The sequence below is a fragment of the Erinaceus europaeus genome, chromosome 2, assembly GCF_950295315.1.
Source record: "Erinaceus europaeus chromosome 2, mEriEur2.1, whole genome shotgun sequence".
NCBI classification, from domain to species: Eukaryota; Metazoa; Chordata; class Mammalia; order Eulipotyphla; family Erinaceidae; genus Erinaceus; species Erinaceus europaeus.
The window spans coordinates 27,849,970-27,922,058 of record NC_080163.1 but is presented as its reverse complement, the minus strand read 5'-3'; the positions used below and the strand labels follow the sequence as shown (position 1 = coordinate 27,922,058).

At 40.7% G+C, this 72,089-nt stretch overlaps 1 protein-coding gene and 1 long non-coding RNA gene across 3 annotated transcripts; one reads left to right on the top strand and one right to left on the bottom strand.

Moving 5' to 3' along the window:
- Nucleotides 1-14,600: 14,600 nt before the first annotated feature.
- ZNF608 (zinc finger protein 608) lies at nt 14,601-71,076 on the top strand. Of its 2 annotated transcripts, none has more exons than XM_060177510.1 (3): nt 14,601-14,989; nt 18,419-19,528; nt 69,725-71,076. In XM_060177510.1, exons 2-3 carry the CDS (start codon nt 18,608-18,610, stop codon nt 70,043-70,045), a joined length of 1,242 nt encoding a protein of 413 aa, XP_060033493.1. In that variant the 5' UTR covers nt 14,601-14,989; nt 18,419-18,607; the 3' UTR covers nt 70,046-71,076. The 2 variants fall into 2 exon arrangements, with proteins under 2 accessions (XP_060033493.1, XP_060033492.1); XM_060177509.1 differs by lacking the exon at nt 14,601-14,989 and adding an exon at nt 16,089-17,335.
- On the bottom strand, nt 14,859-17,067 carry LOC132534084 (uncharacterized). The gene is made up of 2 exons (XR_009545776.1): nt 16,933-17,067; nt 14,859-16,057 (listed from the first exon to the last, which is right to left on the bottom strand). It is a non-coding gene; the product is annotated as an uncharacterized LOC132534084 (long non-coding RNA).
- Nucleotides 71,077-72,089: the final 1,013 nt, after the last annotated feature.

Genomic DNA, 72,089 nt, shown 5'->3' with positions numbered 1-72,089 from the left:
GGAGCCGCAGGCTCGAACCTGGGTCCTTGTGCACTGCAACATGTGTGCTCAACCAGGTGAGCCACCGCTCCCCCCCCCTTTTATTTTTGCATCCAGGGTTATAGCTGGGCCTTGGTGTGGCCACTACAAATCCACAGCGAAAATAGAGATGGGGAGAGAAAGACACCTGTAGTCCTGCTTCACTGATCGTGAAGCGACCTCCCATACAGGGGCTCAAACCTTTCACAGGTCTTTGCACTTCGTATAATGTGAGCTTAACCCGGTGTGTTACCACTCGGTCCCACTCACCCCTTCCACCCGCATTCTATTGTAGCACATCCCAGTGTCCTAATTCCTCTCCTCATTTAACTTACTTCTTCCCTAGAGCCTATAACTAATTTCTTAAAGTTAGCTTGGCTTCTTCCCTAAAGTAATGCTTTTTAAAGACTTATAAGTCACCTTTTTTTTTTTTTGACAAGTATATTTTCTCTGCTTGGTAACTTGAATCACCTCAAGAACAGTGGTTTTGTATCTTCTCTCAACCTTGTATAGTGGCCCCCACCACCATCTACACACACACACACACACACACACACACACACACACACTTTTCTGCAGTTTCAAGTACTCTTAGCCAACTGTGATCCTAAAACATTACATGGAAAATTTCAGAAATAAATTGGATGAGCTATCTCTCTATCCTTTAAATAAATTACTTTTCAGTACATGCCATTCTAGAATAGTGTGATGAAATCCTGCAGTGTCTCACTCCTTTACATCAGGATATGAATCATTCCTTTGTCCAGCATCCCCACGCTGCCTGTGGTAGTCTAACACTATGTCACAATGCTTATGCCATTCACTATGCTTCAGTTCATCATGCAGCTTTGTACCCACACAGTGTCACGAAGGGAAGGTGAGTCCTGTACAGTAAGATATTTTGATCATGGCTTCTACGGCAGCTTATTGTTGTCATTGTTTTTATTTTACTAATTGGTGTTATTCTCTTACCGTGTCTAATACATACATGAAACTTTATTATTGGTGTGTATGGTTAGGAACATCCTAATGTAAGATTTAGATCTGTGGTTTCAGCCATACACTGGAGTGGGATGGGGGATTGTCTTCAAACGTCTGCATTGCTGATAAAGGTCACTGAATAGTACAATGGAAGGCTGGTGGTTGGAAGAATATCTCCAACCTAATGAACAGAAACTTGTTGATATTTATAAAATGCTAAGCAGAGGCCTATTTTATAGTGTGAATGCTATGCAGGCATTTGTTAAATGAAAAGTTGAGGCATGAGTTTGTATTTGAGAAGACAGTTGTTATTATAATTAATGATGATTGTGCCCAAAATTTATTAATGGACTCGGAGATGATCATGAGACTTTTAGTAGTGTAGGATTGTGGGTAGAAAGAGACATTGCTATCTCTGTTTTGATAGTCTATTTCTTTTTTTTCCAGTTGAATATAATTTTTTCCACGATAACAGTGAAAATTCATTGTATTTAATAATTTGTCTATTTTGCTCTAACAATTTTATCGGTGACTGTCATTTCACAAAAGCCATATCCTATTTGTTAAAGATAGTAACTGGCCCCACAATTTCATCTTCTTCAGTATACTTTTAAATGTCAATTGTAGTCTGTTTTGAGAAAAGATTACACTTCTTTCTCTTCATTTAATTTAATTCTGTTCAGTGTTGCCTATACTACTCAGTATCTTTTACTGTATGTTAGTATTCTGTTTAAAGCACTTAACTCGTGGTCTGGGAGGTGGTGCAGTGATAAAGCTTTGGACTCTCAACTATGAGGTCCCAAGTTCAATCCCCAGCAACAAATGTGCCAGAGTGATGTCTGGTTCTTTCTCTCTCCTCCAATATTTCTCATAAATAAATAAAATCTTAAAAAAAAAAAAAAAAAGCACTTAACTCCATTTCATTTCTACAACTCTGTCTCTTTAAGTCAGCAAACATGCAGTGAAGACATTATTTATTTGATCGGACAGAGAGAAGTTGAGAGGGCAGGGAGAGGTAAAGAGGGAGAAAGAAAGACACCTGTAACAATGCCTCGCTGATCACAAAGTTTCCCCCAACAAGTAGGAACCGTGGGCTTGAACCTGGGTCCTTGAACATGGAAATGTGTACTCCCAGTTGGCTATACCACTGCCAAGCCCCTGCAGCGAAAAAACTTTAATTACCTATTATTTTCTTCTTTTCTTCCAAAGTAAGATATACTTGTACTAAATGTTGTTCTATAATTTATATTGTATGTTTTTATATATGGGACTGATAATTTTCCTTCTAGACAAATATAGCTTATAATAAAATTGTAATGTGTTCAATTGAGTCTCCTAAGTATGTGTTCACAGCAATATAAATAGTGGGATGGCAACATAGCCCACCTGGGTAATGAGTTTCCACTACCACATACCCTACCCAGTTTCAAGTCCAACCTCACTACATTGAAGGAAGCTTCAGTGCTGCAATGTCTTTCCCTTTCCCTCTGTCTCTGTCTTTGTATCTGAAAAAGTCATCCCTGAGTGGAGTGGTGAATTCCTAGTGATGATTATAAATATACATAGACATGTGTGTATATGTAGATATATATATATATTCATATTTCTGTATAGAAAAGCCAAAAAAATTATAGATCTTCACCATATAGCATCAATTAAGCATAAAAATAAATAAGCGAAAACTTGAGTAAACAACTGGTCAGAGACAAATTAATCTACATGTTTGTATACACAACAATATCATTTGAGACAATTTTATTTTATTAAGATAATATAGGGGGGCTGGCAGTAATACAGCGGGTTAAGCACAGGTGGCGCAAAGCGTGTAAGGATCCCACTTGGAGCTCCTGGCTCCCCACCTGCAGGGGAGTCGCTTCACAGGCGGTGAAGCAGGTCTGCAGGTGTCTATATTTCTCTCCCCCTCTCTGTCTTCCCCTCCCCTCTCAATTTCTCTCTGTCCTAGCCAACAACAACAATAATAGTAACAACAAGGGCAACAAAATGGAAAAAAATAGCCTCTAGGAGCAGTAGATTCCGTGGTGCAGGCACCGAGCCCCAGAGATAACCCTGGAGGCAAAAAAAAAAAAAAAGATAATGTAAAAGAAAAGTTACAAAGAGATAAATTGTGTTTCTGAATAGCTCCTTCCTTTAAGAACAAGTGACTTATTTTCCCCCAGTTTTTAGTATAGAGAAAAAAATATGTGTTGCATAAAGAATAAAACAATCTCAAGGTCTATGTCACTAGTCTCTATAATAACCAGTCCTGGGAGTCAGGCAGTAGAGCAGCGGGTTAAGCGCACATGGCGCAAAGCGCAAGGACTGCGGTAAGGATCCTAAGTGCAGGGGAGTCGCTTCACAGGCGGTGAAGCAGGTCTGCAGGTGTCTTTCTCTCCCCCTCTCTGTCTTTCCCTCCTTTCTCCATTTCTCTCTGTCCTGTCCAACAACGACGACAACAATAATAACAACAACAATAAAACAAGGGCAACAAAAGGGAATAAATATTTTTAAAAATATAACCAGTCCAGTCACTTTTAATCTCACTCTCCCTCCCATTATAGTAATATATCCTTGCGCTTTGCACCACGTGCGCTTAACCCACGTGTGCTACCACCTGACCCCTGTATTTATTTATTTATTTATTTATTTTTATTAATTTTATTTTGAGAGAGATGCAGAGAGAGACGCAGAGAGAGACACACAGAGAAACACCAGAGCTCTGCTCAGCTCTGGTTTATGGTGGTGCAGAGGACTGAACCTGGGATTTAAGAACCTTAGGCATGAGAGTCTGTTTGCATAATCATTATGCTGTCTCCCCGCCCCCTATATTTTTTTTTAAGGGAAATCATTGCATTACTCTGGCATTTAGTACCAAGGATTAAACGTGGGGTCTCTGGAGCTTCAAGTATGTGAATCCTGACTTCAAATACTGGGTCATTGCCCTGGCTTGTAAATGTATGTATGCATATTTGTCTGTATATATGTATATATGAAATGTGTTATATATGAAAATATGTGCACATGCAAATGTGGAACTGGGGTCTTATGTATGTAGAGTTTCACTGCTCTGTGTAACTTTTTTTGTTGTTTGTTTTTACTCTCAAGGATAGATAGTGGGTGGGGCAGGGAGGTACCAAAGCTTCCTCTGTTGCCATAACACCTCCCAGGTGGTGCCAGGACTCAAGCTAGAGTTGCATGCATGGCAAAGCAGGCATCCTACCTGATGAGTTATCTCTTTGACCTTGGTGGAGTGTGTATGTGTGTCTCTGTGTGTGTGTTGTCTCCAGGGTTACACTGCTCCAGGCTGACTTTTTCAGAGAAGGAGGAAAGAGAAAGAGAGAGAGAGAGAGAGGAGGAGGAGGGGGAGGGGGAGGGGGAGGGGGAGGAGGAGGAGAAAGAAACCACAACACCCAAACTTTCTTTTTTATGTTTTTCCTGGAGCACTGCTCTGGCTTATAGTGGTACAAGGAATTGAACCTGGGGATATTAGGGCCTCAGGCATGAGAGTCTGTTTGCATAATCATAATGCTACCTCCCCAAGCGTCCCAGCTTCCTTCAGTATGGTGGATGCCAGGCAGGCACACAAAGCAAAGCAATGCACTAGTGGTTTTTTTTCTTCTCTCTCCACCCCCCACCTCCCCACCCCCCACCCCCCCTCCCTGTCACTGAGACTCAGTGCCTCTGAATCCACAACTTCTGGTGTCTCACCCCCATTCCCCCCTTTATAAATTTTTAAAAATATAACCAGTCCAGCCACTTTTAATCTCACTCTCCCTCCCATTATAGTAATATATCTTTAAACATGCTTATATTGGGGGCTAGGCGGTGGTGCACATTAAACACACACATTTCCATACACAAGGAACTGATTTCAAGCACACACACACCCTCCACCTGCAGGGGGAAGCTATACTAGTGATGAAGCAATACTGCAGGTGAGGTGTATGTAGATCTCTCTCCTACCTCCCAATTTCTCTGTCTGTATCTGATTAAAAAAAAAAAAAGCAAGCAAACAGACAAAAACTAAAAAACTATGTCTTTATTTAATTTATTTTTATTTTTATTGCCTCCAGGGTTATTGCTGGGGCTCAGTGCCTGCACCATGAATCTACTGCTCCTGGAGGCTATTTTTTTTTTTCCTTTTTGTTGCCCTTGTTGTTTCATCATTGTTGTGGTTATTGTTATTCTTGTCATTGATGTCACTGTTGTTAGGACAGAGAGAAATGGAGAGAGGAGGGGAAGACAGAGACAGGGAGAGAAGGATAGACACACCTGCAGACTTGCTTCACGGCCTGTAAAACGACCTCCTTGCAGGTGGGGAGCAGGGGACTTGAACCGGGATCCTTCAGCCGATCCTTGCTCTCATTAATTTCTTATTGTGGAAAGATTATAAATATAGCAATGACCCATGTTTGAGCCCCCACGCCCCACCTACAGCAGGGACACTTGTTTTACAACAAAACACGTCATCAGTCACCTGCCAGTTTTTTCTATGCTCAGCAATATAGGAGGAGTTGTTGTCTGGAACCATGTTTTGATGGCAGTTTAGTGCAGACTCAGACTACACTTCTGCTTAAATTGTGGCTTCATCAAGATTTGGCTGTGATACTTGAACTAGTTACCTTATCTTTACTGTGTTGCTTCCTCATTTGATAATAACAGTATGCATCTCGTGTGGTCTCTATGAAAATAAAATAGTGCATATGATAGACACAGGCAATTTGGGGAGAGAAATAAAGCACATGAATGAATAATTGGAGCATGCCTCTGAAATTCAAGAAAATACCATAAAAGACAAAATGAAAAAGAAAACATTGTTAGAAATGATTGGTAGAAATGCCCCTGGCTATTAAATTCCATTTTTAGTGTTTCAATATGAGCATTGGGTTATAAACAACAACAATAAACAAACAAAAAAGAAAGAAAAAAAACTTTCCTGGATAATTTTAAGAATCTTATAAGAAAAATGGGGCAGGGGGATGGAGGAAGAGAAAGAAAAGAAAAAGGGACAACAAAAACATGCTAATTAGAATATTTCTGAAGCTAGGGTCCACAGAGCAGCCTGGCACTTAGTGAGTACTGAGCTGTAGGAACCTTAACACATCGGCCCAGGAGTCAGCCAATCAGGAAACTGAGAAACATATTTCCATAATGATGATTGGCTGATGGAGTGGAGGCTCAGCTGAGCAGTGAGGAGATGGGGAGGGAGAGCTCTGCTGAGAAAATAGCAAAACAACTTTCTGGCTTTCTGTTGTTTATTGTGTATTCTCCAAATGATTGTAGTGATTCATCCTTTAGGAAAGCTTGTTTTGAAAACAAAAGAGGCACAGTTGTTCACAACAAAAGTGATATTCAGCAGCCAAAGGAGCTGACTATAATGGTACTCTTTCATTTTTATTTAAAATAAGTTTTAACCTCCTGATTTTTTCCTAACCAATTATGTTAAGACTTCCTAGGAGACTCATAAAGATTTGATTCGAAGTATAAATTAGAAAAGAGGTTACTTTTGAATATTTCTGACAAGCCTCGTTGCTTTATTAAATCTTCTGTTGGCTTTGTGAAATATGCATGTACAGGATGAAAAATCTGAAAGAATTCTTAAATTTCAGTATCAAGAACAGATGAAACTCTTTCACAATTAAGGGGATTCTGCTAACTCCAGAAAGTAGTTATATTGGGATATTTTTTTTTTATCATATATGTATAGAAAGCTACAGATACATTTGCAAATATATTTGGTATTACTCTCACACATTTCTGCACATATGTAAAAATCCCCTGTCATTAAGTCATAAAGTTGGTGTGTGTGTGTTTATGACAAAACTAGATGAAAGGGAGTTAAAAAAGAAAGTCAGAGTTAAACAATAGTTGTAGTCTCCTGTATTTTTACCTTCTCTTGGTCTGTGGACTATATATGTCTTTACTTGTTTTAGAGTCAGATACAACAGTGGCAACAATTTGCCTATGAGTTCTTAAATTGAGTTTTACAATCATTCTTCCCCTCCCCTCCCATCTTTCTGGAAATGAGAAGAATGCTATAATGCAGATTAAGCAGAAGTATTTTGCAGTCTCTCCCAGTGACCATTCCTTGGCTAGCTAACAGACCAGCCATTCAGAAGCAATTTTCTTCAGGCTGAAATTATGTGCTGACCGTAGCAGATCACTTCCCATAATAACCCTTCCCCCACCCAATGCTAAATACAATCTGTCTCCTACTCACTGTAATAACGTGCAAATGACTGTAATTTTGCAGACAAGAAACAGCCCAAAGTGAAACGTGTCTAAACAGAGGTCGATTTGAAAAATCAGGGCTATTACCTAAATCTGTAAAATACATATTGTAATAAAACCAGCAACAGCAATCTCCAATAAGTAGTTTTTTTTAAAAAAAAAAATGTAGCTTGTGTTTTGATCTTTTTTATGTGCCCAGTCCCCACTGGCATAAAAGAAACATCCTTTTTCAGAAATGGTTTCATTACATGTGATGTAAATTGCCTTCCTTTGCTAACTGATCGGTAGGCCTTCCTTGGGCACCAGTTCAGATATAGTAGCACACAGCACACCACAAGAGTCTGGGCCAAGTGGAGGTAAGATTTCAGACACTTAACACTGACCTACATAGCAGCTCTCTCGCTGTGAGCAGTATACAAATGTCCCTTAAGAAGAAGGAGCTATTTTACCATATTTTTCTAGGTTCTCTTAGATTGTAAGGCAATAAAGTGGTAAGATTTGCTACTTTCTCCTTGTGATAACTTTTAAAGTGAAAAGTGGGGAGAAAGACTGGGCAGATACCTGTCTTGGCAGGAAATAGTACCTCCTGTCTTAGCTTTTCAATTTCTTTTTAGTTAGTTAATTTGATGGGTAGAAACAGAAGGGGAAATATATATATTATATTATAGAGAGAATAATATATATATTATAATATATAATATAATATAGAGAGAATAATATATATTATATTATAATACATATATTATATTAGAGAGAGAGAGAGAGATGCCTCTGCTTCATCACTCAAGAAGCTTTTCCCTCCACAGGTAGGGGCCAGGGGTTAGAACCTGGGCTCTTGGTCACTATAACATGTGTACTTTAACAGGTTTTTAAAAAAATATTATTTCTTTACTATTAAAATTCATTAAGTCTTAAATCATACCGTGGGGAATTTGCTTTGTATTATTTCAATTTGTTTAAACTAAAGCACGCTGTAAAACATCTTGTCCGGAGTCGGGCGGTAGCGCGGCAGGTTAAGTGCACATGGTGCAAAGCACAAGGACCGGCTTAAGGATCCTGGTTCAAGCCCCTGGCTCCCCACCTGCAGGGGAGTCGCTTCATAGGCAGTGAAGCAGGTCTGCAGGTGTCTGTCTTTCTCTCTCCCTCCCTGTGTTTCCCTCTTCTCTCCATTTCTCTCTGTCCTATCCAACAACAATAAAAACAACAAGAGCAACAAAAGGAAATAAATAAATATTGAAAAAAAAATTTTTTTGTCAAGACAGTCATTCTTCTCCTCCCCTTGTCATATTCTAAATTTAAATGGAAGGTATAGCTAGGAGAGAATATAAATGATCTGAAAAGATAATATGGTGGCATTAGACAGTATGTATAAATGTTCATATTCACAAACTACAGATTGGAATATTCACAAGTAAAGGGTTGGAAATAAACTCTCCTGTATCCTACTGGGTTCTTCTGAGGCTGGACAAATAACCAGTAAGCAAGAGGCAGATTAATAAGAGAAAAAAGAAAGAAATTGATTAAAAACATGGATGCCTCTTTTACACCAGGAAGAAACCAGGAATTCTGAGTAACTAACCATGTGACCCTATACATGTTTTTAAACAGCATTCAGTAATGCAGAGGACTTCAGGAAGGAGAAAGGAACGGTCAGGAAGATTAGGGGTATACATACTTCAGTTTCGCCCTTTCTTCAGACCAGATTCCCCCAAGGAGAAGGCTTCCTATCAGAGGTAATCACCATTCTGATGGCTCTTCCTATAAAATTAGCTTTTTGTCAAAGAGTTATTTTGGAGGTGGCAGAGTTTTGATGACCTAAGTTTTTCATGGATTCTCTCTCCCCACCTGAAATGCTTCAGTGTGTAATGTATTCTATCTTTACTAGCCTACTTCTTGGTTTTTATTCTCAACCCACCCTCTTTTGTTGAAATAAAAAGAAATTGAGAGGGAAGGGAAGAATGAAAAAGAGAGAGAGAGGTAGCGCTATAGCACTGCTTCACCACTTGTAAAGCTTTCTTTCCCCCTGTAGTTAGGGATTGAGTGGTGGAGGCGGGTAGGGGTTTGAACCAGGGTTCTTGTGCATGGCAATGTATGTATGTGTTCTACTGGGTACACCACCACCCAGGCCCTCTTGGCCTTTTTCTTGATCCAGTAAAAATTTAGGATATTGCAAAAACATCAACTGTTCCTTGAAGAACACTGCTTGGCTCTTCTTAGTGAGTTGTCTAAAGATGCATATTATTAAAAAAAATACTGCATAGAGAAACTGGGGAAATAATTTAACTGGTAGACTATGGGACTTGCATGACTGAGGCCCCATTTCAATCCTTGGAACATTGTTTATGTACCCAAGCCATGCTTTGGTATCTTGCTCTTTCATGTGAAATTCACTCTCTATCCCATATAAGAAAAAAGAAAGAGAAAGAAAAGGAGAAAGGAAGAAAATGAAATCTTACAAAGAATATTGTGGGCTGGAAAGATAGCATAATGGCTATGCAAACATCCTTTCATATCTGAGGTATCAAAGGTTCCATGTTCAATTTCCAGTACCACCATAAACCAGAGCTGAGGTGTGTGTGTGTGTGTGTGTGTGTGTGTGTGTGTGTGTGTGTGTGTGTGTGTGTGTGTGTGTGTTGCATAGGAGGGGCTGGGTGGTAGCACACCTGGTAGAGCATATATATTACTAGGCTTGAGGACCCAGGTTAAAGCCTCACCTCCCCCTATAAGGAGCGGTGGAGCAGAGTGATAGGTGTCTTTCTCCCCCATCTCCCTTAGTTTCTCTCTCATCTATCAAAAATCAAAGACAAGAGGGTGGGGAAAATGGCCAAGGGGAAGATTGAAGTTATGTAAGCACCAAGCTCTACCAATAACCCTGTGGCAAAAAAAAAAAACAAAAAAAACAGGAATCGTAAATTGGATTTAGTAGGCATGTGTAAAAAGGCAGGGAAATTTCTCTATAAGAGGTTTGATAGGAAGTTAGGGAATTATTCATTGGTTTAAAAAAAATGGAGTTGGGCGGTAGGGCAGCAGGTTAAGTGCATGTGGCAGGAAGCGCAAGGACAGGAGTAAGGATCCCAGTTGGAGCCCCGGCTCACTACCTGCAGGGGGATCCCTTTACAGGCTGTGAAGGAGGTCTGCAGGTGTCTGTCTTTCCCCCTCTCTGTCTTCCCCTCCTCTCATTTCTCTCTGTCCTATCCAACAACAACATTATCATCAAACAACAACAACAATAAAACAAGGTCAACAAAAGGGAAAATAAATAAAGTTTAAAAAAATTTAAAAAGTGAGTGAGTGAATGTTTAAAAAGTCACCAATTTCACACTCCCTAGAAACCAGGACAGGTCACTCTTCTGAGTCAGGACAATTGATAAAGAAAAACAAGAATCTTTCTCTGCATTCTTCCTGAGTAACCAGAAACTCTCTCCATTATGTTTAAGTGCTCCCCCCATAGGTTAAGCCCATATCCATATAGATTTTAATTAATTAATTAATTAATTCCCTTTTGTTATCCTTGTTTTATTATTGCAGTTATTAGTTATTATTTTTGTTTTATTTTGTAGTTATTATATTAGTGATTATTTTTGTTTTATTTTGTAATTACTAGTTTTATTATTATTATTATTGATGTCATTGGTGGCTGGGACAGAGAGAAATGGAGAGAGAAGGGGAAGACAGAGAGGGGTAGAGAAAGACAGACACCTGCAGACCTGCTTCACTGCTTGTGAAGTGACTCTACTGCAGGTGGGGATCCATCTAGATTTTATTAGGGTCTGCAAAATAGCTCACTTGGATAGTGCACTGCTTTGCCATGTGCAGGGCCCATATTTGAGCCTGGCCCCACTACATTGAGGAAAGATTCCCTGCTGTCTTTTCCCTCTTCACCCATTCCCTTCCTCTCCTTCTCTGCCTCTATCTACAAAAAAAGGGATCAATTTTAATTTTCTTAAGATATTACTTTCCACTTTTATTTTTATTTTTTTTCCACTTTTTTTTTTTTGCCTCCAGGGTTATTGTTGGTGCTCGGTGCCTGCACTATGAATCCACTGCTCCTGGAGGCTATTTTTTTCCCCTTTGTTGCCCTTGTTGCTGTGGCTATTATTGTTGTTATTGATGTCATTGTTGTTGAATAGGACAGAGAGAAATGGAGAGAGAAGGGGAAGACAGAGAGTGGGAGAGAAAGATAGACTCCTGCAGACTTGCTTCACTGCTTGTGAAGTGGCTCCCCTGAAGGGGGGGGGGGGGCTCGAACCAGGATCCTTATGCCAGTCCTTGAACCGCTGTGCTACTGTGCTACTCCTCTGTGCTACTGCTCGACCCCATCCACTTTTTTCCCTTGTTGTTGAGCTCACATTGTTAATTTTTAGTAACATATCATAAATAAAAGACAAGAGGAAGCAAAGATAGACTACCTTGTTTTCCTTTGTTACTGCTTAATGCCCCCGATCTCCCCCCTTGTCTGTCCTTAAAAGGAGGAAAAATCATGTGACAGAGCCTTCTGATCAACTTGTAATCTTTTTAAGTCAGCCCAGGGCAGAGCTGCTGATAGTTATTGGGGATAGGATGACAGGCTTTGACTGCTCCTTTTATTCAATCCTCAAGCTCTTCCCACCTCACAGTTCTTAGATTCCTTTCGAGACATTTTCTCTGCCCCCACTGCCTTTTTGACTCAAGGTCCACTAAGTGCACATACTATATAATAGCTTTATCAAAGAGTATTATCAAAACATCTGGGTGGCTTTTAGTACTCCACTAATGTGTTCCCTCTCAGTTTGATAAGAGATAAAGATAAAAATTTCTTCTCTAGAATGTAGTAGTAGAACTTCCTGATTTTTGCTGTGTGTGTGTGTGTGTGTGTGTGTGTGTGTGTGTGTGTGTGTGTGTGTGTGTGGAGGGGGAGAGTAGCTCAGATTTTCTAAACTAGTAGTTCATTATCTTAGTTTCAGTCCTCTATTAGCTGATAGCCCTGTGAAGTCTCTTGATTGCCTCTTTGTTAAACAAAACAAAACAAACACTTGCAAAGCCGGCAAAACAACTCTGGTTTATTCAACTCTCCCGGAAGACCTAGGAGGGCAGGGACTAGGGGGTAGGGTGTAAATGGGGGTGGGGGAGATACTAGAATGGGAGGAAAATGCTTATCAAAGCCTTGCCTTAGGTTTGGGTTAACTATATTATTGGGTTCATCAGAAGCCTTTATCTTTGACCTGCGGGGTTTATCAAAAAATGTTTTAGAATTAAAGTTCCTTATTGGGGTTGGTGTAGATTATTCTAGTTATTAGGCTGTCTTGGCTTTGCTTTTGGTTATATAAAATCTGTGCTGCAGTGCTTTGCTTTCACTGGGAGAGTACATTTGAGGTGTATTCTACCCCACACCAGTTTCACTAGGACTTATTTTCTATGCCTTTCGAAGTCCATTTGTTTTGAGAGGCGACTATTGATTTTTCCAAACTGATAAAACATATGGAGTGGCCATGGGCTTCTAAAATCTGAAATGTAGATGATACTCCAGGGGCACAGGAAGTTCCCAAGAGTAATCTGGCCCATTGAAGAAACACTTTATTTAAAAAAAAAAAAAGTTAAAAATCACCATATGGTGTTGTTATTATGATTGAGATATTCACAAATGGTAAAATATGTGCATGCAAAACTACAAAATAGATATCAAAGTTAAAATGGAGGATAACCGATTATCATATCTAGTTTGATCCACTTTATATACTAAGCTGTAGCTTTGATTTGAATACAGATTGATTTAGGAAGATCTACGGAGTATTACAGATGCATTTCTCTATCCAGAAAATGGTGGAAATGGTTGTTTATTACAGTTTGTGATATCACATCTAGTTCACCCAGGGCAGTGAAACAACTAGTTGCTAATTTTTAAACTAAATATATTGAAAGTCCAAACACAGGCAATAATCATCACTTAAAACATGTACAAATAATTTTATTAATTCACAAAACCACCACCAAATATTTACACCAAAAGGTATTTTTCTAACACTAATTCACCAAATATGTTAATTTGACCAAGCCATTGCATTTGTCTTGTGGCAATTACAAACCCTGTAATAGCAAATCTTTAGAACTTGGAATCATGGTGCTTTCTATTCAGTTTAGAGCACCCTCTGACTGGAATTTCTGTAATACAGCTCCGAAAAGTAATGGAAAAAATAAGAATTTGAAACTAAAAACAAGGCACTCCAGTGACTTAATGGATATGAACACATTGGCTTAAACATATTAGCTGTTACAGTGAAGCACTGAACTTGTTACTTCATATTAACCTCTTATCCTCTTACCTCAGAATCTCATTAACTTGTTTGTTGGCATTTATCCTGCACTAAATTCTATACTTTGTATTCTTGGTAGATTGTGAGATGTGGTGTTATTAGGACTTTACCAGCCCCTCTTTCTTCCCAAGAAAGGGTTAAAAGATTTGGGAGAAAGGGAAAATCTGACAATCTGAAGGCTTAAAAATGTGAACCAGGACTGCTTAATTGAGGTAATTTTCCAAGTTTATTTATCTCCCACAAATAGATTGTGTTTTTAGTAGGACTAACTCTAAATATATTTGTTTGGGACCTTATTCTATTATTTTGAAGCGCCTCACACCAGGTGAAAAATATTTGTTGCTAGTTCTCATAGGGTGGTTAAATGGTTGCCAGCATTCACACTTCAGTGCTTGTCGACCAGAAAACTGGAAACAAAAGGGTTACTTGTTTCCTGAGCAGTGCCTTTACCTCCAGATCGATTTTTCTTATTTAATCAGCAAGTAAAAAACAAGAGAGAGAGAGAGAGAGAGAGAGAGAGAGAGAAAAAAAGGAATCAGGGCAAAGTGGTGGGGGAGGGTTGAGAGCCAAAGGCTGCAGTACAGGAAATCAGTCTTGGGAGTTTGCTGAGTCCTTGCAAACAGGCAGGGAAGCCAGCAAAAGACTCGCAGTCATTTCCACACCGCCAACCTCCCTGTCCTCGCTACGCGCTAGTGGCTCATTTGGGTTCCTCTGCCACCGAGCGATCACATACATTATTTTCCCCAAGATAAACACAATCAAACTTGTATTTACTGACATCCTCTCCTCGCAGACAATTCAAGATTTGCTTTAATAAATAAGTGTTTTATGTGAATGATGTAGTAATTGAAACGAGCGCACCACTTTTTTTTTTCCTCTTTCTTTCCCTCCTGCTTACTGCAGGAGGTTCCACAAGCTCAATCTGGTTGGAAAATAAAACGCTTTGTCTTCACAACCACCCCCCACCGCACCCCCACCCGATCTCAGTGTGCTTTATACGTGAGTCTATCTCAACCCCCTACAGTAGCCAAGAGAAAGCAGCTAGCCAATGAGAGAGCCCAGTTTCATAAAAGCTGCTCTCTGATTGGCCCGATGAGAAAGGGCAATGGGAACAAAGAAAAGTCCCTTTCAGGTATAGAGGCTGAGAGCTCCTTTTGCTCCACTCCCCCTGTGTGTGTATGTGTGTGTGTGTGTGTTGTGTTATGTCTCAGTCCTGATTTCAGTGTTGCAGAACAAGCTTGTTGTGTGTGTATGCACCAGGGGGATTTTTTCTTTTCTCTTTTTTTTCATTTTCTTTTTTTTTTTTTTTGCTTTTACAAAAAAAATACACAGGACGGTCTGTGACATTTTATGGTCCATCTTCTTTAATAATACATTTGTTGAAGAGACTATAATTTCCAAAATAAAGCGGCTGAAACCAAACACATTCAATGCAGTTAGAAGGAAAAGGTCAACTCGATCCAATACAGACCGTAAGTACGGTTGCGTGGTGTGTCTCTATAGCACTTAGCGGGGACTTCATGCAGGGGAATGTTCGAGTTTTATGCATTGAAATGAGGAACTAGTTACAGGGTTTGGCTTTTGCATTGAGAACAACCCAGAAGGGTGACTTTTTATTCAGTGGAGGGTGAAGCATTTGGAACTTCACACAAATTAAGCTTGACTGGGCACTCGGGGTAACTTAGAGTAAATTACCTTTTGGACTCTAACCCAAAGGAAAATAAAAGTGACACAGTTACATAGCCTGATCTGCAGTGTCCATTCTCTAGTTCACTTCACTGCACTCCCCCCCTTCTCCCACCCTCGCTAGGCAAGACCCTTTTCCAAACCGAGCCAAGGAAAATGGGGGGCAAGGGCAGAACAAGAGGGTTTCTGTCTCCTTGTCACATCCTAGTGCCCAATAATTTAATATTAAGCAAGGGAATAGTCACCCATTATATGTAATGGTTATAAATAATTACCATTTTCCATCTCCTTAAAAAAAAAAAAGCAAGCAGCAAAAACACTATTAAGGAAAAAAAAAAAAAGCCCCACCCAACCCAAACAAACCCACAAATAGTTAACAATGGTGTGTTTATTACAGGACCTGGCTTGGGAGCTAGCAAAAAATGTTCTTCTTTGTTTTAAGACTTGAGGTCCCTAAAAATCCAAGCAGCTCGGAGGTGCTTTTCCCCAATTCGCAGTCGTTCGCATCCCTGTTCCTTTGGGGAAGCCGACAAATTGGAGATAAGTTGAGGAAAGGTTTATAAGGTGTTTCTTTAAAACATCTGCTTTGCTCTTGTGCTCATTACATTTCACTCCCTCCGAACTTCCGAGATCCTAGATCGGCGAGAAATGTTTCACATTCATAACTTGTAGCTGCGCCCACTGCAGGGGCGGGGGGAGGCGACGGGGGGGGGGGAGTGTGCAGGGGGAGGGGAGAGACCTTCAGCTTTTTTTTTAAAGACCAGATCAGTATTTTCTTGATACGCTTGTCACCATTTTTGTTCTCACGACAACCAATTGAGCCCTTGATCCTCACGTGATGTGAAAGGCTTGCACTGTAACAAAATCGCTCCTTTTAGATGGTTGGTTGCTAGCTCGCCCATCCCCCTACCCCCTGGCCCCGACATTTCCAGCAAAGCGACTCTCCACTTCCAATCCATCAACAATTCATTACTGCTTTTAGCTTCCAAACGCCAGCTAATTAAAAATACTAAGCCAAGCTCCGGGGCCAGAGTACTAAACACAGGAGGAGGGGTGTGTGGGCGAGAGGAGGAGAGAAAAATAAATAAAAGGGAGACGCACCGTTTGCGCTTATAAACGGGGAAGGGAAAAAAAAAACTGAAAAAGGTCCCCTTGGGAAAAAAAAAACATTTTTTTTTACTCTAATTATCGAATCAGCACATGACTGATTGGTCATGACAGCGGATTTTCTCCCCCCTTGGGGACTAGACTAGGAACTCGGTTCCTTTTTCTTAAAACAACATAAAACAGGAAAACATCACATCCTTTTGGGTTTCAAAGACTGAACCAATTTTCAACGCCGTTACTTCCCCCACCCCAGCGCCCCCCGCCCGGAGCGAAGGCTGTTATAACTGGTTTCTGGGCTCCCAGAATCTTGTGCTCCCCTCCCCCTCCACACCTTTCTTTTTCTTCTCGCTCGGCCCCTCATCCCACCCTTTCTTCCTTCCTCCTCCTCCTCCCTCTCCTCCCACTCTTCTGCCCCCTCCTTCCCTCTTAAGTTAGTTCAAGAAATCAAATCTGTCAGGACGGGCGGAAAAATGCCACTTCCCGACTAACAGGCGGAATCCAGCCCAGATTTTCAGTCCTTTCTTCTTCTTTCTTCCCTTTCGCTAATTTATCCCGATGTTAGCACATTCTGTCTTGTTACTAGCGGACGCCTGTAGGTTTGCTACATGGGATCATTACTTACTGATCACGGTGACTCTGAAGTCTGGAACTGAAGGCGGAATGAGAAGTTGGGAAAACTTTTTTCTCTAAGCTCTTTTTTTTTTTTTTTAAACTATTCTCGATGCTTGTTACGAGGAAAAAAACCCTTTGGTGCTTCTGTTGTGAATGTGAAACATTATCTTCCAGCTGTACAGTGACACATTTTTTTAAGGAAAAAGGACTCCTGAACTGCTTGCCAAAAAGGGGGGGCGGGGAGGTGGAATAATGTTATCGAGTGATTATTCTGGCTGAGATGTGTTATTTGGTTTCTTCCTTCTTGATCATTTGGTGTTTAAGTAAAATGAGGCACAGGCTTGTTTGCCGAGTGGAGTGGGAAAGGCATTTTGATTTGCTGGCCTAATTAAAAAATGATAAAGGATTAAAAGGTAAGCAATGTCTCTGTGTGTGTATGTATATTTATTTATTTTTCTTGACAATCAACTGTTAAAAGGGCTGATCCCTTTAAAAACCGTTTTAACTGATCTTTGTCAAACACACACTCATTTGCGGTCATTGAGGCCACCTTGGTGCAGATCACTTAAAGTGTATGTCTTAATCAGTTTCCCCTTACAGTCTGTAGCACCATATTTAACAGATTGAGCAAGTCTGTGACCTAGGAATACCATAGACTTATTTAGGTGTATTTTTTTTTCCCCTCTAAAGGCAGATGATTAACCTTTTATTTAGCACTGTCTTTTCTATTGAAAAATGCTCTTAAAGATATGTGTATGTATTTTTGAAAGAAATTGTATAAAACTGTTGGGGAAGAGTGTGTGTGTGTGTGTGTGTATGGTTGCTTGAGTGTGTGTGTGGGGTGGTGTTGGTTGGGTTTTTTTTTTTGTTGTTGTTGTTCCTTACTGGGAACAAAAAACAGATTGCCCAAGCAATTTGTAAAAAAAAAAAAAAAAAAAAGAAAAAAGAAAAAAGTAGTAGTAAAATGAGAAATGAGAAGGATTTAGCAACATCATTCAGAAACTAGCTTCAGAGTACTTCCAGGGATTGATCTTTTAAATTGTAAGACCTAGAACATGGTAAGGGATGTTTTAAGCTGTCTTCCTCCCTCTTGTCTGAATGTTCAGGCTGTGCTTTCTTGGGGTTGAGATGTCACATGTATGTGCTAGAGAAATCCTAACTCTTTTTTTTTTTTCAATTATTATTCTTTAAAGAAATCTTTTCTGGACTTGAGTCAGATCTTTAAGATATTTTAATAGCTTTTAACAAAGTGATTATCCTTGTGTTGTTGATAAAGGGATTTTCTTTTTTTAGCTGCTATAAGATGCTTACTGTCATGGGGATTTTTTCTGGGTTTGGTTATTTTCCTTTAAACCTGTTATTGGACTGTGGAGACAATACATGAGCCACCTTACTCTCCAGCCTTTCTTGTACCCCTTACTGATTCCCCAATATTAATAGTTTTTTATTCTGGTAACACCCAGACAAGAAATATTCGACTTTTCCCCCCTTCACAGGAAAAAGTGGACCTGGACTGAAGGGTGTAATATCCCTGGACACATTCCTGGGGCAGGAAAAAGAAGAGGAAGACTAGAAGATTTTTTTTTCTTTTTTTTTAAGAAAAAGCCCAGCGGAGCTAAACGAATGTCCCCTCATCTCCAAAGGAAAGTTCATCGGATTTTTATTCTAGAGAGCTCATCTTCAGGATGTCAGTGAACATTTCGACGGCAGGAAAAGGTGTGGATCCAAATACAGTTGATACTTATGACAGTGGCGATGATTGGGAAATCGGGGTTGGAAATTTAATAATCGATCTGGACGCTGATTTGGAGAAGGACAGACAGAAATTTGAGATGAATAATTCTACCAACACCACGAGCAGCAGCAGCAACTCGAAGGATTGTGGAAGTCTGGCCTCCAGTGGGGCCGGTGCTACGGCAGCCTTAGCGGAGGGCCTAAAATTTGCTTCTGTTCAGCCCTCTGCACCCCAGGGGAATTCACACAAAGAGACCAGCAAATCAAAAGTGAAAAGGAGTAAAACTTCTAAGGATGCTAATAAATCTCTGCCTTCTGCTGCCTTGTATGGGATTCCCGAGATCAGCAGCACTGGCAAGAGGCAGGAAGTCCAAGGGCGCCCTGGAGAGGCAACTGGCATGAATTCAGCGCTGGGTCAAAGTGTGAGTGGCGGCGGCGGCGGCGGCGGCAACCCAAACAGCAACTGTACCGGCACCGGCACCTCGGCTGCCGCCGCGGGGGCGGCCTCCTGTGGGAAGAGCAAAGAGGAGAAGCCAGGTAAAAGCCAGAGCAGCCGAGGCGCCAAGCGGGATAAGGATGCGGGGAAATCCAGGAAGGACAAGCACGACCTGTTGCAGCAGGGCCACCAGAATGGCAGTGGCAGCCAGGCCCCTCCCGGGGGGCACCTCTATGGCTTTGGGGCCAAGAGCAATGGAGGTGGCGCGAGCCCCTTCCACTGCGGGGGCGCTGGGAGTGGCAGCAGCGGCGCGGCTGCCGGGGAAGTTAGCAAAAGTGCCCCGGATTCAGGGCTCTTGGGAAACTCTGTGTTGGTAAAGAAGGAAGAGGAGGAGGAGGAGAGCCACAGGCGAATCAAGAAACTGAAAACCGAGAAGGTAGGATAAAGTCGCCTTCTTCGCTCCCCCCCACCCCCCACTATCCTCTTTGTGTGCATCTCTGTGGGTGTGTGTGGGGGGGTGTGCCTCTTCTGTGTGCTTTTCAGTTCTAATTCGTGCTTCCTCTGGTTCTTTGTGAAATTTCTATTACCTGCATCCTTTTACATGACTTTTTTTTTTTTTTTTTTTTTTTTTTGCGGGAGGTGCGCTTAGGTGGGTGCAATGTTGAGGTCTTGCTTCTGTTGCTGTTACTGCTGCTGCTTGTGCTGCGTGTTTGGGTTCCAGGTGGGAGGGCCTGAGGGTGCCAAGTACCTTTTGCCCTATAGGAGAACTTCTGGCCAGTGAACACTTTACACTACAGTGTCTTTTTAATAGAAAATCTGCTTATGCACCCATTTAACTCTTGTCCTGGTTTCTCCCCTAAGGAGAAGTGACTTGTTTTAATTTACACCTTCAGGTATTTCTGGTAATGTGTCCTTAGGTACAGGGTTCAAGGTCCCTCCCTGGAGAGGTATGTCGAGGATTCTCATTTACATTCCACCCTCACCCCATTGATGTTTTTGTTACTTTCTCCAGACTAGTTATGATCATCCTTGGATGGGCTCCTGTTATTGGTCCTGGCTTAAAACTCCAACCTTGGTGTCCTTGAAGCACTGGTTTCCTAACTATTTAGAAATACTGGAATGGTATTGGTAACTGCTGGGACTCTGTGTTTGTGCCCTTGCCCAGCTCTTAGCTGGAGACTTTTAATTTAAGAGTGTTATCTCTTGGGTTTCTAGCTATTTAGGAGCTGAATGGCTGTTAAGAAAAGTGATGTAAGACTTGGTTGAATAGTTGATGTTCCTGAGATAAGAGACCATAGCCAAAGGGTACTGGCAGTCTGCTGCATTTGAGCTATGGGAATGGTTGATTTAAGCAATTTGAACCCTTCCTCTCATCTTGGTCATTGTCTTAAAAGTCTGGTTAAACACTGCCTTTTAGAATACTTTCTCCAGTGTTGTGCTGTTTAGTGCTGGAAGCCTGTGATTTACTAGTCCGTCAGTGGTTGTGTAGTTGAGTAATGTCCCAGGACTGGAGGTTCTCTGTTCCCTGGATAGGTTTGAAGTGAACTGGAGTGTGAGTGATCTTTCTGTAAAATTAGTTTCTAGATTTAGTCTAAGGGTGTGCCTTGCAGAAGCAGAATCCACAGCCTGTGGTTTGTGGCATGTCTGCTTGGAAATGTGCTTATTGAATAATTTGAGTTTTGCTGTTTCTTACTTATCAGGATTATAAAATGTCATTGGGTGATTGTTTCTGTGTATTTACTCACTACTCTTTTTTTTCCTCAGTCTTTTCTATTTTTGTTTCATGTGTTCAAGATGCAAGATGGGTTGTCGGAATAAAGTGTGGGTTTCATGAGTCTAGAAGTTGATATAGGCACATTAAAGTGTTGACAATACCAAATGGCAGAAAGTCTCTGAATGCTTTTTATTCATTGCTTTTGGTCAGACAGCATTTTAACATGGTTGAAGTTAGGTGCTTTAAAATGAAATCTCAGGCTTCGATTTTATGCTTAAATATGTAATTTTAATTAATTTCTGCTAAAAAAGGTGTTCAGAAATCTTGCCTAGTGCAGTAGGGCATTTACTTTTGTTGCCAATAGTCTTCAAATTGCAGTTCTAATCTGCTCTAACTATCTAGATGAATTGCCCTAATCCAGTGTGCACAATGGCTGTGGTTAAGGAGTCAGAGCCATTTGATTGGATTCACTGCTGCCTGGAATGTGGGAGGTACTGCCCTTTTGCATTCCCCTTAGCCTTTTAATCTTCCAGCCAAATGTTCACATTCAACAATTTTGTTTAGCTGGCAATTGGAACATTTCAGTATCTCAAAGGCTGCTGTCATGGCAACTGAGATTAGAGTGTGGTGTTGGTTCTCCCTGATGTGTGTGTGTGTGTGTGTTCTTTTTACTTTCCAGTCACAGAGGAAATTGGATGAAGAATGAAAGAATTAAATTATTCACATGCATGCAACTCATCTGTGGTCAGAGCGGGAGAAATGTGATGATATGAATTACATAAAATGGAGAGCAAACAAGTCATGATGGATATGGGGGGTGGAGGTAGGGAGGAAGCACAGTTCATTTGGATTCCCTCCACCAGCATCCAGAAACTGGTGTTGGCATAGGTACCCTTCAGAGATTGCTCCAAGGCGCTTGAATCCTGCAGTGTTAGCCATTCTCTGTCAAGCTGGGGTGTTGGCTCAGGATCGGAAACTTTGTTCCTTAAGGCTTTCCTCCCTGCCCCCACCCCAGCCCAGAAAGATTTAAGAATGCTTTCACCCCTGGCACACAAGAGATGGCACTCCCTTGCACAAATGCCCCAGGAGAAGTAACTCTAATGACACTAACTCGAGGTTGTGTAAAAGTAGACCAGGATTTAGAAAATACTTTAGTTGATAGGATAGTTGCCTGGGAGGCAAAGGTTCAGGAGGACAAGGTTCACCAGACAAAATATTTAATACCAAGGCATCTTTGAGATGTTTGAATTTTCAGCTGTATCTGGTTATCTGAGCTTGTGAAGAATAGTCAGTGGCTCAGAAGTAGATGTATAATTTTCAGCAGTCAGGTGTGGCTCATGTGGGACTAAGTGTGAAAACTAAAGTGGGGTGGGAGGGTGTATTCTTATCTGCTCCCTTCCACTACCCCCCCAAGATTCACCAGATTCGTAAGACTTGCTGCTCTCACTGGTTAATTTTCAAAGCATTCTTAAATGTCTATTTTTGGTTTGTTTATTCTGTTTCTTCACTATACAGAGTCATGTAAAACATGATAAATTGGACCTTAGGAAACCTAATTAAATCAATGAGTGTTCTACTCCTTTATGTGGAAACCGCAAGCATGTTGTAAAAGTTGCCACTCCCATAATACGTGAACAAAATCAAAACATGCCATAATTCTAAGATGTTTGTGCTATATTTCTATAGCCCATTTTGTGGTTAAGCCACCAATGACATGTCTGAATAAGTAGATTTGACGGCTTGGCTTTTGGTTGTTAAAACCTGCTTCTCCACCTTGCCCCCCTCCTTTCTTTTGAAGCATAATAGCCTGTGCTGAGGCTTTTCATGCTTCCTTCTTAGCACCTTACAGCTTTGACTTAACAGATATAGGCATTTGGCTGGCCTAAAAGAGCACATGCTTTTGATGAGTTTTGATTACTGGAAAGCTTAACACACACACACACACACACACACACACGAATTCACAGAAGAAACTGGCATTTCAACAGATGAAAGGCACAGGAGTTCTTATACTTGCATTTTAGGATTCTGACTACATAGTCCATAGTTAGCAAAGAGAATGACTTCTCTTATATCATGCTGCTCTCATCAAGCTGGTTCTTAACTACCTAGAGGTGGTGTCTGCAAATAGAATCTGTCTAGAAAGGATATCATCCTGCGTTTTACTTTACTAGAGAATTCTGGCACATTTTTGGGGCACTTTAAGTATAGTCTGAGCAATTTATGAACAGAATTTGATTGAGTTTTGTGCAGGTTCTGCCCTCCCCTCAATCCCCCAAATGGTGCCCCCTACAAATTCTGCTTAGAGAGAGAACAGTTTATCTACTGTGAAATAAAAGGGCAAGTAGGTCACTTGCTATAATTAAAGGACAAAGTCCATTGTTGTTGGACAGCAAACTGTTTTGAAAGCTACATAAGGGATTTAGCTGTTGAAAACATTGGTAACTAAGGGTGGATCCCAATCAGCATTGATCCAGTTCCTTCCTTTTCTATAGGTGACCTCAGAGGGTGACAAGGCTTTTTGAAGAGGGTATGGAGGAGTCACCCTTTCCTCAAGGAAGTTTTCTGTGAGGAGTGTTGTATGTGTGTGTGTGGGGTGGGGGCTCTCCAGTATTTGTGTGAACAGTCACACCCATGAGGTCTGAGCCTGAGGATTTGAAATCTGGATTTGCTGGAGAGACTGAAAGAAATGAAAAGAAACAGACCACGTACAGCGGATCAAGATTGTGCTAAAGGCGATAAATGTTGTGCAACTTTTAATAACTTTGCAAGTAATCTGTAAAAAAATGGGGGAGGGGCTGATTGTCCAAATGTCATGAGGTTAAGCATGTTCTTCAAATGGAATTACTTGGATTCAAGATGGTTTTAATTAGAGTATTATAAAGACTTATTTTTTCCTAAGCAGCATTTTATAGTTCATAAATGAAATGTATACTAAAAGTGCTAAGCAGAAATCTCCCTAACCACAGAGGTGTTCAATAACCAGATTCAAACAACATGGAAAGCACCATCTGTTCTTAGTTTTCAGCATGAAAAACAAGGATTGAATGACTGAGATTTGCTTCAATTCTGACTGTGTCTGCATTTTTTTTAATTTAAAAAAGTTCACCTGGTACTTCATAGAAACTCAACATTGCAGTAGTATGAACAACACTGTGACAACACGTGTTCTGACATTTATTTTAAATCAGTTCCACTTTTATTTAAAAGATTTCCAGAATTCCAGCCACTGAACACTTTATGATGGTTATTCAGTTCCTGCAGGCCATCACAGTAAGGGGTCAGTTCTTCAAAGATCTAACTATTTAGTCCGTACCTGAATTAGCCTGTCAATTTTCCCCCTGGAGGCTAGGAGGTGGGCAAAGGCTTTGTCATAGGCTAACTCTGGTCAGTGTTTATCAGTTAATCTAATTGTGTGTGATAATGCAGTGGACTGGTGTTTACTATCTAAAGACCCTGCTCTTGTTCCAAGCTGGAGTCTAGAATGGATGATAATGAGGAAAAAAAAATTCTTTTTACAGTGATAACTTTTGAGCCCTTGATTTTTCTGATGCTGAGATTCTCGGTGCTGGTTTTAGTAAGAGCCCTGGGTGAAACATTATCCTGCCTTTGTTTGAGGTCTTTTATAGAAGCTAATGACTGGGCTTGTGCCTCCCTGAGATAAATGACATTATCTCTGAGTGGGCTGACAGGAAACAGACATGTTAATGGTGAAGCTGCAGGGAGGATCTGCTCAGGTTCCGACAAAAGAGTCGGGAAGGGACCCCTGGTTGTGGTCATTAACACATAATGCATTCTTGCTCTTCCTAAGAGGCCCTTGATAATTGGAAAGCTATTTTACCACAAGCACTTAAATCATAAATCTACAACTCCTAGTTCCTTTGCATTCTTAAAAGTAGCAGAGTGATGTGTTTTTTGTTAACAAGTGTGTGATCCCCCCCCCCCCCCATGGTGGCAGTTCTAGGGTGTGCGGTAATGACCTTTGGGAGGACGGTTCAGGGCAGCTATTTTTATCAGATAGGATCTTTTTGTCTTTCATCATTGCTCAGTGAGCCTTTTGCTTTAGTAAAGTGAAAAACAGAGTAAAAAAGCTAAAAGGATTTTTTTTTTTTTACTTGAAGATGTCCTCTGGGAGAAGGATAAAATCTTTTTTTTATTAAGTCGAGGAAGAGGTTTTGTTCAGCGATTTGAATGTGATGAAACCTGTTTTTTGAAGTGTATGTTTAAAAAATCATGGGTATAATTTCAGTGTAGTTTAAACTCTGCATCTTGAGTGGAGATAATTGCTATGTTGAACACACTCTAGAAGTGTAAAAGAGGTGGAGGGATCATGTTAGTCTATTCTTTTTGTGTGTTTGTTTGTCTAAATTTAAAAAAATATTTATTTATTCCTTTTTGTAAATAAATCTTTTTTTTAAAAAAAATACTTATTTATTTTCCCTTTTGTTGCCCTTGTTGTTTTATTGTTGTAGTTGTTATTGTTGTTGTTGATGTCATCGTTGTTGGATAGGACAGAGAAATGGGGAGAGGAGGGGGAGACAGAGAAGGGGAGAGAAAGAGAGACACCTGCAGACCTGCTTCACCGCCTGTGAAGCGACTCCCCTGCAGATGGGGAGCCGGGGGCTCGAACCTGGATCCTTACTCTGGTCCTTGAGCTTGGCGCCGCCTGCGTTTAACCCGCTGCGCTACCACCCGACTCCCGTTATTCTACTCTTTACTATTAAGCACTGGAAGTTTTTCATAGTAATTACTGTAACAACATAGTTTTGATTGCCAGCACTCTCTGAACTTGCCAATGATCTGCACATCAAGGTTTCTGCTTGAATACTAAATAGTTTATTCCTAAGTTACTTGTTCAACACTCCTGTCTGATGTGGAAGTCACAACTACGGATATACTGAGCTATCCTCCTTAGCAACATGGAAATGGAAATAACCTTTCAAGCCACTAGCATCATTGCCCCTAAATACTAACACCTTCTTAATTCTGTACATTTCAAGTGAAGGGTAAGAGAACAGGTGAATTAACTATCACAGGACTGACTTAGTTCTTTATCACAGACTCATAAGACTCAGAGTACTGCCCTCCAACTAGTATTTCATAGGTGTGTGCATATAAATGCTATCCGCATGGATAGATGTTGGGTTGGGAGTGGCTTGGGGGTATTTAGTTAGTATGGGCTTCAGTCTCTGTCACTATCAGCAGAGTAAACAGGCCCCTCTGTGTCCAATTTCTTTCCCTGCTGAAGTTTCACTACTGACTACCTGCTTTCAATTGCTAGCTCATCTTAATTTAAGCTGAAAGTCTTGGCAACTGGAACAAAGCCTTTGCAACTGAGTAGAAAGTTGTTAAAAGTATTCATAGTAGATTGACTAGTAGTTGGGGGTTGTTTGTACTGTTATTTTGAAAGTTCAAAGGATATTCAGGAGGGTAAGGCCAGGCTCTTTACTTCTACAGTAGAAATTTGCTTGTCTGCTGAATTTTGGTTACAGATGTCTTTGGAGTTGTATTAAAAAAAGATGGTGTTTTTTTTCCTGAAGGAATGGAGGGATCACAAAGCAAAACACTTGTACCCTGATAGGTTATTGGGCTTCCAACCACATGCTTCTCATCTAGTGTGTATTTAAATGAAAATTTAAAAAGATGTAGTTTTAATAGAGAACTCAAAGGGAAGGACATTTCAGTTAGGATAGATGAGCTTGAAATGATGAAGAAACCCTACTGCTAATTTTTCAAAGCTCCTCACTCTCTCTCCCATCCCCCACTTCCTTATTCACCATGACCATTCTAGCTCTAGCTTTTTTTTTTTTTTTCCCTCTTGGGAATTTTGATCGTCAGATATCACCTTAAGAAAAATGTGCCTACAGGGATATTCAGGCATATTCTAATAATGCCATGTGAATCAGCTTTAGAGTTTAAAACTATATTGATTATATTTTGTGTTTTACATAATGCTTTCAGAAGACAGATATTTAGGCTGTGGAATTGGCTTATTATGTTGACCAGAGAGCAGATGGCATGGTGCCACAGATGTATAATTTTACTTAAAGGGACTTTTAAGGTTTTGATGTGTTTTCTTTTCCTCTTATTTCCCTGATGGCTTCTTTTTATTGAAGGGTAACTTAAGGAGACCTGGTAGCAATTTTACTGCCTTCCCCTGACAGTTTGAAATAATAGCTTGGTCTTTGGTTGCACTGATCTTCTACTAGTCAGTTTGATTCTGGTTTTTGTCATGTGGCAGTGAATTAAAGGGGGGGGGGAGTGTAGCATGTTCTATGAAATGGATCTTTTTGTATGCTTCAATTAGTAACAGACAATAAAGTTCCAATTGGTCACACTTTCATAAACTCTTCGAAGTCACTGTTCACCCCTTTGATGAAAAATAAAAAAACAACAAAAATCCCCCAAACAAACAAACTCTCCCAGTTTGATTTCTTTGGAAAGCATCTGATCCTCTGACAACTTTCGATACACCTTTTTGTCTTTCAGGTTAGTCACTGGTGGTTCAAGTCCTATTTTAGTTATTCTCAGAACAGCAAGCTTTCCCCATGCTCTGGAGGATGGTATGCTTTTTGATGGGTTGCTACACCTACCATGTAGCTTTGAATTCACGTGTTTTCATTGCTAGATTTTAATGGTTTTACCTATTCCTTGCTTGCAGCATAAAGATGATTTGGAAAGCATTTCCTAACCCCCCCCCCCCCCAAGCGTGCACAGCCAGACCAGATTACTTTTGGGTTTCCAGTCACCTCCTTGGCTGATTTTATGGATGGCTCATGTTAAAAGCAACAATAATGTTTGAATTGGAAGGGCTGAAGCCTTGGGTTCTCATTCTTCATGGAGAACTGTTTATTTGTGTGTGGTTCACCACAGTACATGGATAATGCTATCAAATCTGTGCTTTATTATAGGCTTAGGACTAGCACAGCAGCACTCTAAGTTATGTGTTTCTGAGTTCTAGTTCTTGGCCAATTCTTTTGTGATGGAAATGAAATTAGAACTGCATCTTTGCAGCCAGGGGGGAAAATGGGCACAACAAATAGAAAATTGTCCCTTGAGCCAGTTCAGAAGTAAGCCTTGGTCATTTAAGGAAAAAAAATAATTTTTCTTTCTTTTTTAACCTCTAAAGTAAACGGAATAGAATAGTACTTTGGGCTGAACTTTCCTGTGAAGCCCTGTGGAAGATGAGCTGAGCATTAACAAATGGACGCTGCTTCACAAACTAGACTTGATCCCATTGTATTGTCTCCTCTCCCACCAACCCCCACTCCCATCCCCACCCCCTGGTCTTAAGTAACCCCTTGAAAAAGCCATTCACATTCCCAAACCTTTCGACTGCCTTTGAAGGAGGAATTGGAGTGAAGGAACATTGGGAACATTGTTTGCTTCTGCTCCCCTAAGGGAACAACATGATTTTCAAGCAGAGCAATTGAGCTTTTCCACATCGAACTCCTTTTGGCCAATTGTCTCCATTTACATTCCTTGCCCCAGTCCTTCCCCAGCCTCTCTCGTGATGCTGCAGCAGATGCCAGGCACAGAGGTAGAAACCGAGCAGCTGTTTCCATTACTCCATCGCTGTATTAGCCACCACAATCTGTTTTTCCTCTCCCCGCCTCCCCACTGGAAAAACAAAAAAAGAGAGAGAGCGAGAAAGAAATTTGTCCTCTTTCTTACTTCTCCATGTCCCCCGCTTATCATTCTGCAGGTTTCATATCTTATCAGGCTGCTTGGGTAGGGCCGGTTTATTGTTCAGTGGTGGAGCAGATGGAGGGCCCTAGGCGCCCGGGGGGCGTGGCCGCTTCCTCCGCGGGCGGGGCTGCCAGCTCCTGGAGCCTCGGGCGCGCGCAGGCAGGCGGGGACGCGCCCTCCTCTCAGCCCTGGACCCGTTTATAGCCCTGAGCGCTGTAAATCTGTCAGCTCTTCTCGGAGCCTTCACCTCTTTCTTCATTTGCTCTAGCTTCTAGTTTGACAACGTTCCCCTGAGGCGGAATTCTAATCTGCTTCCAATTAGTTGCAAAATGTAACTGAAATTTCCACATTATGACTCCTGTTTTACTTGCACGCACACATCTAGAAACAAATTAATGCTCTTGAATATTTATTTTTTGAGCCCTTGGATTTACTTTAAGAGGAAGAGTTACCAACTGTTTGGCTGTTTGGAATGAATGACTTCCAGGATTTGGACTCCCCCGCCCCGTGTGTCTTCTGTGCTTGTTTTTTGTTTGTTTTTCACAACTATGGTGAGGTCCTCTGGTCTTTTCTGTCTTTTAAAAAATTGCTCAAAAATACGTTGTATACGTTTTAGTTAAGCAAATAAGTCTTAGAGTATTTTTGAAATAAAACTGAAGTCTTCCCAAATCTAATGGGTGTGTGTGACCCTGTGTAGTGTTTTAATAGAACACAATGCATATAGATTTACTTCTGAATATAAAGTATACTTGCTCGAAGCAAAAAAAAGATTCTTACATACTTCCAAATTCTTCCATTTTCTACTGAAACACTGTTAATGAATTGGATGATGCATTGGGTAACAAACATAAGGGCTATGTTAAAGATGTTATTGCGGCATTAAAGATGTTAATTATGACCATTAATGTCATTCTAAAAGCTGTGCCTGGGTCCATGAGCAGCCCCTCTGGGAGCTGATGAAACCTTTAGGCAGCAGTGGGCATGGCCAGTAGTTTGACATGACCTTTCTTTCCCCTTCTCTGACACACTAATAGAATGTGCTGGACTTTGGGGGTACTTCTACTCAGTTTGTTCTTGCTGTTCAGTGAATTTTTTTTTTTTAAACAAAGATACTGCTCCACTTGCTTATATGTGAATATTAGTTGTATAAATGGTTACCAACAAAATTGTTGAGTTCATTTACTTACTATTTACCTCACACACTACTGTCTCATGTACTAGAGAATTTTGATACCAAGGCAGTGGACCCCTGGCTTAGTATTTGCAAATGGGTATTATTCTTAAGTTAAAGAAAGTAAACAGTTGGGAGGGGGGCAGTTAGCTAGCATAGTGGTTATGCCACTAGACTTTCATGCCTGAGGCTCCAGTGTCCCAGGCTCAATCCCCCATACCACCATAAACTAGAGCTGTTAAAACTAGAGCGGTTAAAAACAACAACAACAAAAAAAAAAACAGCCGGGTTTAGTGGTGCATTTTATAGTAGGGTTCAATCCTCGATTTCTTGACGGATTGATAGTAACATAATAATGCGCTCATTATAAAGAGATGTGAAGAACTTTATTGATGGCAAGGTGGTTATTTGATCACATTACTTTGTATTAGTTTCTAAATAACTACTTCATATGTAAACAGATGCATCAATCATTTTTTTCTTCAACATCATTGCTACATGTAATAAAAGTCCTGTTACAGTGTCCTTTTAAAGTCTTCCCAGTGTGCTGTTTTCAATCTCCGTACCTGGGAGATATGGAGCATTTGTTTCACTTTGCTTAAGACAAAACTTAGTTTAAATACTTTTTACATGTAAAATGTATTTTATTTGCAAAGCTTTTCGTTTAAGCACTTTTTGCTATGGCTAGAATCCCACAAAGGGAGTGCCTTTGTATGGCTTCCTTCCTTTTTACTTTCTGACTGGTAGCAGAAAACTCAGTCAGATTGAAATCCTTAAAAATGTAAAATGTGGGTCTTTTCAGATTGTAGAGACCTCCTGGGCTTTAAAAAAGGAAAATAGTGGCCCCATAGTGAACTGCTCACAATAGGAATGATTGTGTTAGCCCCTCAAGTCCCGGGGTTCACTAATTACCCTTTAATGAGGTCAGTCTGCCGGGGCTTTTTCCCTACCTTGGGAGGAAAAGCACAGAGACAGTTAGAGTTCAAGTGGGTCTTGCTGTATTTGCAACTTAGCATAACTGCTTTGAAGGCGTAGAGGGTGCTTAATTGGGCCCGGACATTTTTGTTTTGGGGGAGACTACACACAGCTCCCCATTGTGCTTATAGAAGCCGCTGTGCATCTTGGAAGCATTTCATGCTTTTGTTGATATTGCATAGTTTTATAAACTCCAAATGAGCTTATTGCCTTTTAACCATTGGGGGCACTAAATAATGTAAGAACCTAGAAGTCTCTAGGTTGGGTAGACGCCAAGCAGTTAAAGGGGAGTGGGGAGAGAATGAATGAATGGTTTAATTGTAGAGCAGACTGTTTACAGATTAAGATTTATTCAGTCACTGAATCTGATGGACCAGGATGTGAAAGAATCAGACTTTAAGGTAAAAGGACTGAATACTTAGTGCTATTTATTATTATTTCTTTTTATCATGCTCAGGTGTTTTCACACCCCCCCCTTTTTTTTTTTCCACAAAGGAGGTAAAAGAATGAATTGTTCAGTGGTGAGAACTGCCTGGTCAAGTCTATTTTTTAAGCTGTGAGGAGAGTGAGAGGAGGACGACTGAGGTAGTCTGTCATTTTTTTTTTCTCTCATTAAAACATCAGATTCTAGCTGAGAGGTCATTGACCATTGCAGAATTTCCCTGTTCAGAAATATATAAAGGAGTGACCATCATGGTGGAGATAGGGAGCAGAACATAGAAAGGTGTATGGGAAAGGGGGTAGTTGGTAGAGAGTCTGTGTTGAAAGGGTCTTGTGCATTCTCTTGAACATGGTACCATTGACAAGAGAGTCTCCACTGCTGAATAGAGAGGAATCCCCAGGAAGCAGTGAAAAGGTATAGCAACTTGAGGGGGAAGGCTGTTGCCTGGCAGCAAACTTTTAGCATGTCTTCCATTATGCTTAACAATCAAAGATCCCAAATCATGGTATTTGTTTGCTTTGCAGTTATAGTTTGTCCTAATATTTTCTGAGTAAATAAGCTAAAATAAATAACTAATGGTGTTTTCGAGAAGTATCATTTCATTCTGAACACTCCCCCAATCCACTGTTTATTTTGATGTTGATCTTCTCAGGAATGAAACTGTCTTGTGTATGAACTGTCACCCTAGTGAAAACTCGGGCTACTTTCACATTTCGTGTGTGTGTGTGTGTGTGTGTGTGTGTGTGTGTGTGTGTGTGTGTATGATTTTGGCCATGAAATAGCCCCACTGCCTTTGTAACATTTAAGTTACTTGTTACTTTCTGCATATTTGGTAAACTGAACTTTTTAAGTATGTTAAACTTGATTTAAGGTGTTCTTTCTTTTTGTCTTTGCTAAGTTGTGGCACTATTATTTTGATCAGTCTTGGCCCTTTTGACATATCTTCATGTATTGGCCCTTTTGATGTATCTTCATTTTTTAAAAAAAACATTTTATTGGGGGATTAAAGTTTTACAGTCAACAGTAAATACAGTAGTTTGTACATGCATATCATTTCCTAGTTTTCCACATGTGAAGAGATGGTTAGATCTTCTCTTCAAAAGGACATGAACACAACTGTTTAGTACAAAAATTCTTTTTATAAATTGTTATCTGTGACCACCTGTGGCCAGTAGTTTCGTATTCTTTTTTAAATTTTTTTATTTATATGTATTTATTTATTCATTCCCTTTTGTTGCCCTTGTTTTTTTATTGTTATAGTTATTATTGATGTCATTGTTGTTGGATAGAACAGAGAGAAATGGAGAGAGGAGGGGAAGACAGAGAGGGGAGAGAAAGATAGACACCTGCAGACCTGCTTCACCGCCTGTGAAGTGACTCCCCTGCAGATGGGGAGCTGGGGGCTCGAACCGGGATCCTTACGCAGGTCCTTGTGCTTTGCCATGTGCGCTTAATCCGCTGCACCACCGCCCAACTCCCAGGTGTTGAACTTCCTACATGTCAAAAATATAAGAGCATTTTAATATTAGCAAAGCTTCTCTTCCTTTATCTTACTTTATTCCTTTATTTAACTTGTCTCTTCTATTATTTAAGTGGATGCTTTAGTCTATAGAGAGTGTGAAAGAAAAGATGTTAACCTTTTTATGATGCTCTGAAAAATCATATTTATAAACCAAGGCCTAATACTTTCTATCTCAGTAATATAAAGGCTTAAAGTCTCCTTTGGAATGCTGGTGGATGAATTCATAAGTCTGTAATAAATTCATGCACGTTAGTTGCTGGTACAAACCAATGTTTTCTGCTTACCTCGAGTTAATACAGCTGAGACCTTACTTCTAGCAGGAAACCCTGCCCAGGTTAGGTTGTAGGAAAGTCTGTCATATCTACAGCTATTTGCTGGTGATTTGGAGAACAACATGAAATCACTTGCTCTTGTTGGATTTCAGCTGAGCATATCAGATCTCAAACACTTTTGGACTTGCCTTTTCTGACACTTAGCACTTACAGCAGTGAAATCTGAAGAGGTTCCTAAGGTTTTCCTACTTGAAACATTGAGAAAATGCCCAGTGTACTCCAAGTACACTTCTTTTTTTAGATGGAAACAGAGAAGGAGAGAGAGAGGAGAGAGAGAGAGAGATTGAGAGCGCGCACAGCACCAAAGTTTTGGGTTGAAATCTGTATCGTGTACATAGCAAAGCAGCACACTATCTTAGTGAGCTATTTTGCTGGCCCTCAAATTACTTTTTAACTGGTACACATCACAGAGATTACTTCTGAATTTAGCAGCTTGCCAACACACTTGAGGAGAAGGAGGCTGTTGAATGGTGGTATACAGATAGACATAGTCTTATCTTTTGTCTGTGAAATAAACAAATGATCTGAAAGAATTTTATTTTGGATTTGTTGTAACTCACTTTGGGATCTGAAGAGTAGTACTAACTGTGCAAATATTCTGTGCAATGAGGTATTTGAGCTTGAATGTGTGTGCATAATTGGAGAGATTATTGGAAAGAGAGTGTTTTGCTGTGGTAGATGTGGTTTCAATCCTAGCACTGAGCATAGCATTTACATTCTCAGCTTACCCACAAAATCTGTGACTAATTTAGTGAATGTGAAGATTTTAGTCCAGATGGTTAGGTTTAATTGTAAAAACTGGAGAAATTTCAAAGTACCCTTTGGGGGAATGCGGGAAATAGCAACTACACAACAAAAAAGAACTAGAAGTAACTAAAAATCACTAAGCACATCATATAGGCACATAATGTACACACAGAGAGACACACATACTGTAAAGGGAAAACAAAGAATTTATTATGCTGGTCAGAATGAAGAGAGAAGATCAAGAAAACAAGTTATTAATGGTTTTGAATACATTGTTTGAAGTGTTTGCAGTCAAATGCTCTACCCCTAAGCTATACCCCCTGTTTTGAAGTGTTTGCTAATGTTGGTGTGCTTGGCCTTTCCTGGGCTCAAAATAGATTTCCTATCAAGTGTGTTGAGAAGCCACCACTTTCCTGTCATCTGCTATTCTTGATTCAAGAGCGTTGGCACCTCATCAAACCTTAGGGAAATGCCATTCTTGCTCAGGTCTGGTGTCCCTTTGCCTTGGTTGGCCTCTGAGGCCAGGACTAATCTGTTTATTCACAAGTACAGTTGTGGAACTCAAAGGCAAAGCTTTCAGAAAAGGGCAGTTTGTTAGTGATGAGTGTGATAGAAGGATGAGTCTCTTTTTCATTTTCAGTCTCATGGGTCTTGGCTATTCCAGAAGGAGCACAGTCATTAGAGCTGAGATTCAGAACTACGCAAGATCTGCTTCGTCTAGGTGCTGCCTCTGCAGATCAGAGCATGAAGGACAGGACTTGGATAGCTCTTCTGTTAAAGTAGTTGACTCACCGTTGACCTGATCTTGGACCAGTACATTAGCTTTTAAGTAGGATATATATATATGTATATATTATATAATTTTACCAGAGCACTGCTCAGCTCTGTTTTTTTAAGTCTTTTAAAAAAATTTATTTATTTATTCCCTTTTGTTGCCCTTATTGCTTTATTGTTGTTATTATTATTATTGTTGTCTGACTTCGTTGTTGGATAGGACAGAGAGAAATGGAGAGAGGAGGGGAAGACAGAGAGGAGGAGAGAAACATAGATACCTGCTGCAGACCTACATCACTGCTTGTGAAGCGACTCCCCTGCGGGGGCTGGAACTGGGATCCTTCCTCTGGTCCTTGTGGTTTGCGCCATGTGCGCTTAAACCACTGTGCTACCGCCTACTCCCTCAGGTCTAGTTTTTATGGCGGTGTGAGGGAATTTAACTGGGACTTTGTGGTCTCGGACATGAGAGTCTCTTTGCATAACCATTATGCTATCTACCCCAGCCCAGATGATGGTATTCTTAAAAAGAAAAAATATATATGTATATATATAGATACATAATTTATTATTAGATAGAAATAGAAATTGAGATGTAAAGTAAAAAGAGAGAGAGAGAGAGAGAGGGAGGGAGAGAGAAAAAGAGAGACACCCCAACCTACAGCTCTGCTTCATTGCTCCTGAAGCTTCCCCCTGAAAATGTGGACTGGAGGCTTAAACCCAGATCCTTTCACACTATAACATATACACTCTACTGAGTCTACCAGTACTTGGCCTGACTACTTTGTGTCCCCTGGAATTACAAGGAGAGCTAGAGGGAAAAAAAGAGTATTGTATTGTAGATAGAAAGTTAGACCATGGGGCTATTGGCAGATTGGCTTTCTCAAGCAGAAAGACTGGGGTATGTGGCATAGTGATACGTAAGGCAAATAAATGGACATACTTCTTTCACTCGTTTCAGGAAATATATATTATTCAGAAAGTATAGAGAGGTGAGTTAAATTCATGTTCTATTTGCCATATACCCTTTACTTTGATGTTTGATTTTTGAGATGTCAGCATTTTAGAGTGGCACAGGGAATGAACTGAATGAAGACTGTCTTCCACAGTGAGAAAAATAAGCACAATGCCAGCATGTTGGGATAGTGATTTTTCAGATTATGAAGAACCTTCATGATAGAGGCCATTGGAAGGTGCTTCCGGGAGGAGCGGTAAGTGTAGATCTTTGAGGGCATTATCAACAGTAGCATGGGAGAGCAAGATAAACTAAAGGTCAGCCACCATACAAAACAGGGGTGATCTTTGCTTTGATTCCCTTGGCTCTGTTCCTTAAAACATTATCTCTTTTCCTTTCTGATATGTCCCTGTCTGCTGAGAGCCAAATTTTTCTCCACTTATCAAGAATGTTGCCTTCCACTAGCAATTCATTGAATGGCTCTTAAGGTGATTTAAAATATATATTTATTTTCCCTTTTGTTGCCCTTGTTGTTTTTTATTATTGTTGTAGTTGTAGTTGTTATTGTTGTTGTTATTGATGCCCAGGCCCCTGTTTAAGACATTTTCAATAGGCCCAGTAAGAGAAGGTACACTTATTTGTTTGTCAGGGTGGTGTGGTGAGCAGTGTTGCGGTTGTCAGAAGTAAGAGGAAGTAGCACTTGAGTTGTGAGAGATGAGATTGAGGATAAATTCTAGTCACACCTAGGATTTTAGGAGTTGAAATATCTTTTTTTTTTAAACCTGAGCACTACTCAGCTCTACTTTATGGTGGTGTGGGGTATTGAGTCTAGGACTTTGGAGCCTCAGGCATGAGAGTCTTTGCATAACCTTTATAGTATCTCCCATACCCGCTGTGTATTTTGGATGAAACACATGGCTATCAAAGAACAATGCTCAATTAAATGATGCTCATTGCTGGAAGCATAGATTGGGAGAAGTGAGCGTACAGATGGGTGTTAAAGTTATGTGTGGTAAGTCACTCAGAAGATCAATATTGGGTTGTTGGAAAAGTTATGGCATATTTTTTTTAAAAAAAACATTTATGTATTTATTTATTTTCCCTTTTGTTGCCCTTGTCATTATTGTTGCTGTAGTTATTGTTACTGATGCCATCATTGTTAGATAGGACAGAGAGAAATGGAGAGAGATGGGGAAGACAGAGAAGGGGAGAAAAAGACAGACACCTGCAGACCTGCTTCACCGCTTGTGAAGTAACTCTCGTACAGGTGGGGAGCCAGGGTTCGAACCAGGATCCTTATGCCAGTCCTTGCGCTTTGTACCACGTATGCTTAACTTGCTGTGCTACCGCCTGACTCCCATTTTTTTTTTTTAATGCAGAAATGCATCATGATGTTTCCAACAACCCAATAGTTGGAAATGACAAGATCAGTTGGAGAGGAGGAAGCTTGTCTGTATGCTAATGGGAGTGAAGTGGAGAGGAGAAGTGGAAAAAAGCAGGGTGACTGGGAGGGGAGACTGGGCTTGTGCCTGGGGGAGACAGGGCACTTGGGTTGGGCCTTGGAAGCTAGAGCAGTGGTAGACTGTCAGGACACATGCACAGAAGCACTGAGGTTGGTAGGTTTAACAGCAGAGAAATTAGAAAGTTTTCATTTTGTAATTCTTATTGGGTATAGTAAGAGCTTTAAAGGAATTTATTATTTACTTATTTATTTAAAGTTTTTTTTTTTAACCAATTCTGGCTATTGGTGGACTGAAACCTGGGTCTCTAAGCTTCAAATCCTATCTCCCCAGTCCCTAGGAATTCTCTTTATACAGATATTGTAGACAAGAATCAAATATGCATTTCTCTATCCCCTCCTACCCTTGGAGTTTAGGAAATTTTTGGCTGTTTCGCGTTCTGATAATATTAGAAAGGAGAAGTGTCAATGCAAGTCTTTTTTTTTTTTTCCTCTCCTTTCTTCCTTCCTTATTTCCCTTTTTTCTGCCAGGAGGGTTATTGTTGGGGCTCATTGCTTGCGTTAGTAATGCACCAATCCTGGCAGTCACTCCCCTGCCCACACTTTGTTTTTTCAATATATGATCGATCCCCACCACCCACCCCCTCCACAGTTTCCTGGATATTTTCATTAAAACACACACACACACTGCATTGGTGTTTCCTCCTTTGACATAGCATGTCCTGTGTCATGCTGGGACTTAATTTAACAAAGCATATGCCCTACCCTGCCCTGAGACTTAACCTCTCATAGGTAGAGAGATAGGAGGAGAGGGGAGTAGAGGGGAAACAGAGGACCAGGGCATCACTCCGGTATATGCAATGCCAGGGATTGACACTGGACCGTCATGCATAAAAACCCAGCGTTCTATGTGCTGAACAACTTCCCTGGCCACTATATTTTTAGATTTTTTTTTCTTCTCCCCCTGAACCAATGTTTTACTTGCTGTTCAGTGCTATAAGGGAGAATCAAGCCAGGGGAGATGGCAGAAAGGGGTGATGGAAGAGGACAATTTATATTTGTTGTTTTTATTCTTGTTGTAGTTGTTGTTATTGATGTTGTCATTGTTGGATAGGACAGAGAGGAGTGGAGAGAGGAGGGGAAGACAGAGAGGGGGAGAGAAAGATAGACACCTGCAGACTTGCTTCACTGCCTGTGAAGCGACTCCCCTGCAAGTGGGGAGCTGGGGGCTCAAACCCGGATCCTTATGCCGGTCATTACGCTTTGCACCACCTGCGCTTAACCTGCTGTGCTACCACCCAACCCCCCAACATTTTATTATTACTTTTCTCTTGCCAGGGCTTTCACTCGGGCATTGCACCTGCATGATTCCACTACTTCCAGAGAATTTTTCCCCCTCCTTTAGCTAGAGAATGAGGGACAAAGAGGAGGAGAGAGGCAGCGAGAAGAGGAGAGATACCATGGTACCTCTTTATCATTCGTGAAGCTTCTGCTTTATTTATTTATTCATTTATTATTATTTTATTTATAAAAAGGAAACATTGAAAAAACCATGGGATAAGAGGAGTACAACTCCACACAATTCCCACCATCAGAACTCTGTATCCCATCCCCTCCCCTGATAGCTTTCCTATTCTTTATCCCTCTGGGAGTATGGACCCAAGGTCATTGTGAGTTGCAGAAGGTGGAAGGTCTGGCTTCTGTAGTTGCCTCCATGCTGAACATGGGCATTGAAAGATCAATCTGTACTCCCATATTTATTTATTTATTTTTATCAGACCACTCACTGTTCAGCTCTGGCTGATGGTGGTGCAGGGGATTGAACCTGGGACTTTGGAGCCCCAAGCAAGTCTCTTTGCATAACCATTAAGCTATCTACCCTCTGTCCAGAAACTTCTGCTTTGCATGGTGCTTCCATGAGGTGGCCTGGAGCTCAGAGCTGGGTCCTCTTACATGGTAAAGTGTGCACTCTACTAAATGAACTGTCTCTCTAGCCCTAGTAAAATATTTTTAATCTGTCTTGTTTTTGAATTTAAAAAGCTGTATATGAATCTGTAAAGGCGTAAACTGCATTGAAATATTATGTAATTGAAAATTAGGTTTCCTCCCTTAGCCTTACTCCTCAGAGCCAACTACTTTTAACACACACACACGTACACACACACACACGTACACACACACACACACACACACACACACACACACACACATCTCTATCCAAATCAGAGCACATTAAAGACACGATCTACACCTTGTTCTTTCCACATGATTGCATGGCTTAGTCAGTTCCCTTTCCTCCTTAGACTATTAACCGACCCTCTACAAACAGAATTTATGTGTTTCAGTATTTTCTAGTTAATGCTCAAGTAAACATCCTCGTACACACACACACTTCAAATCTAAGTGGCCCCCAAGCTGATTGTGTTACTTTGCATTCTGACCAAACCATGGAACATGAAATACTGTTTGCTACACTTTAATGTATGTGTGTGTGTGTTGCTTTAATTGGTGCTAATCTGATAGTAGGGCATTTAATTTTTTTCCATGTTTAGAAGCCACTGTACCATTTTTTTCTCCTCGTACCGACAATTTATACCTTATGACTAATTTCCTTGGGAGTTGCTGGCCATTTCTTAATTGATTTTAAAGTATTCATTGTGTGCTAATTCAACCCATTTCTTTTCATGTTTTGTAAGGTCTGGGTTGTCAGAAAAGTCATGACATATTTTTGTATAGAAAAACAAAAAATATGTCATGACTTTTCCAACAATTCAGTATGTTTTTCATGTACTTGTACATTTTTTCTCCTTTGTCTTTCAATTCTGTTTATACTAGGCTTTTGTTTTTTTCCCTGTGTAAGTATTTTTAATTAGGAGGTAGTCAGATTTATAATTTCTTTTTTTCTTTCTTTTTTTTCTGCTTCCAGGGTTATCACTGGGGCTCGATGCCTACACTATGAATCCATTGCTCCTGGACGCCATTTTCCCATTTTGTTGCCCTTGTTGTTACTTATAATTTCTTTTATTTTCCCTTTTGTTGCCCTTTTTTTTTATTGTTGTAGTTATTGTTGTTGTTGTTATTGATGTTGTCATTGTTAGGACAGAGAGAAGTGGAGAGAGGAGGGGAAGACAGAGGGGGATATATATATATATATATATATATATATATATATATATATATACCTGCTTACTTGCTTCATCGCCTGTGAGGCAACTTAACCCGCTGTGCTACGCCCGACTCCCTGTTGCTTATAATTTCTTTTATAGCTTCTGTTTTCATATTGTTAATACGGGTGTTTTGTTTTACCATCCCCCCATACTTTTTAAATAGAGGGTGAGATATATATGGAGAGAGAGAGAGAGAGAGAGAAAGGGAGAGGGAGAGAAAAAGACAAACGCCTGCAGCATTGCTTTACCTATGAAGCTTCCTTCCTGCAGGTGGGACTTAAATTCTGATCTGCACGCATGGTGTAATGTGTGCATGCATGTAATGTGTGCTCTAGCCGGTGTGCCTCTGCATGCTCCCTCCCCACCTCCTCCACCCCTCCCATGTACTGTTTTGAAAGTAAGTATGATTTTCATCTTGTGGATCCATCCCTCCCTCCCCCTCCCTCCCTCCCTCCTCCCCTCCCTTCCTTCCTTCCTTCCTTCCTTCCTTCCTTCCTTCCTTCCTTCCTTCCTTCCTACCTACCTACCTACCTACCTACCTCACCAGCACATTGATCAGCTCTGGTTTATGGTGGTGCAGGGGATTGAGCCTGGGACTTTGAAGCCTTAGGCATGACAGTCTGTTTGCATAACCATTATGCTATCTACCCCTCCCTTGTGTTTCAATATAACTAACTTTGGTCAATATCCTTAAACCTTTAATTCAAAGCATTCCTAATCCGAATGGTTTATCTGAATCACTGAAGAGTGCTCGAGTATATATAGATTCCTCCTCCTTTTTTTTTTTTCCTTAGTTACCCAATCCATTTTGATTTTCCAGTTTGGTGGTGGTGGTAGGAGTGTGTGGGGGAGGTTCTTTTGTGTACATTTAGAAAAAGCTTCTGAAACCTTGTGTGAAGTTGTCTTTTTTTTTTTTTTTTCTGGCAGACCTTTGAAATGGTTATTAGAATTTCCTGTTGTTTCATTTGTAAGGTTCTTCATGGGAAAAAAAAATCACCACAGTATTGCTTTAAGTCAGAGTTCATTAAGTATTTTACAGGTGGTTAATTAGTGGGTGTACTTGTTCAAATGGGAGGTGGTAGAGCAGGAAGGACTAATGATTTGCAGCTCCAGCCCTAGCAATATTTATAGCCAGGTGAATAACCTTAGCGATGTTTCCTAGAAGCTTAGAGCAGAGGTATCTCTCTGCACAATGAACTGCTTAAGTAGGAAAGGTAAATCATGACTTTACTAAGTTTTGTTTTAGTAACATGTGGCTAATTGCTGTGCAGGCAGGAGATGTTTGGGGCATGTGTAAATCGTGCAGTTGTGAGTGTTAGAGCTGTAAGTCTAATCTGTGGAAGTCATCTCTTCTGGTCAGCTGGGCTGTAGGATATTGCCAGTGTATGATATTTCATTAGTCAGCAGAGCTTGGCCAATAAATATTATTGATGTTGGCCATATGTGGCCTTCAAGTGGATTGTCCCTGTACTCCCATTTCTGCCTGGGTCATGATTTGATTGCTAGGGAAGAGGTTCTAGACTTGGGAATGGGGGGGGGGTGTCCCCCCTGGCTACTTTGGCTTTAACTGCTAGATCCCTGAGCAGAAACCACAATCTCTCAACTTTAGATTCTTCTTGGACTTCAGAATGCTCTCTTAGCTCCAGAAAAAAATAGTCATTTCCCTCACTCTTAGTGATTGCGCTGGAGAAAGGTATACTGTATCTCTACTTGCCTCATTTTGGTGTCATTATTTATGAATGAACATTCTCCTGGCAACCTGAGACATTTAAAACAGTATTTTATTTATTACAGATGAGAGGGAGAGTTTCACATGAAACAGTGAAAGGAAGTCACAAACTAGAGCACCATTCTGACACATGCGATATTGACCCCGGACCCTTATTGACCCTTGCAACTCTGATACTCAACCAGCTGAGCTAGTTCCCAAGCCCAAGAGCCTGAAAATTTTAAGGTCTTATATTCCATCTTTCTTATTTATTTATTTTTATTTGAAAGGGGGAAAAAAGGAGAGAGACACCTGTAGCACAGCTTTACTGTCAGTGAAGCATTCTCCCCCTGCAGGTGGGGGATTAGGTCTTGAACCCTGGTCCTTTGCACATAGTAATGTTCTCAACCAGGTATGTTACTGCCTGCCTCCACACCCATCTCCTTAGTACTGGGCACTGTGGCCAACTCTAGGAAATATTCAGTAAATTGTGATTCAGAATATACTCTTTTTTTTTTTTAATTAATTAATTTTATTTTTGAGAGAGATGCAGACAGAGAGAGACACAGAGAGAAACACCAGAGCACTGCTCAGCTCTGGCTTATGGTGGTGTGGGGGATTGAACCTGGGACTTTGGAGCCTCAGGCATGAGAGTCTGTTTACATAACCATTATGCTATCTCCCCCACCCTCAGAATATACTCTTAAAGTAGGGTTGTAGAGAAGAGGGATGCCAGGTTGGCCTTACTAGATTCCCATCTCTTCTTTCTTCCATGTAGAGATGATGAGCAAAATCATTACTGTGCATTATTTGGGTTTCCTTGTATCTTGCATTTATGGGGCATCTTTAATTCGTCAAGGCACTGTCACTTGTATAATCTGTTTTCCTGGATCTGTATTGTTGGGTCTGGTAGAGTGGACCTGGTAGAACGTGTCTGTTGAATTGTAAAGAAGAAAGATAAAAGTTGCTCTACCCAGAAAGGTTATGTTGTGTCAGAATAACAGATTGTGCTGGCAGATTTTAGTCTGATGATTCTTGGTCACCCACAAACCCTTCCTGGGCTAAAGTAGAGCTACTTAAAAAAAAAGTCATTATTCATTATTCAATTAAGAGAACTGTGTATTATTAAAGCTTATCACTTAGGTGTGACCTTGGGAGTTATATCTAGCAACCTGAAGACTGGAGAAAAAAAAATTTTTTTTTAAAGGCCAGCCCAGGAACTTGGGATGCAATAAAATCTTAGGAACCCAGGAATGAATTGGGTCTTTTCTTTGATGTAGCTTATATAAGAACTTGTGGGGCAGCACAACCAATTCTAACAGTTTTGGTGTATTGTCATTAATTACAACCACATGTTATTAGTAGTCAAACTTATGAAATACAACTGTGGTTTAACTTTCACCTTGAAATTGCCTATTAAAGTTATTAAAATATTTTTTTAAAAAATTGTTCTTGCCTATATACATTGAATAGATTGAAACCATACATATTTACGGTGAAATTTTTCCCCCTTTTTGTTGCCCTTGTTGTTTTTATCATTGTTGTGGTTATTATTTATTGTTGTTGCTGTCATTGGATAGGACAGAGAGAAATGGAGAGAGGAGGGGAGGCAGAGAGGGGGAGAGAAAGACAGATGTTGTTGTGCACGGGCCGCGGAGAAGAGAGAGAGGACGGGTCCGGAGCGAAGAGGAAACACAAATCTTTATTTGCACTGGCACCTTAGAGTTGGGTGCTAGAGAAGCAGGTTGGGCCACGTGGAGGTAGCGAAAATGGCCGCCTCACGCAGTAACCTTTCCTGTGTCTGAACACCGGAGTGAAGCGCTGGCAAGAGAGCAAGGTGCGGAAGAAGAAGGGCTTTTATAGGAGCAGCTTTTGGAGTAACCATAGCACTCCAGGATAGGATAATAATTCTCGTGAGAATGGGAGGGGGGAGGAGTAACCAGAGCACTCCAGATATCATGGGGATATAGACAATGCCCTGAGGGCACAACATGGCTGAACAGGCACTCCCGAGAAAGTCCCAACTCTCCTGGGAACTAGCAGTAGCCTGAGGGGACAACATGGCAGATGTGACTGCATCGGCACAATTTCCCAGCAGACAGACACCTGCATACATGCTTCACCGCCTGTGAATTGACTCCCCTGCAGGTGGGGAGCCGGGGGCTCAACTGGGATCCTTATGCCGCCGGTCCTTGCACTTCACCCCAGGTGCGCTTAACCCGCTCGACTCCCGAATTTTTTTTTTTTTTACTTGAATGAGATACTATTTTGTTAGGGAGCCCTAGGACACAAGTGTAGTTTTCTAGGGTGTCTACGAAAGAGGTTCTGTACTATTCTGAAAAAGAGCTTTTGTTTGGGGGGGAGGGGATGCAGAGAAAAGATATGTCATAATCAGATATATTATAAAAGAAAACGATGATTGATACCCATAACCAAGAACCCAACACCATGTTTTGGAGTGAGTTCTAGTACAGATAGCTTTAACAGAGTGTTACCATTCTTTTTGAGCCACCCTCCCCCACCCCAAAGAAGTTTCCCAGATGCATTATTTACCCAGGTCATTTCCTTTCTACTATCAAGACTGGAATCAATAGTTCTTAATCTTTGTATAACGCATAGCATCTTGCTGCCCAAGGAATATTTATTGAATTCAGTAACACCTTCACTTATCTTGAAGTGCCTCTCAAGCCATATCCTGTTGGTTTTTACGACAGCCTTCAAAGGTCATCAGAGAGCATGTTAACTGCTGTGGTTTGACAGGTGCAAGAAACTGATGCTTAGAGCAAATGCCTTTACTTTGGTGGATATGTATCAAGTGTGCAACATAATGAAAATGAAGTGCAGTTCTTGCCCTTGACTGTACCACCAAGACAGTTCTGCTTCATTCTGGTTTAAGTCAGGATTTTATTGAGCATCTATGGGGCTCTCTCCAGGAAAGAGAGATTAAGTGCACCCACGCACAAACACATAAATCTTTGCTTCTGTAGTTACAGGGTTTTCTCAGATTCCACAGGATCTTTGAACCTCAGGTAAAGAGTCTTTGACTTAGCAACAGCTTGTCAGCAGCCCTTGAATTAAATGACTTACTTAGGGACCAAACAGCTTGACTACTGAGAAGCAACAGGAATCCCATGCCTCATTTTCCTCCCCTGATGTTTTCCCCACTACCTCATGCTGATTCGGAAATGATGAATAACAAATGAAATATTAGGAATAGCACTCTTTAAATACAAAGTGCTCTGGAAATAAAAATGTAAATGGATCTCTTAAGTGGCAGGAGAAACCCAGGCCTTGCATTGTGTAGTGTGGCCTGTGTTCATATATGAGGGAGTCTGCTGGAACTCTACTAAACTTTAGTTGCCAGCTGTTTGGTTTAATCTGATCATTTACAGAGCTAAAGCAGTCCTCACTGGTACATATGTTAAATACCGATATAACTGAAATAAATGCTGTGCCTGTGGCATGTATTTTTGTAAGTGCTTGTGAAAACTGGTTGAATATTAATTGCAGAGACATCAGTGGGCTTTATAGACCTATTCTCGAGGTAGTTGAACGTATTTCAGTACTTAAGCTATCAACTACATATTTTGGCATTTGGTCTATCTCGGAAGGGATCACGCTGACTTGAAAAATGTTATTGATGTTCAGGTTAGTTCTATTAATCTCTTGAATTTAGATGGTGGAAAGAGAAGTGATATATGCGGTTGTACAAGTTTTCTGATTCTGAAGGGAGAAGAAAGAACTAGTGGAGGCTGTGTTGTGGTAGGTACACTTTGTTGAGCACACACATTACCATGTGCAAGAACCCAAGTTCAAGTCTTTGTTCATGGAGGAGTGGTGAAGCAGGTCTGCAGGTCTCTCTCTCTCTCTACCTCCCCAACCCCTTTTAATTTCTTCCTGTCCTATCAAATAAAATAGAAAGAGGGGAAAAAAGGAAAAAAAAATGGCTGCTGGGAGTGGTGGATTCTTAGTGTCAATGCCAAGCTTCAGTGATAACCCTGGTGGCAAAAACAAAACAAACAAAATCAATGGATTTTTATCTCGCATACTAATTTAAAGATGGTTTAATAATGACTACATTTTTATTCCAGCGTTAAAAGAGGCATAAAGATGGTTTGCCTTTCTTCACCAAATAGCAGTTTTGCAGACCCTTGCAAATTCCCATATGTTAGTGAACAACATTTTCCAAGAAATTGGCAGCATTGCACTTTGTAGCTGATGCCAGCTTCTTTCTTGGGCCAATTCAACAGAAAGGAGAGGGGGAGAAAATGCCTTGTTTTAGTGGCTGAATTACTCTGACAAGCTTTCACGTTGCCCCTCCTCTTATTAATATTCTTTTTGATGTGAGCTTGTAAAACAGAGGATTGGCTGTTAATCTCCAAGATCTCAAGGGCTTTTGGCAGTGGCCCATAATTGATGTGTTCACATGGCTGTTGTCTGACTACTAATGATTAGACAGTAGTGTTATCTACCAGTTACATCAGTGTTGCTTATAAATCACGCTTGATAAACTGCAGTTTCATTTCTTCAAAGAGTCCGTACATGTCTGCATACTTTGATAGAACTTCCAGAGGCATTTCATGAGCCTGTGACAGCTCAGATTAGGTTTATTTTTCATTTCTGTTTGACAAAATATTAGACTTTTGAACACATGTGAAAGAGAATGTTTTGTTCCTCTAACAAAACACTTGGAGACTGGTAGGCAAAGACAGATGGCATATTATCCATGGGAAGATGTACAGGTTGGAGTGGCAAATCATATTTTTGCCTTTACTATTCATGCCAGAATGAATGGAGAAGTGGCCATGCCTCTCTGAAAGAAGAAGCCACCAGGTAGGAAGTTCTTAGAATGTGGTCCTATAGATTGTGGCATGGCTGGGTTGGCCATCTTTTTTTTTAAATTTCTTTATTGGGGAATTAATGTTTTACATTCGACAGTAAATACAATAGTTTGTACATGTATAACATTTCTCAGTTTTCCATATAACAAAACAACCCCCACTAGGTCCTCTGTCATCCTTCTTGGACCTGACCTGTATTCCCCCCCCACCCCCACCCCAGAGTCTTTTACTTTGGTGTAATATGCCAATTCCAGTTCAGGTTCTACTTGTGTTTTCTCTTCTGATCTTGTTTTTCAACTTCTGCCTGAGAATGAGATCATCCCATATTCATCCTTCTGTTTCTGACTTATTTCACTTAACATGAATTTTTTTCAAGCTCTGTCCAAGATTGGCTGAAAATGGTGAAGTCACCATATTTCATAGCTGCATAGTATCTATCTATCTATCTATCTATCTATCTATCTATCTATCTATCTATCTATCTATCTATATATACATATATACCACAGCTTGCTCAGCCACTCATCTGTTGTTGGACACCTGGGTTGCTTACAGGTTTTGGCTATTACAAATTGTGCTGCTAAGAACATATGTGTACACAGATCTTTTTGGATGGGTGTGTTGGGTTCCTTAGGATATATCCCCAGGAAAGAAATTGCAGGATCATAGGGTAGGTCCATTTCTAGCCTTCTGAGAGTTCTCCTGACTGTTCTTCACAGACATTGGATCAATTTACATTCCCACTAGCAGTGAGGAGGGTTCCTTTGACCCCACAACATCTCCAGCATTTGCTGCTGTTACCTTTTCTGATGTATGACATTCTCACAGGAGTGAAGTTGTATCTCATTGTTGTCTTTATTTGCATTTCTCTGACAATCAAAGACTTGGAGCATTTTTTTCATGGGTTTCTCGGCCTTTTGGATCTCTTCTGTGGTGAATATTCTGTCCATGTCCTCCCCCCATTTTTGGTTGGGGTTATTGGCTTTCTTCTTGTTGAGTTTGGCAAGCTCGTTCTGTATTTTGTTTATTAAACTCTTGTCTGATGTATGGCATGTAAAGATCTCCCATTCTGTGAGGAGCCTCTTGGTTTGGGTAGTAGTTTCTTTAGCTGTGCAGAAGATTTTTAATTTGATGTAGTCCCATAGGTTTACACTTGTTTAGTCTTTATAATTGGATTTGTTTCACTGAAGATGTCTTTAAAATCAATTCGGAAAAGAGTTCTGCCAATGTTTTCCTCTAAGTATCTGATAGTTTGTGGTCTAACATCCAAGTCCTTGATCCACTTGGAATTTACTTTTGTATTTGGTGAAATATAGTGGTTCAGTTTCATTTTTCTGCATGTTTCCACACATTTTTTCCAACACCATTTGTTGAAGAGACTCTGCTTTCCCCATTTAAGTCTGGGCACCTTTGTCAAAGAATAGATGTCTATAGGTGTGGGGGCTTACTTCTGGGCTCTTAATTCTATTGCACTGGTCAGTGTGTCTGTTCATGTTCTAGTACCAAGCAGTTTTGATGACAGTGGCCCTATAATAGAATTTGAGATCTGGGAGTGTGATGCCTCCAATTCTGTTCTTTGTTCTCAAGATGGTTTTGGCAAATTCTAGGTCTTTTCTGGTTCCATATAAACATTTGTAGCATTTGTTTTGTTCTCCTTAAAAAATGTGGTTGGGATCTTGATGGGGATAGCGTTAAATTTGTATATGGCTCTGGGTAGTATATTCATTTTGATGATGTTACTTCCAACCCATGAAGATGGAATGTCTTTCCACTTTGTGTCTTTCAGTTTCCTTGAGTAGTGACTTACAATTTTCAGTATACAAGTCTTTCACTTCTTTAGTTAGGCTTACTCCTAAATATTTTATTATTTTGTTGTTATAATAAAAGGAATTGATTTCTGGATTTCAACTTCTTCTAACTTAGTGTTTGCATAGAGGAATCCCACTGACTTTTGAATGTTAATTTTGTAGCCTGACACCTTACTGTATTGCCTGATGATTTCCAAAAGCTTCTTGCTGGGTTCCTTAGGTTTTTCTATGTATACTATCATGTCATCTGCAAATAGGGAGAGTTTGACTTCTTCTCTTCCAATCTGTATGCGTTTAATTCCTTGCTCCTGCCTGATTGCTATGGCAAGAACTTCCAACACTATGCTGAATAGTAATGGTGATAGTGGGCAGCCCTGTCTAGTACCTGATCTGAGGAGAAATGCTTCCAGTTTTTCACCATTGAGGATGATGTTGGCTGTAGGTTTGCTATATATAGACTCCACTATCTAGAGGAATTTTCCATCTATTCCCATTTTTTGTAGTGTTTTGATCATAAAGGAATGTTGTATTTTGTCAAAGGCTTTCTCTGCAGCTATTGATATGACCATGTGGTTTTTGGTCTTGCCTTTATTGATGTGGTGGATCATGTTGGTTGATTAATATATATTAACACAACCTTGCATCCCTGGGACAAACCCCACTTGGTCATGATGAACAATCTGCTTAATATACTGCTGTATCCGGTTGACTAGAATTTTGTTTTAATATTTTAGCATCTATGTTCATCAGAGATATTGGTCTGTAGTTTTCTTTTTTGGTTGTGTCCCCGTCTGCTTTGGTATCAAAGTGGTGTTGGCTTCATAGAAGCTGGAAGGGAGTATTGCAGTGTCTTCAATCTTCTGGAAAACTTTTTAAAAACATTTTTTATTTATAAAAAGGAAACTGACAAAACCAAAGGATAAGAGGGGTACAGCTTCGCACAATTCCCACAACCAGATCTCCATATACCAGACCCCTCCCTTGATAGCTTTCCTACTCTTTAACTCTTTGGGAGTATGGACCCAAGATCATTGTGGGATGCAGAAGGTTGAAGGTCTGGCTTCTGTACTTGCTTCCCCGCTGAACATGAGTGTTGACAGGTCGATCCATACTCCCATCCTGTCTCTCTCTTTCCCTAGTGGGGAAGGGCTCTGGGGAAGCGGAGCCTTCTGGAAGATTTTTAAAAGTAGAGGTATTAGTTCTTCTTTGTTGGTTCTGTAGAATTCATTTGTTAAAACCATCTGGCCCAGGACTTTTATTCTTGGGAAAGTTTTTTATATCTGTTTCAATTTCATTAGCTGTGATGGGCCTGTTCATATTATCTAGTTCCTCTTTACTTAATTTTGGAAGTTCGTAGGTATCTAGGAAATTGTCCATTTCTTCCAGGTTCTCTAGTTTTGTGGCATACAGTTTTTCATAGAAGTCTCGCATGGTATGCTGAATTTCTGCGGGTCTATTGTGAATCTCCCCTTTCATTTACAATCCTATATATTTGTGTCTTCTCCCTTTTTTGTTTTGTGAGTCTGGCTAAAGATTTGTTGATTTTGTTCACTCATTCGAAGAACCTACATTTACTTTCGTTGCTCTTTTGTATGGTTTTCTTATTTTCAGTGTTAGTGATTTCTGCCCTAAGTTTAGTTATTTCTGTCCTTCTGGTTGCTTTAGGGTTCCTTTGTTCTTCTTCTTCTTCTTCTAGGTCTTTAAGATATGTAATCAGGCTGTTTATTTGTGCTTTTTATTGTTTCCTGTTGTGTGCTTGTAAGGCAATGAACTTCCCTCTCAGTCAGTACTGCCTTAGCTGTGTCCCAAATATTTTGATAGCTTGTGTCTTCATTTTCATTGAACTCTTGAAACATTTCAATTTCTTCCTTGATTTCCTCTTTGACCCAGTAGTTGTTAAGTAGTGTATTGTTGAGCTTCCACATTTTGGGACTCTTGCTAATCATTTGTTGATTGTTAAGTGGTAATTTAATTCCACTGTGGTCTGAGAAGATTCTTTGGATGATTTCAATGCTCTTGAATTTGTTGATGCTGTCTTTCTGGCCTAACATGTGTTCTATCCTTGAAAATGACCCATGTGGACTTGAGTAAAATGTATAATCCAGTTTCTTGGGATGCATGACTCTGAAAATGTCCAATAGTTCTAGTTTATTTATCTCTCATTTACCTCCCTCATGTCTTTATTGATTTTCTGTCTGGATGATCTGTCCAGCTGAGAGAGTGAGATGTTGAAGTCCCCTAATATGACTGTGTTGCTGTTAATATATTGCTGTAGCTCTTTTCAGTAGATGTTTGATGTATTTAGATGGCTTCTCATTGGTGTATAGATGTTAATAATTGTTAAGTCCTCTTGATTGACTGATCCTCTGAGCATTTAGTGTCCATCCATATCTTTTTTAATTTTATTTATTTTAAAGTCTATCATGTCAGATATGAGAATAGCTGTTTTTGCCCTTTTTTGTGGGCCATTGGCTTGTATGATAGTTTTCCATCCTTTCTCTTTGAGTCTGTGTTTGTCTTGTTGAGTGAGGTGGGTTTCCTATAGACAGTATATTGTTGGGTTGTGTTTTCTGATTCATATCCCTACTCTGTGCCTTTTAATAGGTAAATTCAGGCCATTGACATTTATTGATATCAAAGGTTGAAGATATTTTAATGCCATTCTTGTAGAGTTTTAGAGTATTCTGATATATGGCCTATTTATGGTGGTCTGACTGTTTATAGGAGACCTTTCAGAACTTCTTTCAGGGCAGGCTTGGTGATAGTTGATTCTTTCAACTGTTGTTTGTCTGAGAAAGTTTTTATGCCTCTATCTAGTCTGAATGAGAGTCTAGCAGGATACATTGTTCTTGGTTGAAAGCCTTTCTCATTGAGCACTTGATAGATATCTTGCCATTCTCTTTTGGCCTGTAGTGTTTGTGTGGAGAAGTCTGCTGCTAATCTTAATGGGTTTTCCTCTGTAGGTGACTCTTTGTTTTTCTCTTGCAGCCTTCAGGATCCTTTCTTTATCCTTATTCCTTTCCATTCTAAATATGATGTGTCTTGGTGTCTTTAAGTCTGGGTTAATTCTGTTTTTTTGACCCTCTGGGCTTCTTGAACCTTTATGTCTTTTATGCTATCTAGACTAGAGATGTTCTCAGCTATTATGTCCTGAAGAATGCTTTCTTCCCTTCTCTTTCATCTTCTGGTAAGCCAATAATGTGTATTTTATTTTCTTTTGAAGTCATTCCATATGTCTCTGTTGTTGTTTTCAGTATCTCTTAGTCTCTTTTTACCATGTATTACTTCTTTTTTAGTTGTCTCTAATTTGTCCTTGATCTTGCTAATTCTGTCTTCAGCCTTATTCATTCTATTCTCTCTCCTCTCTACTGTTTTCTGGAGTTCATCTATTTTGTTACCCTGTTCTGATACTATTTTAGCTTGCTCAGCTAGTTGTGTTCTTAGTTCAGCTATTTCAGCTTTCAGCTTTCTAATAACCTTGAGAATTAGTGTTTTCTTCCAGAGTCTCATTTGTTGTTTCTGCATTTCTGATGACAATTCTTTCAAACTCTTTACTCACTCCTGTGAATATTTCCTTAAGAAGTGTTTGGATGTTGATCTCACTATTTGGTTGTTCAGCCTTTGGGGAACTTTTAGCTGGACTCTTATCCTGGTTCATTTCCTGTTTCTTCTTGTTGCTTTATCCATTTTTTTTTGCCTCCAGGGTTATTGCTTCGGCTCAGTGCCTGCACCATGAATCCACTGCTCCTGGAGTCTATTTTTTCCCCCCTTTGTTGCCCTTGTTGTTTTAGCCTTGTTGTGGTTATTATTGTTATTGTTGATGTCATTCATTGTTGGATAGGACAGAGAAATGGGAGAGGAGGGGAAGACAGAGGGGGAGAGAAAGATAGACACCTGCTGACCTGCTTCACTGCTTGTGAAGCAACTCCCCTGCATGTGAGGAGGTGGGTGCTCGAACTGGGATCTTTACGTTGGTCCTTTCGCTTGGTACCACGTGCCCTTAACCCGCTGCACTACTGCTCGACCCCTGGTTTAACCATTTTATAGATTATGTTATGAGGTCCCTCTTTAAATACTTTTCAAATTACTGATTACTCTTGCCTGTATTGACCTTAGTCTATGTAAGGCAATTAAAGGGTTCACAGTTGTGTCAGTTGACAGTTTTTTCAATATTATTTTAATCCCTGAGTTGGAGCTCAGTGGCTTAAAAGCCTCTTTTGTTCTTTTTCTTCCCTGTAGTCCTCTCTTCCCTACAGCACTCTTTTTGTTGGTGAAACAGATTGGAGGTGGTGTCTCAACTGGTAAACTGCCAGACTGTTACCAGCCACTTAATCTCTCCCTAGGCCTCCCCCGTCCACTGGCCACACTTGTTTGCAGTCACTGGTGATTTGGTGGGTTCCTGAAGTCATTTTAGTCCTGCCTTCTTGTGGTACCAGGTGGTCTCCTTTGGTATTCCTAGTTGACCTGGGAGAGGAGAGGAGAGAAACACAGCTACTGCTGCTCTGTAGCTCCACCTCCGGAATTCTGTCTCGGCCATCTTTAATTGTGAAATTGCTCTAACTGTTCAGTCATGGGAAGTGTTGAATGCATGTATCAAGGAATGACTGTGCCTTATAGAACCCCAAGAGAAAGAAAGAAGGTTTTACTAAAGTAAGAAGTAACAACCACGGAAATCACAGTTTTGTCATTGTGCACTGTTCATATGGGAAGACTTCATTGGCCATACATAGAACATACCCAGAGAGCCCCATCTGCTTAGAAGTCTGGTCAGTTCAAAAAGGAAACGCGGTTGCACACTGAATACAAATGGTGGACTTTGATTGGGAACTTGTGGTGACTCTTGGGCATTTATTCTATGAGATTCTGTGTTCTCAAGCTAACTTTCATCTTATTTAAAAAGAAAAAAAAGATAAAAAGACAGTTTTTTTCTGACATAATTTTGCTGCTGTTTCTGTCCTTTTTGCATACTCTTGGCCTGTGTTAATTCAGAACCCCATAAAACCTTTTTTTTTTTTTTTTTGGCACACATATAAATTAGGCTTCATTTACTCTTTGAGATCAAATGTTTGGATTTCAGAGACATAGTTAGTTATAGCTATTTGTGATATTTTTTAGGAAATGGATGGTTTTAAGTCTGGGTTAAAATATAAAATTGCTTTTAACAAAACTTTATATCATTTTAAGATGTTAGAAATTCTCAATTTTAACCAAATTTGCAGATTTTTATTCTAACTGAAATTATTTGGCAGAGACTGAGAGTAGGGATTGTGTTAATTGTTACATTTTCAAGAATTACTAGAGCTAAAAAAATAAGAATGACGGAAAGTACATAGAACATCAAAGCTACCTAAAGCAATGTTCCTTTGTTTCATGTCTCATTAAAATAAAGCAGAAGTCACATAAGAACTCAGACTACTTCAGAGTTATGAAAGATTCTTAAAATTGTTGGTTAGGATATGTTTCATGGGGCTGGGTGGTGGCCCTTCTGCTTCGGTGAACATGTTTTAATTTGTGAAGACCCGGGTTTAAGCCTCCCAGTCTCCACATGCAGGGGGAAAGCTTCACAAGTGGTGAAGCAGTGTTGCAGGTGTTTCTCTGTCTCTCCTACTCTATCTCCTTCCTCCTTTCAATTTCTGACTATCAAATAAATAAAGATAATAAAAAGTTAAATGTTTTATGTACTTTTATGTAATATTTGGTATTTTACATAAAACTGTGACTATTGGTTTTCTCTTTCTTTTTTTCTCGCCGCCAGGGTTATTGCTGGGGTTCGGTGCATGAATCCACTGCTTCTGGAGGCTACTTTTTTCCCTTTTGTTGTTTTTTCACTGTTGTGGTTATTATTGTTGTTACTGATGTTTGATCTGACCGAGAGAAATGGAGAGAGGAGGGGAAGACAGAGAAGGGAAGAGAAAGACAGACACACCTGCAGACTCGCTTCACCGCTTGTGAAGCGATTCCTCTGCAGGTGGGGAGCAGGGTGGGGGGGGCTCAAACTAGGATCTTTATGCCATTCCTTGTGCTTCGCACCATGTGCACTTAACCTCCTGGCTCTACCACTTGACACCTGGTTTCACTTCTTTCTTATGACCTCAGTTGTTGGTGCAAGTTCATCCCACAGTGGCTTAGACATCAGCATTCCTTTTGCCCCAGGAAACTTTAGAGTGATAATTAAAATAAGCAATATATCTAAGGGATAACTGTTTATTAATGAACATTAATATTAACATTGAAGAGCAAAAGTGCTTAACTAAAGCTGCTTCTCTTAGAATGTTTGTAGTTGTAGGGAATATCCTTTTTTTATTAAATAAGACAATTTATATTGTTTTGGTTATAACTTAGAGCAGTGTAGGAAAATGTTCATAATTAACTTTAGAGAAAATAGTCTTTTAGTGATATAAATGAATGCTTCTTTTAGCTTTGATACCTAAATCAAATTTATGGCATTAGACTTCCTAATGTAGTTGTGAAATTTGGAAAAAATCTGTTAGTTATTTTATATGTTTGGTTATATAAAATGTGATTGCATATGTAAGAACTGGATGATAGTACTAAGGAGTCTGTAGATGACCTTTTTTTCTTTTTTCTTTTTCTTTTTAATTTTTTTTATTGTCTTTGTTTATTGGATAGAGACAGTGAGAAACTGAGAGTGTAGGGGGTGATCGAGAGGAAAAGAGACAGAGAGACACCTGCAGCCCTCCTTTACCACTTGTGAAGCTTTCCCCCTGCAGGTGGGGACTGGGGTCTCGAACCTGGGTCCTTGTGCATTGTAACATGTGTGCTCAACCAGGTGCGCCACCACCTGGCACAGATGACCTTTTTTTTTTCTGTCTCTTCATTCCTCCTTCAAGATAGAGACAGATATAAAGCTGAGAGAGAGAGAGAGAGAGAGAGAGAGAGAGGGAGAGAGGAGAGACCACAGCACTGAAGGATGTGATGTGTGTGACCAAGATTCAGAGCAGGTGCTATTTGATGAGTATGAGATTTGGGTAAATTACCCCTACAATTAGTTTTCAGGATATTTTATAGCTATATAAGATCTATCCTGAAATAGGACATGCAGTAAAGTGAAATATTCTGGTTATTAATATAGTTTGACCCTGCTTCCAATCTCCCAACTAGCCCTCTTTCCCTTTTTGATTAAAGTGTAAAGAAAATGGATTAGTGACTGTAGCAATGCAGATAATCATACTCATTTTTAAATTTGTGAATTTTTTTTAAAAGATTTATTTACTTAATGAGAAAGATAAGAGGAGAGAGAAAGAACCAGACATCACTCTGGTACATGTGCTGCTGGGGATTGAACTCAAGACCTCATGCTGGAGAGTCCAATGCCTTATCTACTGTACCACCTCTCAGACCACAAATTTGTGAATTCTTAAAAAATAAAAAAGATTGTATTTCCTATGAGATGTACAGCAGGGGTGGGGGAGGATGGAGAGAAAGCAAGAATACCATCCCAGTACATGCAGAAGGTAGAACCAGGAAGCTTAGATGTTCAAGTCTTGAACTGCATGATTTGAGCTATTTCCCTGTCCCATTTGTGCATTCTTCAAGGCCATAATTCATAGTTTATTTGATTCCTGAAGTAACTAAGGCATGTTGTGGCTGTGGACACTAGATGATCCTGATTTCATTCTTAGGCTGGGATTTCTTCCAGGAGACTCAGCTTCTACAAGAAGAAAAATGGTTTCCCCCAAGTAAAATCTCATTAGATACTTAATTTGAAATCAATCTTCCTTCCTTCCTTCCTTCCTTCCTTCCTTCCTTCCTTCCTTCCTTCCTTCCTTCCTTCCTTCCTTTCTTCCCCCCACAGCACTATTCAGCTCTGGTTTATGTTGGGGGGGGGGGGGTTGTTGAGAATTGAACCTGGGATTTGGAGCCTCAGGCATGAGACTCCATTTGCATAACCATTATGCTATCCACCCTCTGCCCAATAAATTTAAATCTTTATCTATCTCCAGATATTTTGACATTTCTCATTTAAAATTTTAAATTTCATATGAGAGCCATCTTCTGGTTTTCAGAGATCACAGTAGTTAGTATGTTTGTATTGTGTTGTTTTGACCATGCTTGTCAAATAAGTCCTGTGGACATGTACTGTTGGGATTGGTGGAGAGAATGTGTAGTAAGATGGCAGTAGCAGCTAACATGTGCCGTTTATTACATGATGAGGTAGTCAGAGCTTGGTGTAAATTGCCTGTGCAATGATAACTCCATTATTATCTGTCATGTGTCTGTTACTTCAAATACAAGTCAGAAATACTGAGATGCCTTACTTATAGGTAAAGAAAACGAGGCTTAGAAAAGTGAATTAAAATTGTAAGATTGTACAGCTAATTAGCAGGTATCCAAGTTTTAAACACAGAGGCTGTCCTCTTATTTATTATACCCTCTCTTACCCAGGTTGCACACATTAGTGGAATGCTTAACACAAAAGACATTGACCTGTCATTATTCTCTGAGAAGCAGCTTCTGTGACTGATCATCTTAGTTATCTTATCCATGACCAGACTTCTGGATGAGAATCCCCCAGGTTTCTGGGGCAGTTTAATTCACTTTTAGCTCCTAAAAATGTGTTTGAGAATGGTTGTTTGTCTCAGTGTAGTCACTCACTGACAGAGGAAGTAAGATAAAATGTTGGTAGCTTTCAAATTTAACATATTACCCAAAACACATTACAATCACAAAGGATGCTTAAGTTTCTTCCTTCCTTCCTTCCTCCCTCCCTTCCTCCCTCCCTCCCTCCCTCCCTCCCTCCCTTCCTCCCTCCCTCCCTCCCTCCCTTCCTTCCTTCCTTCCTTCCTTCCTTCCTTCCTTCCTTCCTTCCTTTCTTTTTTTGGAACAGAGAGGTTACTATATGACAATATTACTTTTTTAAGAATTTCACTTCTAAGCCTTACATGCAAAGACCTGCTGCTCTGTGTTACATTATATTCACGCTGTGTACAATAGCTCACATAATAAATGTTCAATAAATATTTTGGGTTTTCAGTTATGGCTGCTTAAGTTGACACTGAAATATGCTTAAACAAAGGAGAAATTATAAAAATCAGATTATTTGCTTATCATTGAGAAAGGGATGAATCAAATTTAATAAACATTCTCATGTGGACTTTGTGGTTATTTGAAGATTTTTCAGAACAAAGAAATACCTATAGTCTTATAATTACAGTTCTTACAAAGGTGTCCTCTTCTTGCAAATAACTGGTATTGGTGAATAATAAAGGTCTTGAACTAAAAAGAAAAAAAAGAAAGAAAGAAAAAAGGAATTCATATATACCTCCTCTTATCTCTTTTCCAGGTTTTGACTCCTGGGTTTTATTAGGAGAGCTAAAAAGAACTTTTCTCTCATTCAGATGTATTTGCATGCTTACTATTTCTTATTCTCCATACTTATCCCCTGCACTTTTAACTACCCCCCCCCCACTCCCCTTTCTGCTTGCTTTCTTCCAACAACCTCCATCTCTGTTCCCTTTCCAATCTATCTCTTGGTAGAGTCCAAAGGTAAAGCAAGTGAGCTATCAAAATATATAGGTACTTGCCATTCATTAATCAGACCCAGGGGCCAGCAAACTTTTTCAGTAAATATTTTAAACTTTGTGGGTAAAGAGGCAAGACCATGGGCTATTCAGTAGGGCTATTCAGTAGGTGCTTCCATAACTTAAGAGAGAAAACAAATCTCTACAAAATTTTAATGAATAAAATTCAAAAGATAAGGCAGTAATAGACTATAATGTGTAGTACCAATCTGCTAACAAGAATGGAAACCTCTCTTTGCAGGGTGTAGGAAAGAATACCATTTTCATGTATGATGGGTTTGATTGAAGTAGTAGTGGCTATTGTTAAAATGATTGCGGGGAATTGTTTGGGGTGGGAGGTGGGGGATTATACAAGGGACAGGGCAGGAATGGGCACATGAGCTTTTGTGGACAACTTGAATTAAGACATTAATAAACTAAGAAACCCCAGACAGGGTAAGCTGCTCTGGGTAATGCTTCATTGTAAAAGCTGCTGGTTCAGTGACTACAGTCAACAAGTTTTCACTTGGAGGAGGAAAGATAGGACTTAGAACCTAGAAACAGAAACACCAACACAGGGACTAAGGGAACATTGTTTTTTGTTTGTTTGTTTGTTTTATTTTGTTTGTTTTTTAAACAGTAACAAGAGTAGGAGAGAGAACATAAGGAGAAAAAGTTGATCTCTGTTCAGGGCCTAACAAGAAACTGTCAGACCTTCAAGAAGGTGCCTTGAGAGCATCATTCTGAAAGGGACAGAGCAAGACACCCACTGATTTTTGTGATACAGCCTTTACTGACACAAAACATGGAGGTAGCTGCCAATTAGTTGAGGTGGGAGTTTGGATTGTCAAGATCAAATGGGATCTTTCTCTCTGGGAAAGGGGTCAACTTCCACCATGGTTGTTGAGTCATTACTTCTGCCTCTGAACTGAAGCAGCCATTATTGGCTGCTGGGGTGAAATTAAGACCTGTGTTGGAAACCACTAGCCTTACCAAGGAGAGAGGGTTGAGAAGGGCTTCAGGCCAATCCCTTAAGAGCAGGCACTGCTTTTCTTGACTGTCCTGTTCAAACTACTAGGATCTCAGTCTCTCTGTGTTCAGCTCTTTTGCTGGGAACTCAGCAGTCATTCCTGGGCCTCTATACCCCATCAATGAGGAGGCCTGTCTGCAGGGTTCTGCCCCCCCCCCCCCCCCCTTCAGCCTCTTGCCATCACCACCTGCCCTGCCAGTCACTTCTGGGATCTACACAGCACAGTACTGCCCTGAAGGAACCACCCTTCCCATCACCGGGTCTGACAACCTCCCCAGATGAAACACACCAGGCACCGTCTTCCCCACCCACCCACCTAAGTGGGCGCCATGCCACCCATGGGTTCTTCCTCGCTTCTACCCCATCTCCCGCCTGCCTCTTCCCCAAGTCTTCTTCCTGCATGTTTTTATTTTCTTTCTCTTTTTACCAAATAAATAATTCCATCCTATTCTCCCATACCCCTACTTAATAACCCTCTGTACCCGCTTCAAACTTCCCAATTCTTTGGGGGAGCTTCCAGATTCTCCAGCCCGGCCACGCCCCCCACCCCTCCCTGGAGCACTGCCTGGAGCTGTGGGGGGCAACAGGTGGGAGGGGCGTGGGCGGAGCCAACAGCCAGGAGCCTTTTTTTGTATTTTCAGTTAAAGGCAATCCCACAGCGCCCTGCGCCTAACTGCCTCCCTGTGCTTTGACCTGCAGCTACCCCCACCCTCCAGACCTCTTCTTGCTCAGGCTGCCTATCGCCATTATGGGGCACATAGTGGCACCTGACAAAACTTAGTCGGATGAGGGAATTCCATCCCTCAGTCGTGAAGCAACTTCAAGCAGCAACCCCTAAGCAGTAGAAGTTAAAGTTCTGTCACTCCCCCCCTTCTTAAAACCACTCTTGACCAGCCTGTTGATATCAGGACCTCTGCATGAGTTGAAGTAATAGTATAGTCTTTAAAAAAAAAATTCAGAAAAAAACTTTTTTTTAGTTTCATTACAAAGTGAAATGGCATAGCATCTTTCTGTATTTTTTTTTAATATTTTTAACCGCAAAGGCATTACATGTTTATATGAAAACCCATGCAACAAGAAAACTGTAACATGAAAAATGATAACTCTGAGCCTGCCCCGTTTCATATGTTTTTATGTGGATGAAGTTTCTGGAAGGATGTGGTCTAAGAGAGGATCTTCCTGAGAAGAGTGACCTATGTTGACATTTAAAAAAAATCTCTGGTTTCTAGAGGGGAAAACAGATTTGGGCATCAGCGAGAAGCTCTTGAGTGTGAGACTCTGAGAGAAGACGACTTTTGCAAATGTGATTTAATTGAGTCCGGAGCTTCTCGGAGCCTCAGGCTTGAAACCACTAGGTTTTCTCTCCAGTCGGTTTCCCAACTTTGAGTACAGTACACGGTAGAGGGTGTGACAGCCCTCCTTGAAATTGCTTGTGGTCTCTCTTTGGGGGGCTTTTCTGACCCCCCGACAGATAAGACTTAAGACTCTTCTCTTCTCAATTTATAAAATCAGATGGAAGTCCCCTCCGCTTGCTCTCCCTTTGGGTAGAAGTGCAATAAAAATGAACGTCAGTGTCTCCAAGGTGTCCTTGGAGGTAGGTGTGTAGATGGTTGTTAAGAGCAGTGTGATTGTGTTCCATTTCTGTAATAAACCATGATGAGCCTTACTGAGTTGTTAATTTTGATTCGATATGAAATAAAATTCTCAAAGCTTTGACTTAACCGAGATCTGGGAGTGATTCAGGTCAGTGTTTGGGATGTGTGAGGGGACAGAGGAACAGAGTACTGGTGCTGAAGCTTTTAGACGTCTGTGTTCAGTAGGGCTAGGGATTTCCAATCCTTCCCTAGTTTCAAGGAGAAATAAAGGCCATGTCTGTTCAGGCATTTTGAAATTGACCTGTTTGTTAATATAGATGCCCTATGTTAAGGCAAATTGACAGTTTTGGGGTCTGGAAGGTAACTCAGTGGTTAAAGCATCTTACCATAGGTGAAGCTCAGGGTTTGAGCCCAGGCACCACATGAGAGCACCAGGAAACTCCATTGATGGTAAAACAGTGCTTTGGTGTTCTGCTCTCTTGTATGGGATCAAGAATTGAGCTGGGGAAGCAGCTCAATAGTAGGGTGCAAATGTGAAACTCTGGGTTCATTTCCCAGTGTGGTCCAGGAGGTGGTCCCAGTGTAAAACAGTAAAGTTACAGAGTTTTATTTCTGAGCAATATTTTGAACGTTTACTCTTTTTTTTTTTTTTTGAACGTTTACTTTTAAGGGATTGGGCACTATCTCTGCTTGATAGAGTTGGGGTTTTGGGGGTGGGGGAGGTAGCATAATAATTATGCAAACAGACTCTCATGCCTGAAGCTCCAAGGTTCCAGGTTCAATCCCCTGCATCACCATGAGCCAGAGCTGAGCGGTGCTCTGGTGTTTCTCTTCTGTGTCTCTCTCACTCTGCTTCTCTCTAAAAATAAAGTAAATATTAAAAAAAAAAAAGAAATGGGGTTTTAGGGAGCCAAACTGGTGTACCCAGTTAAGCACAATATCACCAAAAGCCAGGGCTGAGCTTTGAGCCCCGTTCCCCATCTGCAGGGGGTTTGTTTCACAAGTGGTGAAGCAGGTCTACATGTGTCTCTGTTTCTCTCCTCTGCTCTATCTTCCCATCCTCAGTTTCTGTCCATCCTGTCTTAATGCCACTTTGGGGTGATGGGAGTCCGAGTTGGTAGTGGAACCGTCCATCTTGGCTCTGACCACGTTAGGGCCAGAGCCCAGGTCCTTCCTCAGATTCAGCCTACTTGGTAAGCAGGCATTTTATTTAAGAAGTCTGTGATCTTCTTACCTGGAAATGAGATAATGAAAATAATGATCTAATTCCCATTTATTTACTTTTAAAAGTCAAATTAAGTTTTTTTTTCTTTTAAAAAAAGAGAAAATAAATAGACATACATACAAAGAAGACAGTCCCCAAGACCAAGGCTTTCGTCAGGATGGTTGGGCCTGGGCTGGAACACAAGGCAAAGCAGTGCACTATCCAAGTGAGCTATTTTGCCAGTCCTAATTCCCATTTGTTCATGACTGTGGCTTGGGGAATCCGATGATTTAAAATAGTTAACAACAACAAAGCCAAACCTGAGCCTTGCTTTCAGTGAAGGTTTTGAGTGAAGACTTCCAGAGGGATTGTAGTATGTGCTTGAACTGCCCAGAGATGCCAGATGTGCAGGGTAAAAGGTTGGGTGTGTGGCTTTTAACATATAGCGAAGGGTCAGTAATCACTTTGGGAAGATTTTTCTTTCCGCTTCAGTATTCTGTTTCAGGATTTGAAGTTTTCTTTTATTTTAGACCTATGTAGATTACATTCTGGCTCAGTCCCTGACCCTAAGTTACCTTTTTCAAGTCACATATTTTTCAGTTTGGAAATAGGTTCAATGTGAAGACCAAATGAGAGCATGCATACTGCAATCTCCCCTATGTGATATATGTTACGCAGGCTGCCAGGATTGCTACTGTTTTCACAAGAGGGACGATAGACCTGCAAGTCAGAGATCTGACTTTGGAGTTTTCACCTTGCACAAGTTATCTTTATTCTGAGCTCTCCCCCAGCCCCAGCCCCAGCCCCAGCCCCAGCCCCAGCCCCAGCCCCAGCCCCAGCCCCACCCCACCCCATGACTGTGAGTGCTGTGGAAGTTAAAGGAGATTGAATGTCTAGCTTGGCAGGTACATAGTAAACCCTGAAGTATGCATTCATCCATGTTGATTTCAGCTAGCGGTCAAGCACACATTTCTTTGGTCATGGTTCTGAAAGGAAAAAAATCTCCACACATTTAGGAAAAGACAGAGGACTGAGTGAAACATAGATGTTTCAACCGTAATGATTCATTCCGGTGAAAACATGAGTGGTCAAGGCAACAGTCTTTTAAGCTTCCCATGCTTTACTAATGAAATAGGGATGCTGGGCAGAAAGGGTGGTTAAAATGCAAAGAAGGCAAGAAATTGGAGCAGTGGTCACCTCTAAAGAGCCATGACCTCCCTCCCACCCCTTACCCCACACACCAAGTACAACCTCTGCCTAATGCTTTTTAAATTCAAAGAGGTGACTGTGGGCAAACTCATAAACCAGCCGAAGATGAGGAGACGGAGGAAACATGGGCATGAAGCAGTTACACCCCAGCATGCCCATAGAATGGAAAAATATTGACTCTGAGCAAAATAAACCCACCATTCCCACCCTTCTTGCTGGCAATCTGGGAATCCCAGGATTGAGGGGCTAATAGAGGGGGATGCCTGTGGAGATTTGTAGCAACAGCTGGAAGAAGCCTGGGGCCAGCTGCCCTGGCAGGGTTCAGACACGCCCATGAGTGTATGTGAGTGGGGGCCAGGCGGAGGGGGAAGACTTTACATATGGTGTTTTGTTGATCTTTCCTTTGCCTGATTCTTTGTTGGGGTCCAGTGGTATAGGGGTGTCTGCTGGAGCACCCCCCAGCACTTCCTCACTCATTTCTTGTCAGTATCCTGGTGCTGGAGCCCATCACACAGTCAATGCAAAGTGACAAAGAGCCTCCACTGCCAGCCTCAGGGATGACCTTGCCCATCAGACCTGAGGAAGCTCTGGCAATAGAGTGGTCAGAGAATGGGCAGGATCTCTGTAGGAAAACCCCCCCCCCCCCAAATCCAGCACTCTGATTACACACACTAAGTGCCACTATCTGTGTAAATAACGTTTCCCTGCCTGCTTCCCTCCGCCCTCCCTGTTCCCCCACTCCCATACTCTTGCGCTCTCTGGAGTGATAAATAGCCAGGCTACTGCTCAGCGTGCACCAACACCTGGGAATAATCATGCAAAAATAACAGTGAGAGACTGCCTCGCGTCTGTTCTTGACATTAGCTTCCCTCAGTTTGACAGGCTGCCACCACCAGCTGTTAGACTTATGGGTCTATTTTTTTCCCACCCCCTCCCCCCACTCCACTGGAAATGGCTGCTTTCCTACTTTCCTCTTTGGCGCTCTAATAAGTTACATCAGTGTCCTATCAAAATGATAGAAAAAAGCTCAGACAAAGGAGCCATTGTAAGAACTGGGCAGCCTCTGCTCTGAGCTTTCATTTCGGTTGCAAGTATCATTAGACTAATAGTTCTAAACCTGTTTGAAAATGGGATATCTCATTAGTACTATTTCAGGGTACTTACCCTCCAGAAAGGTATTCACAGTTGCCTCTCTGAATTGCTTTTGAATGTAGCAAATTCTAGCTACTTAGAGAACTTTATAGGGCCAAGCTCCCAATTAAATTCTTTCTTTTAAAAAGATTTTACTTATTGATTTTGTATGGGAGTAAGAGAAGGGGGAGGGCAGGTTAGAGATCAGGTTAGCCATCAGGTCTAGAATATGTGGACTGAACTGGGGCCTCAAACACACAAGTTTAAGACTCTCCCTGCTGAGCTGTGTTGGGCCACATTAATTTCCTTACTTCTATTTTAACGTATCTTGATTTCATATAGACATAATGAGGAAGGAGGAGGAGTGGCCACACCAGCACTCTGGAATATGTGGTGCCAGGGATTGAACTGGGAGCCTCTGACATGCCAGTTTTGTACTGCACCAGCTAAGCTGTTTTATTTGAGTGTCTCTGCACCAGACCCTGAGCTAAGGCTGTTTGTATGATCTCGTGTACTAGTTACATTAGCCAGGTGCTATTTCTGTTTTACACTTGGAGCCACTGGTCCCCAGAGATCAGGTGACTTTCTTACTAAGGTCCAAGTAGTTAAAGCAAGGGCTGGGACTCCAAATTAGAAGACTTCTCTGCACCATCTTGTCTTCCACTGCATGTTCTGTTGGTGTGTGTGTGTGTGTTTTGAATTTATACTACTGTGGACTTAAACAGGGGTCTGGATGATGTTTTATCGTAAAGGTTGCAGTGGTGCTGTGTGTACATGGTTACTACTTCATTAATCAATCAATTACTTTTTTTTTTTTTTTTTTTTAACCAGAACACTACTCAGCTCTGGTTTATGGTAGTGGTGGAAGAGATTGAATCTAGGACCTTAGCGCCTCAGGCATGAGAATCTATTTGTATAACCATTATTCTACCTCCACCACCCTCATGGTTATTTGATGTGTACCACAGTCTTGTAGTAAATCCATGGGTTCAGTGTCCCGGCCCATTCATTCTTCTTTTGCCAAGTAGGCAAGCACAGCGTCTGCCACACATTTGGGGATGTAGAAATTATTTACTGTGCAGAGAGGTTAGTGAAAAAGAGACTTTTAGAAGAGCTGTGTATGGAAAAGAGGTGCAAAGACATATAAGTGGGAGGAGATTTTGCAGAAGTGGAGGAGGACTCATCAGGACCAGCACTGAAGTGTGGGGGTGGTGCGGTGTAAGCTGATCAACTGCAGCCAGATGCCAGTGTATGAGAGAGCAGTGTTGCCCCTGACTGAGCGCCTCAGCCTCAAGGTTAAGCCCCGTTTCTTATACTTTTAACATACTTTAACCACACTTAACCATGCATTTGGAAGGGATTATAGATTGATGTTAAACGTAGTGGGATGTGAAAAAGGAGCTTTGTAAGGGTGCATGCAGGGCTTGGGAACTGTTATATCATCAGGCCAGAGACTTTTTCATTTTCAAAGCCAGTGTTCACTGAGCTGAGTACTATGCTGAGCATTCACGTTGTATGATTTATCTCACTGAGCTTTCACAGGGGCGTAAATTGTTATTCTTCCTCCCAGTTCTTTGATTGTTAGAACAGCCAGGTAACTTGTTCAGGGTCCCACAGAGCAAGTACTGTGAGGCCAGAATTTGACCCCAACACAAACAGAGGTCCACCTGTGTCAAGCTCAGGTGCCTGCTGTCTTTGCACTGGAAGCAGTCTCTGTAGGAGCCGTTGCCACCTTCTGCTTTTGCCAGCTTCATTGGTTGAAGAAATTATGGTTTGGTATGTAGCTCAGTGACCTGATAAATCAGAGCGCACTGGGGTTGATCTTTTGTATATGGCAAAAATAGCTATTGAGAAAAATCCTTTAAAATCTTGCTTTACATATGGTACATGTGGCTTTGTGATAGGCATCAAGAGATACATAAGAGAACTGAAACCTTTTTTGGGGTGGGGAACAGCTCCCACTGGGGACATCAGCTGACAGAGAGAGTTGGCTACACTGAGTTATTACCCTTCCCCTCATTTGTCTTGGGGTATAAGTTGAATGTATAATGTAAACTTTCGTCCAAGAGGACCCTGCTCATCACTGTAGGGTTATGTTCACCTGGGCCACTATTAGAACCAGCATATCAACATGTATAAGTCAGAGAATTGCACCACTAAAACTATGCTATTATTGAGTTTAAAGGGTTGGAGTTGTTGCCTTGTTGGGAGGCTCTTTATGACTATGTCCTTATTTGCAGTCAAACCCTCTGGGCTTAAGCTTTCTCATTTTAAAATGTGTGACAGGACTCCAAGGCCCCTTTATAAATGTCATCAACTAAACTTTTCACTGTACTTGGATTACATAAATGAAAATAAACAGTTAATTGGCTAGCAGGTCCAAGATACCATGGTTCTCCCCTTGAATTCATAGTTTTTTTCATATGTAGAGTCTCTGTAAATCTGATCTATGCAGGTATATAAATATAGTCATAAGCAGAGTTAAATTCAAGTAGGGATTTTGTTTAGAAATTCTTTTTAGTGGTAAGATATGCCACCAATATTAGAAGGTCCAAGATTCTGTTGGCTAGTTTGAGGAAAATGGGTCTTGGTGAGGTTAAATGGCTCTCCAAGGCCATAAGCTAATTAGTTGTCAGAGATGGAGCCAAAATCCTAGTGTTAATGTGCTCTGTCTCTAACTTCTTCCCACTGTGCTCTTCTGGTCTTCAAAATCAGAGCGCCTTACCTCCTTTATTCTGGTGTTTGTTTGTTTTGTAATTATCTTTATTTATTTATTGGATAGAGACAGCCAGTAATCTACAGAGAAGGGGGTGATAGAGAGGAAGAGAGGCAGAGAGACCACCTGCAGCCTTGCTTTACCACTAGTGAAGCTTTCCCCTTGCAAGTGGGGACCAGGGCCTTGAACCCCGGTCTTTGCATACTATAATGTGAGCGCTGAACCAGGTGTGCCACTGCCTGGCCCCTCTGGTGTTTGTTGTTTATTCAATTAAAGCTACATTTGTCTTCTTGGAGTTAATGCAGACTGCTACTCAAGTAATTTAGAGAGTATTTCAGACTGTTTTGTTTTGCCTTGTTAGTTTAGATGCATAGCACCGAATCCCAAGTGTACTAACTTCACAATTAAAACTCGGTTGGGAAACATGCAGAAAGAAAAGGCATGTTAGCTGGTTTATAATTTTCCAAGGTCTTTTTGCTTAACTTTATTTAAAATCTGTAAAGTGATTCCAGTCCCAAACAGTTATTATTTTTTTTTCCTTTAGTTGTAATAATGACTGCTGGGTTTAGCAGTGAATTTCCCCCCTTAAATTTCCTCCCTCAGAACTCTTTTCATCATTTGTCATCTCAGTTTCAAAATAGGAACTATCAGTGTGAACTTTGATCCACATTAAGCCACATTTACACAAAAGCATAAATCACCAGGCCTGGGTTTGGGGGCTGTTAAATGCCTGCTTTTTTGGGCTCCATGATCAAGAATGCAGGGCAATAAAAAAAGCATGGTGCAAAAGAAGTTTTATGACAGCTCCAAGAGCAGGAAATTAAGTTTCTTTAGCATGCAGATGGAAGAAGGGCTGTTCTAGTGCATCTTGGATTACTCAAGCAAGAGAACGACAGTTTATCATTTCAGTGAAATGCAAACTGTAGAAATAGCTCCTCCAGTCATATGAACAAGGAGCCCACACAGATGACTACTTCAGCTGTTAAAACAAGGAGCATACTTCCTCATATGACTTATCTTAAGATACAGTCTTCTTTTTTCTCTCTCCAGGGTTATTGCTGGGGTTTGGTGCGTGCACTACAAATCCACTGTTCCTGGTGACCTTTTTTTTTTTAATTGGACAGGACAGAGAGAAATTAATAGAGGAGGGGAAGATAGAGAGGGGGAGAGAAAGAGAGATACCTGCAAACCTGCTTCACCATTTTTGAAGTTACCCCTCTGCAGGTAGGGAGATGGGGGCTTGAACCGGGATCCTTTTGCAGGTCCTTGTGCTTAATGCGGTATGCCACCGCCTGGCCCCAAGATGCATTCATTTTATTAAATTTTTTTAAAAATTTTATTTTATTTATTTATTCCCTTTTGTTGCCTTTGTTGTTTTATTGTTGTAGTTATTATTGATGTCGTTGTTGTTGGATAGGACAGAGAGAAATGGAGAGAGGAGGGGAAGACAGAGGGGGAGAGAAAGACAGACACACCTGCAGACCTGCTTCACCGCCTGTGAAGGGACCTGCCTGCAGGTGGGGAGCCGGGGGCTTGAACCGGGATCCCGGGCTGGAACTGGGATCCTGACTCCGGTCCTTGAGCTTAGTGCCACTTGCGCTTAACCCACTGCGCTACATCCCGACTCCCAGATGCATTCATTTTTAAACAGCAAAGACAATGTACTATTATATCTGTAGATAAGTGTTGTTTTCTTACAGAGATGAACATGGGAGAATATAGGTACCGACTAAGGTGACATTTTCCCAGAATAACCTTTGTGTTCTTTTAACATATACCATTTGTTAGCCCATATGATACATAAAGTATTGTCCCTTCATGTAGGTGGTGTTTGTGTTTGATCACCTATGATGATATAGCTATCCTGGAGTCCTAGTAAAGAGCATGGGTTTTTTTTTTTAACTTTGGATAACCTTTCAGAAGGACCAGAGCTATTTTGTAATAGTTATGACAGCTTCTAACATGGGCTGAATGAATGCGCGAATGAATAAGATGGTTGTTGATTTGCCTACTCAGTACATGTGTAGCCTTCGGCTTCATTAAGGCCCTGACCCTAAACTTTTTGGAGTGAAGAACTCCTGTGCTGTTCTCTGCAGGGTAGATTGTTGTACCACAGGATCCACAGGATCCACAGGATCTGGTATTGGCTGTCCTATCTATTTCTGGGACTTAGAGAGGAGACTTCTGAGTGTTGGTCAGACCTACCAGGGATCTTTAGAAGCTGAGCTATTGAAAAGACCTGTGCATTCGAGAAACTAAACTGCTAATGTTGGGCACGTGCATCTGTCTGTTTTCCCACTTACATAAATTCTGCTAAACTTTGCAGTAGAGAACTTAATTAGAAGTTGATGCTTAATATATGCTAATACTATCTGGTTTATGTGTTTCGGTGTATGTAATCAAGTTTATGTATTTTATATATTCGGCGGAGTAAGTTAATACATTTTAGCAGTGATTTAATTCATTATGGTTTATAAAGTATTATGAGAACAATTTTAGTTCATCTCTTGTGCTTCAGTGTCCAACGATGCATATATGGTATTCCCTGGAGTTTCTCCTTTGGAAAATCTTGTAATTTTGAAACCCTGAATGTCTTTTTCAAGTGGTAAATAGTCTCACTTTTGCAAAGAACATCTTGTTCATATCTACTGAGGCTAAAGGACATTTACTGGGGAATTAAGAAGAACATGGAAGGGCCTCCCTGTAATACAGGAAGCGGGAGCACCAGTGTTTACCTTGTTTGGCATAAAAAATAAGATACTCATTTCTATTCAACTGTATATTTTGCCACCTGTAAAAAACACTCTAGGCATATTATAATTGCAAATGGAATGGTGATGTATTCTAGAAATGATATGAAGTAGATTGCATTGAAGAGCACTCTCAGAATGCAGCACCTCTGCAGTAAGCCTGTCTGTCTTTCAGGTTGACCCCCTGTTTACAGTGCCAGCACCACCACCACCGATTTCCAGCAGTCTCACGCCTCAGATTCTACCCTCCTACTTTTCCCCAGCTTCATCCAATATTGCAGCACCGGTTGAACAGCTTTTGGTTCGGACTCGTTCTGTGGGTGTCAATACATGTGAAGTTGGAGTAGTGACAGAACCAGAGTGTCTTGGGCCCTGTGAACCTGGGACCAGTGTGAATTTGGAAGGGATCGTGTGGCATGAAACAGAAGAAGGTAAATACAATTTATTCATTTATTTGTTGATTGATTTTCCCCATGTCTTCTTCCCCACAGGATGATGCATTTATGTCTACCTGGAAGGGGGCATTTGTTTTTGTGGTCATCAGAAAGTAAAGTAGTTTTCATGATCTCTTGTTCAAAATGAATCGGGTGTCCCTAAAAAGTGGTTCTCCCCTCTGTTTAAAGTGCTAACTCAAAGACTTCTGTGTGAGAAGCAAAGTGAAGGCTATCCTTTTTTCCCAAGAAGTATCCTGGAAGTTAGGAGATGGACCTCTTGTTCATTTTTTTTTTTTTTTTAAATAGGTGTTCTTATCAATCTGCATGTCTTGACGTGGTGGTTTCTTTTGTTTTGAGACTGTCTTTGCCTTCTAGATTGAGCAAAGTCTCTTGCATTCAGTGAGGGCCGTTGCCATGATACAGCCATGATCTAATAATGTCAAGCTTGGTTGACCGCAGTTGAGCCAATCTGTTCTCTTCATGGCCAGAGATGTAGTACCACCCTAGCCCCGGCAGGCCATTTGGCAAGTGGCATCTGTATGATCCGTTAGTCACTAGAGAAACAGATTAGTAATCCATCATTGCGATTGGAGATATCACTATGAGCCTATGTCATTTTGAAAGTGGATCCTAGCCATGGTTGGCCACATGCTGTAGAGCATATTATCATCAGATATGTATTTTAGATGATCAGGGTCATTAACAGAAACCAACAATTAATTAATTAACAGGAGAGTGCTACATCTCTCCCTGGGACAATGATTAAAGTAGAAAAAATAAGGAAGAGTGCCTCAGGGTATACCAGGGAATAAGGAAAGTGAAGGTTACAAGGGCGTTTTTTTTTTTTTAACCAAAGTTTGATTAATCAAGAAGAAAGGATGATATATTGCAGTAAAGTAAAAGACTCTGAGATGCGGGGGAGGGTTCAGGTCCTGGAATATGATGGCAGAGGAGGACCTAGTAGAGGTTAAATTGTTGTGTGGAAAATTGAGAAATTTTACACATGTACAAACTATTGTATTTTACTGTTGACTATAAACCACTAATTCCCCAATAAGGAAATAAAAAAAAAAAGGAAGGAAGGAAGTGGCAGTTGTCAGTAGTCTTTTGGCAGAGGAGTAAGTGCTACAGGGTAACAAGAAGAATCTTGGGTCTGGGCAATTGTGCACCAGTTGAGTTGCAAGGACCCAGGTTCAAACCCCCCCCCCCCCCGCCAGTTCCCACCTGTAGTGGGGAAGCTTCACAGCTGCTGGCTGCAGGTGCCCTCTCCTTTTATTCCCCCCCCCAACTTCCCTTTGCCTATCAAAAGTAACAACAAAAATAATCTGAGACTTGTTCATTGTTCAAGTTCTTCTGTATAATAAGAGAAAATTAAGTACTGAAACAAGGGAGAAAATAATATATATATATATATATATTTTAATTATCTTTATTTATTGGATAGAGACATCCAGAAATTGAGAGGAAAAGGGGGAGATAGAGAGACACCTGCAGCACTATTCATCACTTGTTAAACTTTCCCTCTGTAGGTGGGGACTAGGGGGTTGAACCTGGGTTCACTATAATGGTGCACTCAACCAAGTGTGCCACCACCCTGCCTGAAAGTAAAATATTTTACTTTACAGTTGCAAAAGAGGGTGAGTGTGTGGGAAAGTGGATCATATTGGGTAGAAAGGTGATTATTGCTATAAATGAAGTAGTGGAAAGTAGGTAAGGATAGGGACAAAGTGGGGAATGGTAGGAGAGAGGTTGGAGAGAATGAAAATGAAGATCGACAGGTGACAGGGATAAGCACAGTTTTTAGAAGGCAAACTGTAGGTCAGGTGGTTTTAAGAGAGCAAAGCAAAAATTCTTAGAAATTCTTGAAGTCTGCATATTATGTTAAATATACTGGTAGGATATGTTTCAGAATGGAATAGAAACTGTGTAAATGACATGAGTAAGGGAAAAAGGAATGAGAGAAAGAAATGAGAGCAGGTGTTGTGATTTCTCTAGTCTGCTGAAATATGGGTGACTGTTAAAATTTACCTTTGGCTTTCAAAAATTGGGGAGTGGTGTTTGGAGCCCCTTTTAATTTTTAATTGTGAAGCCTTTACTCTGCAATCA

Coding starts and splice junctions, on each gene's coding strand:
- ZNF608 (XM_060177510.1), top strand. CDS start 18,608: ATGTCAGTGAACATTTCGACGGCAGGAAAAGGTGTGGATCCAAATACA. Junction 19,529..69,724: donor AGAAACTGAAAACCGAGAAG/GTAGGATAAAGT, acceptor TCTGTCTTTCAG/GTTGACCCCCTGTTTACAGT.